This window comes from Carya illinoinensis, chromosome 10 (assembly GCF_018687715.1).
Source record: "Carya illinoinensis cultivar Pawnee chromosome 10, C.illinoinensisPawnee_v1, whole genome shotgun sequence".
NCBI classification, from domain to species: Eukaryota; Viridiplantae; Streptophyta; class Magnoliopsida; order Fagales; family Juglandaceae; genus Carya; species Carya illinoinensis.
The window spans coordinates 11,645,337-11,711,511 of NC_056761.1; the positions used below are offsets into that span (position 1 = coordinate 11,645,337).

Consider the following 66,175-nt stretch of genomic DNA (forward strand, 5'->3'; position numbering starts at 1 on the left):
TAACTTCATATAATAGTATGTAGGAACCATATATGAAATAAATATATTCTATTATATTAAGTGTATGTATTAATAATATATGTAGGTATATAATATATTGTTATTTTGGATAAATATCAACTAGTTAGATATTAATTATTTATAAATTTTTTAAAATTTTATAATTTAATAGATGTTCTACTAGTTAGTTGTATAAATTCAATATTAGTTCTTTTATTTATTTATTTAATTTATTAATTATTAAATCTTATTCAAAAATTTAAAAAAAAAAAACAATTTAAGCTCGAGTTCGAGCTCGGCTCGACTCGACTCGAACTCGTTTGTGGGATGAGCTCGAGTTGAGATTTTAGCTTATCGAGTCGAGTTCGAACAAAGAATTAAAAACAAATTCGAGCTCGGACTCGAGTATTTGAGTCGAGCTGAGCTCAACAAGCCAAAACTCGGCTCGGCTTGCTCGATTACAGCCCTACTCATGACACCTTGCCCATCTGATAAAACAAGATGAAATTAATCTCTGAATTCATTCTCCCTCTTTACTAGTAGTTATCATCAGGCTAATCTCTGACCTGCCAAGCTCCTATAATAATCCAAAAGCTCAAATTGCAAGAACAATAAATTTAAGAAGTGTGCAATTACAAGTGTGCAATAAATTTAAAAGATTATAATAAATTTAAGAGAGTTACACTTGAGTTACAATAAATTTAAGAGAGTTACATTTGTGTTATAATAAATTTAATGATTGCTACACTTAAGTCCACACAGCTATTGTTGACTGCTACACTTGAATTACAACATCCAATGGCTTTAGTCCACTCATTGTCGTGCCCTTCCAGCGCCCGACTGGCCTCTGCCCTTCCACTCTCATCTGTTATTTTTGACCGGAAAAAATCTTCACAACCTCCCAATACCACAACACCCCACCTTTTTTTTAATTTTTATTATTTGATCTTTTATCAAATATTTAATATATAAATAATGAATAAAATAATTAAATTAATTTAAAAAGAATAAATTCAAAAAAAATATTAAAAGATTGAAAAAAGGTGGGGTGTTGGGGTGTTGGGAGGTTGTGTAGCAAAACCCTTTTGACTGCTACACTTGAGTTATAAAGTTATGAGGTTAAATCAAATGTTTGACAACTACAACACATCCAAGTAATACTTGATTGGAAAAACCGAGGAAAGACATATACTAAACCACATTGCCTAGCGGCTAAACCAATGAATGAGAAGTGCAAACATGGGGTAGGCACGCATGAAACAAATTAAAAACCAATCCTTTAATTGAATACGACGAACCTGGTCTAAAATCAAACACCAACAAAGAAAATTCTTTCCTTACTAAATCCCATTATATATGGGCAGTTTATTCTCCACTAAAGCATGTCATTGGAAATAAATAAGGTACTGCTATAGAAAATTATAATTGTGCTGAAAGCGATGGGACCTTCAACTATTACCTTACTAATATCTTAAAAGCATAACAATCCTGCTGATCCTTTTTGTCCTTGACATTGTCTCATTCCAAATTTTCTACTGTGGTCAAATGACTCTAATTCATAACTCTACAGCACCATCGTATTCACTATCCTCATCTTCCCCCTTGCCTTGACCAAAATAAAAATAAAACGTTTGAATATAGACAGATTTACATGAGCCATTTTGTAAAAACTAGCTAGCTTATGCAAGGAATTAATTTTGGTGTGAAATGAAGAAAAAATAATTAGATAAATGGTTTTCATTTTCCAGCTTCCATCTAAAAGCATGTTCATGTCTTCAAACTCCTGATCTTTGAATTGTCATCAAAGAAAGTATTGATACTTTCACTCCTTTGAGTAGAAGACATACTTGCCCATAAGTTGTTTTTCATAATATATATAGCCAGCCCAACTACTATACATTATCGTGCAACTCATATGTATATATAGCTTGGATTATTCACCAATAATTCAAACTCATTAACTCAACTATTCTTGATAATCAAGATTCTCAATTCAATGAACAAAAGTACATCATAAGTTTTGACTCTAATCACCTTGAACACAATAGATATAGCTTTAAACTATGCTACCATGCGCTGAGGTAATTAAAGTCATCATTAATACCACTGAGGTTAAGATCCCTAGAGTCAATAGGTAGATAGTTTTAATTAGTTGTAGAATTGGAGGCTGAATATAGGTTTGGAGAGAAGAAGTTTATTGACAGAGATAATTTCTAATATACATTTCCATATTATAATGTTCTTTAATGTACATGAAATGTTGTACAATCTAATGCACAATACATAGGCTAAAATTGAAGAATGGCAAGTATAGCAGCTGAGAATTATTAACATCAAATACCCATGATACGGAATGAATAATGACCAGAAGTGTTACCTCTCAAAGATTGGATGCCCAATCTCTTTTACTGGTACACGATTTTTCAATTTCTGAATTCACTGATTCATCAGGCAGATAATGTTGGACATATTCGGTATTTGGGGCTTTCGAGGCAAAACCCTCATGCCTAAAGCATGATATTTTCATTTTCTGAAAAGTAGGTAGGAAGAAGAAATTTTTTTATCAACTCAGGAATCATGAAGCTGAGCATAATAATATGGAAGGAAAAAATGATTAAGCAGTTACCTACGAAGCTAAGCAGCGGTGAGACAGAGGGCTGGAGAAGATAATGGTACACTGGGTTAGTGGAGAAGAGGAGAAGAGGGTGTAATGTGCCCCTTCATAGTAACAAAGAATGGATGTAATTTAAGGACATCACCCTCCAAGAAGCCTCCAAGAATTAGAGAGAGAAATACGAGAGAGAAGAAGAGATAGAGAGAGAGAGAGAAATGATTGACACTGAATACCCAAGTTGGCCTCCTTCCTAACTCACAGTTGCCTTTTATAGATGAATTGTGTATGAAAACTACCACCGACTTATTACAGTTCAGCCATTTAATGACTTAAAGGACAGCTATGAAACGGTACCTTTTTTATTTACATTTACTTATACTAAACGACATAATCACAATCAGTTATATTCAAACAACCAACACTTAACAAAACGCTGTGTATTGATCATTTCCTCTGCAACACTAATTATTTCAGCTTGCTCATGTTGGCCTCGATCCATGATCTCGTCCATTCTTGCATGATTCCAACCCGTAACATACTCTCTCCCATCAAAGCACATTGCCCACAAGGTGAGGAAACTTGTCATGCAAAGACCAATAAGGTTCCCAAGTCGTATCATCAACACTAGCCCCCTTCCATTGAACCAACACATCAACTACTACCCTATTGTGAACCTGTCTACTTTCAATGCTACAAAATGGCTTCAGGCTCAGGTGTCAATTCACCTTGCAAATCCACTGGAGGTAAGGAAGAACATGGAGAATGATGCTGACCCAATTTCTTCTTAAGACAAGAAATGTGGAAAACTGGATAAATAGAGCTGTTTGGTGGTAACTCCAACTTATAAGAAACCTGTCCCACTCTTTGAACAACTTGAAAAGGTCCAAAGAAACGAGGAGATAGCTTGAAATTTCTTCTGGCCACCAATGAGTGTTGCCTATAAGGCTGCAACCTCAAATAAACCCAATCTCCAACAGCTAGCTCCCTCTCAGTTCTCTTCTTGTCTGCTTGAAACTTCATCATTTCCTGGGCAGCAACCAAGTTAAGCTTAAGAGTAGAAAGAATCTATTCTCGTGTCTTCAAAATCTCATAAACTACTTGATTAGTAGTTAAACCAGGTGTATAAGACTGGAGCTGAGTTATGGAATCATCTTAGTTGAAGTGTGAGGAGTTGAATTATACCACCATTCAGCCATAGTCAACCAATCAAATCACAACTTTGGCCTATCCCCAGTAAAGCTTCTCAAGAAGTGCTCAATACACTTGTTAACTGCCTCAGTTTGACCATCACTTTGAGGATGGTAAGCTGATGAATAAGAAAGTGTCACACCTTGCAGCTTAAAGAGTTCTTTCCAAAAGAAACTAGTAAAAGTTGCACCTTTATCTGAAACAATATTCTAAGGCATACCATGCAACTTAAAAACATTGTCAAAAAATAATGCTGCCACTTTGGATGTTGTAAATGGATGCTTTAAGGCCATAAAATGTGAATATTTTGATAATCTGTCAGCAACAACCATGATGACAAAAAACCCTTTCGAGATTGGCAATCCTTTAATGAAATCTATGGAAAAATCTGTCCATATATGTGCAGGCACATGTAAGGGCTGTAAAAGACCAGCAGGGTAGACATGTTCTACCTTATTTCTTTGACATAAATCACACTATCTAATATACTGCTTCACTTCACGTTTAAGACCAAGCCAGTAAAAATCTTGTCGAGCTCTATGCAAGGACTTGTGAAAACCAGAGTGTCCAGCAGATGGACTAGCATGGACAAAATTCAAAATTTTTAATTTCAACTCAGGATTAGCAGGAATGTAAATTTTGCCTTTTCTAAACAACAGACTATGTTTAATAGAAAATGCAGAAGTAGAAAAAGAATCTCCTTGCAGAACTGTCAACTGTTCTTATGCCTTTGGATCTGAAGCATAAGCTTGCTTCAACTCCTCCAACCAAATTGGTGTAGGAAATGAAATAGCATTCATCAAGGTGTTAGCATCCGAGACTTCCTTCCTTGACAAAGCATCTGCTGCTTTGTTTTCAACACCCTTTTTGTATTCAATAGTGAATTCATAGCCTAGCAACTTAGAAATCCACCTTTGTTGAGCAGTTGTCCCCACTTTCTGTTCTAACAAGTACTTGAGGCTGTGATGATCAGTTCTCATCACAAAAGCAACCCCTAACAGATAAGGCCTCCATTTCTTGATAGCAATAACAAGTGCCAATAGTTCCTTCTCATAGGTGGAAAGCATTAAATTCTTACCCTTGAGAGCTTGACTCAAAAATGCTAATGGTCTATGATCTTGCATCAAGACAACTCCTACACCCACTCCACTTGCATCACATTCCACCACAAATTGCTTATTAAAGTTAGGCAAACATAAAACTGGAGGGCTGGTTACTACTTTTTTCAATTCCTCAAAGGCCTTAGTTGCTGTCTCAGACCATTGAAATGCATCTTTTTTCAACAAAACAGTCAAAGGTGCAGCTATTTGACCATATCCTCAAATAAACTTCCTATAATATCCTGTCAATCCCAAGAAACCCCTCAATGACTTCAGAGTTTTTGAAATTGGCCAAGATATCATTTCATCCAACTTCCTTGGATCAGCCCTTACACCATCTTTTGAAATTAAATGACCAAGATACTCAATTTCTGAACATGCAAAGTGACACTTTGATTTCTTTGCAAACAACTGATTCTTCTCAAGTGTATTCAACATAGTGATCAAATGAATTAAGTGGGATGACAGATCCTTACTATAGACGAGGATGTCATCAAAAAAATACTATGACAAACTATCTAAGAAAAGGTTTAAAAACCTCATTCATAAGTGCTTGAAATGTTGAGGGAGCATTCGTAAGGCCAAATGGCGTGACAAGAAACTCATAATGTCCCTCATGAGTTCTGAATGCAGTTTTAGGCACATCTTCATCTCTCATTCGAATCAGGTGATATCCAGATCTCAGATCCAACTTTGAAAAAACTGTTGAGCCAAAAAGCTCATTTAATAGCTCATCAACAACTGGTATTGGATATTTGTCTTTATTAAGCACCCTTTAGTTGATACACATTCTCCAAGACCCATAAGATTTTCTCACTAACAATACATGGGAGGAAAATAGGGATTAACTGGTTCTAATTACACCAGACTTAAGCAATTCAGCAACAATCTCTTCTATTTTTGTTTTCTGAAAATAAGGATACATGTATGGTCTGATACTCACAAGTACATAATCCTTCTTAAGAAATATCTGGTGATCACGAGCTCTATGAGGAGGTAAGGTGGTAGGTTCATCAAAAACCTTTCCAAACTTCTGCAACAAGTGAATAATTTCTGGAGGAGAACTGTCCTGATTCTTCATAGGCTCTATAGACATGAGCTGTAACCATACTCCTTTAGAACCAACTTTAGAAATCATGGAAATTTCTTTGTCATCTACCAAGGTAGAAGCAGGTGCTGTAAGGCCTTTGAGAGTGACCTTCTTCCCTTTATAATCAAACTGCATTTGTAGGTCTGCAAAGTCCCAAAGTATAGGCCCAAGTGAAGAAAGCCAACTAACCCCCAACACCATATCACACCCTCCTAAAGTCAAAGCAAGGAATTCAGCAACAAATCCCGTGCCTTGTATTTGTATGGTCACTATAGTAGTCCTACCACCACTGCTCAAAATGTCCCCATTAGCAACCTTAACCTGCATAGATTGCCCTTGTTGTACCACCAATCCACACCTTCCAACTAGTGTAGTATCCACAAAATTTTGGGTGCTGCCAGAATCAATCAAGATGACTACCTTCCTTTTATTAATTTGCCCCACTGCTCTCATAGTTTTTGTACTAGGTGTGCCCACCATAGCTTACAACGAAATAGAGGCTATGTCTGCAGATTCAGGCTCTTCATGTATCTCCTCTATAATCAATTCTTTCTCCTTTATAGGTTCACTAGTGGATCCCATATCCATTCCTTCCATCACATAAACTCTAGGTCTAGTACATTAATGGCCTGGCTGCCACTTCTCATCTCAGAAGTAACACAAGCCTTTCTTCCTTCTATCTTGCATTTGTGTCTCATTAATTTTCTGGTAAGGCATCTTAACAACAGGCACCTTAGGAGTCCCTAAGATAGATCCACCACCACTTGCTGGTGTGAATCAGTAAAATTATTCCTCCACAACTTCTTTGTACTCCAAACATATTCCCCCTGAATTTTTGCCAATCCAAAAGCCTCATTCAAAGTGGAGGGATTCAACATTTTTATTGGAAGCCTAACCTCATATTTCAAGCCACTCAAAAAACAACTCAATTTATTCTTTTCAGAAACACCTTTAATGCTGTTGGAAAGCAATTCAAACTCAGTCTTATATGAAGTAACAGAATGAACCTGTTTAAGGCGTGTCAATGCTTCCATAGGATCATCATAAGCAGTTGAACCAAATCTAACTTGCAATGCCTGAGTAAATTCCTCCCACGAATTAAAAATTCCAGAGTCACTAGCATCCTGGAACCATACCAAGCTGCATCATCCATATGAAAGGAAGCCAAGAAAATTCTCTGAACAGGAGGCACTTGATGATACAAAAAATACTAATTAACTTTATAAATCCATGCCTAAGGCGCTCTCCCACCAAATCTAGGAAAATCTAACTTTAATGCCCTAATATTGGGCCTTTCACCCATATTTCTACAATAAACCTCTCTCATACCTTCTTGACCATCGTCATCACCTCCAAGATGATTATGCACGTTCCTCACATTTTGTGCATTAACCTCAGATTGATTATTATAGGAAATCTTTGAAATGTGATGTAATAGTTCTGCAAACCTCCTATCCTGACTCTCCCTTTCCACCCTAGTTGTTTCTTGCTATTGAACCATAATAGAAATAGTATCTTCGATCTGCTTCTGCTGACGCTCCTACTGTACACGCAAATGATTCACAGAATCAAGAATCTGTGCATAGGATCTCGTTCCTTCTGCCATTATTGACTAGTGATACCAAAATGTAATGTGTCCCTTCACAGTAACAAAGAATGGATGTAATTCGAGGACATCACCCTCCAAGAAGCCTCCAAGAATTAGAGAGAGAAATACGCGAGAGAGAGAGAGAGAGAGAGAGAGAGAGAGAGAGAGAGAGAGAGAGAGAGAGAGAGAGAGAAATGATTGACACTGAATACCCAAGTTGGCCTCCTTCCCAACTCACGGTTGCCTTTTATAGATGAATTGTGTATGAAAACTACCACTGACTTATTACAGTTCAGCCATTTAATGACTTAAACGACAACTATGAAACGTACCGTTTTTATTTACATTTACTTATACTAAATGACACAATCACAATCAGTTATATTCAAACAACCAACACTTAACAAAATGCTGCGTATTGATAATTTCCTCTGCAACACTAATTACTTCAGCTTGCTCATGTTTGCCTCGATCCATGATCTCGTCCATTCTTGCATGATTCCAACCCGGAACAGAGGGCTGGAGAAGATGATGGTACACTGGCTTGGTGGAGAAGACGAGGAGACACTGGCTTCGTGGAGAAGATAAGACGAGAGCTTCAATTCTGAGTTCGTGGGGGGAGGGAGATGGAAGGCTAACTTCCACACGAAGACGATGGGAAAGCTGAAATGGGTCTCGATTGGGATGATGGAGGGGAATTCTTACGTTTGAATTAAAATGTAAATGACGCCGTTTTGAAATGGTGCCACATAGGACACACTGATGCGGGGTTCCGCAGCTCGGTCGTAAGTAGACTTTTTGATATATATATATATATAAAGTAATTCCACATAAATCGTGCAGTACATAAATATCGCGTAATTGCTTTAAAAAAAATAGAGTCTATTTTTAAAAAATTAGTTTTTTCATGTGAATCCTATATTTTTCAAAGTGATTACGCGATGGTTGCACAATTCACGATTACAAATAGTTTTTCTCATCTAAATTAAAGTAAACTTAATAAGAAGTTAACAGAAATTATAGATTTATACAAGTTAGTGTTTTATTTAGAGATATAATTACAACACTAGAAAGTTTGTTAACAAGAGACCAGACTTTATGTCGTTGTTTCAACGACAGGATTGATGGAGAGAATATTCAGTTTGTTTGGACACAATTGTCCAAATTGATTTATTTTTACGCCAAGATAGATGATCTATTCTTTTTCTGGAACTTTGATTATAATATTTTTGAGATATGGTAAATGATCCTGTATGAAGTAATGAGAATATACAAATTTTTTAATTTTACATTTTTGTTATTTTTTTTAAGTGTTTAGACAATTTATATAGTATAGTTCAAATATTAAATATATAGTTCGTAGTTTGTTTGAATTGTGTATTTTATTATATATTAAATATATTTTATTATGATCAAAATAATAATTCATTCATAAGTTGTATGGTTCGGATGAATGCATTTATTATTTAATGAATATTGTTGTTATGGAATGAATTTTTATTTTATTATACTTAACTATTATTCAAATGTTTTATTGAATAATTGTTTTATACACATTATTTCTACAGATTTGTACTAAAATATAATATTTCAATTTAATATTTGCATGACTCAAAATTAAAGGAAATAAAATGTTACACAACATTAAAATTTAATTTGTAAACATTTTCTTCTGAATCTCGTGGAAGGTATAAAGAAAAATGCTATTGGCAACCATAAGGGGCACCGCGGGGGAACCATTGCCCCTGTAGAAAATGAAATGATGCGATCAAAACGGCGCGTTTTATTTTTTTCTTCAGCACTGGATTAGGGGTGGCAATATGTTACACGACCCGTTAACCTAACACGAACACGACATGATAATAGCAGGTTAGGATTTAATCCTAACGGGTTCTGGTCAAAACGGGTTGACCCATTAAAATACGATTGCTTAAAGGGTTGATAATGAGTCAACCCGTTATGACACATTAAGAAAGTTAAAGTTACAATTATACCCTTATACCTAAAAGTAAAATTGTTAAAATTTCAATTTCGATAATTTTATTGTTTAGATTGTAATTTTGGAATTGTAGGTTAGTTTTATAATTTTTATAGATATTATGATTTTAATATTTATATTAAATTATATTAAATTTAATCAGATCAAACGGGCTAATTTCAAGCCTATTCAATCTATTTACATAAACAGTTTGAAACGTGTCGTATTATGTCATATTAACCTATTTCGTAATATTCATTAAAGGGTCAAAACAGATTAACACGACACAACCTGTTATGTTAATGGGTCGTGTTAGGATTTGAGATTTTAACATGATAAATTTAACGGGTCAAGTTAGGGTTAATCTATATAATATAATATACATGTTTTGATACGACACGAATATGACCCGTTAACACGATTTGACACCCCTACTGACTTGATTGCCTTCGAACCCCTTCTCCCTTCAATCATCTTCAACACTCGAACTCATTTAGCAGTCTAGCTCTCTCTCCCTCCTTTCGTCTTCCACACATTTATCCATTTAATTGAGATATGAATTCATTTACCAACATGTTTAAACTCGACCTGACTGCCATACAAAGTAACAGAAGAGAGAACAATATTAGTATTTCTGCAAGACATTGATGAAAGTTTTCAAATCAAAGCACTATGATCCCTGTTCTTTTCTAAAATTATTTCAAGATCTTTCCCTGTTCAGTTAGGATCCTTAGGAAACTTTTAGTTTATACATCCATTCCTTTCAAGAAAAACACAAAAGATACCAAATTTATTTACAAGACCATTGGTGTGGTTATTGAAAGCCAAAAATAAAAAATAAAAAAGGAACACTTGAACCAAATCTGTGCTCTAGAGGAAAGATTGAGAAGAAGGGAAGGGACATTTAGGGGTGTGAGACTTTTATAGTCAGCTTTTCGGGTGGAAAGGAAATCATCACCGGCATGTACATAAAAAATCAGATATGGACTAACGCACGCCGGTGATTGCCCATAACCATGACCACCGACCACGTGTTGGGGACCTCGGTCAAGTCTCCAAACACTGAGGGTTCGATCCTCGCCTTGTTGCTCCTCTAGTGACCAATAAGACTCCTTTGCTTGGTGTAGATCACGTGAAACCTAATGGGAGCTTGGGTGAAGTGAGGCTAGAGTTCAATGGTGGGAAGTATGGATGGTGTTTGGGTTAGATCAAGGTTTGGGTGATGATGGTGCACGGCTAGTGACCCTTGGTGTGATAGGCGCCACTTGTGTGCTATGGTTGAATGAAAGATAGTCTTGGCTAGAGTTTAGAAGTGAGTGAGTGGGGCTAGGTTTGACGAGGGGTTCGGCCAAGGCATAATTATGGGGGTGGGTTCGACTAGGGCAAAGGTGGCTTGTGAGATCCTAAAAGTTAGAAATTGTGAAATTCCTAAAAAAATAGGATTTGAGATCTAAAGATTTAGGATTGCAAGGGTTGGCCGGAAATGGATAGGATAGATAGGGAAAATGTGTTTTGGTGGGAAGATGAGATTTGAGTGAGCTAATCAAGGAAATTGACCAATCAAATGATGGAGGGAAAATTGGAAGTGAGAAATTATAGGATCTAGGTTTCGGTCAAGACAAGGAGGCTATGGCCGAATTGCTCAATGTGAGATCTAGGGTTTTTTGAGTCTTTCTTGGCTATGGGAATTGATGGGGGGCGTGTATGGCTTGATGGGACGCTAGGGTTTTGTGGTTTGAGGCAATTGAAGATGATGGAAAATGCCAATGATAGGGCTGGCCGAAATTGATGTGTGGGAGATGGGATTATTCAAATAACTTTAATGAGATCTCATGAACATGTGAGGAATCACATGCAAACAAGAGATCTAGCACAAAACACCACAAATCCGAATTCCCCAATTGGAGATTCGGCCTCCACTCTCCAAATCAAGCAACAAACTCCACAAGAACACAATTAAGAGAAAATGGAAATAACAAAAGAACCAAACAATTCTTGATTCACGAATTGTACAAGAAATTGAAAGGAAACCTCAATATATTAAAAGATAGAATGAACCAACACCGATTCACGAATTGCACGGTGAAGATCCTCTCTTTGGGGATTCACGAATTGCATCCCACAAGAGCCTAAGTGCATGTGCACCGAAAATCACAATCCTCCAAGCCCTATGGCCGGCCACTCTATAGTCAAAATGCCAAAAGATCCTAATGAAATGTCTAAGGGTCCTATTTATAAAATTTACAAAGTGAAAACTCCCAAAAGGTCCCTAGGCAAAATAAAATAAAATAAAATAAAATAAACAAATGAAATAATAATTAATCAAGTCTTTTAATAAAATAAATAAAAATAATAAAAATGATAATTTAGCCATGGTGGCCGTGGCATGCATGGCCCATGGTGGGCTATGGTGGTGCATGGTCCACAGCTAGGCTAGTCATGGTCTGGTCGGCGGCTCGCTGCATGGCGTGGCATGATGCTATGTGTTGGTCTGGTGGTGGGCACGACATGGCGTTGTGCATGGCCTACTGATGGTGGGCATGGCATGGTGCCAACCTTAGGCCTGATGGTGGGCACAAGGCGATGCCGTGCTGCTATTGTGGTGCCCAGTCAAGTGGCTTGGGCAGTGGTCGTGTATGGCCCGGGCTGGTAGCCTGGGTGATGAGCATGCATGGCCCAAACTGATGGTCTGGGCTATGGGGCCGCAAGGCACGGGCTAGAGTCGTGTGCTAGTTGGCATGCCACTAGCCTCGCTTGCAAGACACAAACTGGAGTCGTGCGCTAGATGGCGCGCCTGTGGGGGCACGCCACTAGCTTTGCCAAGTGGTGCGGGGGCACGCATGCATGCGCGCAGGTACACGCTTAAGGGCACGGGCAAATTTGCACACATGGTCTGCGCGCGACTAGTAGCCACTACGATCGCTCACTGCATGTCATGGTTTGAGCCAAGGCATGCAAGCAAGTTAGCCATGTGACTGTCCTGACCCTTCATGAGTCGTGTCGAGGTATGGTCCCGGACAAATCTCCTGAGAGTTGTGACACCACAACCATCAACGATGAGGTTTCCCTTACCCACAACGACAATCACAACCATTCTCTAGGGGTGAAAAATAAAAGGGCTTTGCTAGATACAGTCGGGAAATGCAGTCGGCGTGCAGTCGGCTGTACGGAATGAATAAAAAAAATTATAAAAAAATTATTTTATATTCAGGGGGACCTACATGAATAAAAAAAAGTTATAAAAATAATTTTTTTTTCATGTAGGTCCGTTATTAATTCATTTTTTTCTTCACGACTGCACACCGACTGTATTTCCCGACTGTAAAAAGTATATCTCAAAATAAAAAAACTACATCGGTTCTACTTCTTCCGATTTTTTGCTTATGTTTCGTCTATTTCTTTTCATTTTGTTTTTAAAGTATACTGGCTGACGTGGCATTACACACGTCCGCCGATGCCGCAGGGGTTCCCACCCCCGGTTGGCTATAGCAGAACTGCTGCCATTTTCGGCCTTTTCCTTCTTGTTTGTCGAAAGTTGGAAGTGGGCGTTGAAGAAGGTGCATCCTGTAAACCCTAAAATCCGAGTAAAATAGTTAGCAATTGGCAGTCACCGAAATGCTAATTATAACATGCCTTGGATTCGACGGTTCAGACATCTCCTCCACGATCCTTTGCTACTCAAATTCCCACACTTTCCCGCCACCCAAACAAGACCTTTCAGCACGCTCTCTTCCTTATTGGATCTCTGCACTGAACCCCGACAGCTTCGACAAGTCCATGCCAGGTTCACCCTCCATGGCCTACACCAAAACCCAGCACTCTCTTCCCAACTCATGGACTGCTATGGCAAACTTGGCCTCCTCCATCTTTCCCAACAAGTATTCAACTCCATTAGTAACCCAAGTTCAGTTCTTTACAGCTCGAATTTGAGAAATTTGTTTAAGTTTGGTGAGTTTGAGAGAACCATTTTGGTGTACCAAGAAATGGTCATGAATTCCATGTACCCGGATGAAGATACCTACCCTTTTGTTCTGAGGTCATGTTTTTGTTTGCCATATGCTGGATATGGGGAAAAGGTTCATGGGCACGTGGTGAAACTCGGGTTGGATTCATTTGATTTGGTGGGTACTGCTTTGGTAGAGATGTATAGGAGCTGCGGTAATTTTGAGAATGAGCAACAGCTGGTTGAAAGAAAGTCTAATTGTGATTTGTATGATTGGAATTCTTTGATTTTTGAGGCTTCTCAAAACGGGGATTCCGAGGAGAGTTTCCGACTTTTCCAGAGAATGAGAAATAAGAGGGTTGAGCCGGATTCAGATACTATAATTAACTTGTTAAGGTCAAGCGTTGATTTGAACTCCTTACGGGCGGGAAAGGCTGTTCATAGTTTGGTTGTTGTGAGCAACTTGTGCAAGGAATTATCGGTGAATACAGCAATATTGTCTATGTATTGCAAATTGTGTAGTCTGGAATATGCAAGATTGCTATTCGAGGAAATGCCCGAGAAGGACTGCGTTGTTTGGAATATATTGATTGGAGCATATTCTAAAAATGGGTACCCCCAGAAATCCATTGAAATATTGCAGTGTATGGTAAGAACAGGGATAAGAGCTGATTTGTTCACAGCACTTCCTATGATTTCTTCAATCACACAGTTGAAGTCTATTGGGTGGGGCAAGCAATTGCATGGTTATGTAATAAGAAATGGTTCAGACTATCAAGTATCAGTTCATAATTCTCTTATTGACATGTACTGTGAGTGTGCCCATTTAAGTTCAGCTAGGAAGATCTTCGATTCATTGATAAACAAGACTGTGGTTTCATGGAGCGCAATCATTAAAGGATATGTGACCAATGATCAGTGCATTGGTGCTTTGTCGCTCTTTGGCAAGATGAAAGAGGAAGGAGTGAGAGTCGATTTTGTGACAGTTATCAACATTTTGCCTGTTTGTGTGAATATTGGGGCATTAGAAAATGTAAAATACATTCATGGGTACTCATTGAAATTAGGCCTCAACATACTTTCCTCCGTTAATACCGCCCTTCTTGTCAGCTATGCAAAATGTGGATACATAGAAATGGCTCAGAAGATTTTTGATGAAGAGAAAATCAATGGTAAAGATATAATCATGTGGAACTCTATGATCAGTGCATATGCTAAGCATGGAGACTGGCCTAAATGTTTTGATTTGTACAACCAAATGAAGCATTCAAATTTGAAACTGGATCAAGTAACCTTTCTTGGGCTATTGACAGCCTGCGTAAATTCTGGCCTCATTAAAGAAGGGCAGGAGTGTTTCAAGGAGATGGAAAACTATGGTTTCCAACCAACCCAAGAACACTATGCTTGCATGGTTGATCTATTAGGGCGTGCTGGGAAAACGACTGAAGCCAGAGAACTTGTAAAAACTATGCCCTTCAAACCAGATGCTCGAGTGTGGGGCCCATTATTAAGTGCCTGTAAGATGCACTCAGACACCAAGCTTGCAGAGTTTGCCGCAGAGAAGCTTATTATCATGGAACCAAAAAATGCTGGCAATTACGTATTGCTCTCAAATATTTATGCTGCAGCCGGAAAGTGGGATGGGGTTGCTAAAATGAGGAGCTTTCTTAGAGATAGAGGATTGAAGAAAACCCCAGGATCTAGCTGGCTAGAAGTAAATGGACATGTACACGAGTTTCGTGTTGCTGATAAATCTCATCCTAGGTCGGATGATATCTATACCCTTTTAAGAAACATAGAGGTTGAAATCACGGCTAGAAACAAGAGTTCAGAAACGCGGTCTTAAAACTTCAGTTTTGTTCTTTGGAAAAGTTTTTGGAAACACAAAGCACATGCGGTAGCCATTAGTCTAGTTGAGCAGAGATGGATTCAGTTGAATTGATGTCAAAAGGGTTATATATCATGGGAAGGATTCTCGCAGAGAAGTTAAGTTCAGTCAACCACCTCAGACAAACAAGTTTTCATTTCTGGGGCTTCACTCCATGGCTCTTCTTAATGAAATTTACTTTGCTCTTAAGCCAGCCCTAAACAGTCAGGATAAGGCTATCTTTTGTGGTTCTGGTCCTACTCTCCATTTTGGCACTGCCCCATCCAAGCCTTTTGCATTACCATCCCTATATCATGTTGATGGACTAGCTCTTACAGAAGTCAGATGCGAAATAGAATCAAGGCAGGAAGAAGCAAAGGAGTTTTTCTTTTCTAGGCGGAGTGGTGAACGAGTTGGGCTAGAGCTACTGTGGCTTGAGCTTTCTCACACTAGCCGAAAAGATACGACCTTTTACAAAGTTTCGAAGGTACTTATTGCAGAACTCCGCGAGGAACCTTTGTTCCCTCTACCGTTTCTTTTTTCACTTCTCCTGTGTTCCTTTCTTTCATACAGTGCAAAGAATTCTTTCCCTGTTCATCCTCTGCAAAACTATACCGAATAATCACACACAAAAAACAACCGAATTGTCATGTTTCCAATCCCATCAGGGAATGGCCAATACTTCGTTCAAGTCCATGAGATGTTCATAACCCATTTGAGCGCCATTAAGGCATTTATTACGTTTAAGGGGAAAAGGAAGATAAGAATACAATTTTGGGAAGCGGTAAAGCTGACGGATCCATAAGCATAATCAGCCTCAAAACTTCTTGCTCGCGCTTATTAAGCTCAGCTTCTCTCATTATTATCGAAAGGAAAATATATATAATGTAGAAGATAGAAGAAAAGAAAAACTAGTATTTTTCTCATTCTTCGTAATTTAAAAATATGTAATTTTGGGAACACAAGCCTTTAATACGAGCTTTTACTAACAAGATTTGGATTGCGATAGCAACTAATCCAGGAAATTAAAGACACAATGAAAGCTTGGTGAAGGGAGAGAGAGAGAGAGAGAGAGAGAGAGAGAGAGAGAGAGAGAGAGAGAGAGAGAGATTGTAATTCGTATCTGTATATCGATAATTAACCTGTGTACATGTGTAAGTATTTATATGAAGTAAAGTGTAAACTACAGGGTGGCTATATTTGTATACAAAAAGGTAACTACTATCTGACTTCTTCTTTATAGGCTAATACTCTTCCTCAAGATGGAGTGTATAAGTCTATGACACCCTTCCAAGGGGTTGATCAAAATATCACTAAGCTGATGAGGGCTAGAAACATGAAGAGTCTTTGTAACTCCAGCTTGTAACTTTTCTCTACTGAGGTGACAATTGATCTCAATGTACTTGGTCCTTTTGTGAAATATTGGATTTACAACAATGCGGAAAGCTGCTTGGTTATCACAAAACAGAAGAGCAGGCTTGGGATGAGGAACATTTAAAGCTTGAGAGATAGAAATTGGCCAAGTAATTTCCCATGTTGCTGAGGCCATGGCCTGATACTCAGCCGTGTTGAGCAGCGAGGTACTGTTTGTTGTTTTTTGGATTTTTCAAGAAACGAGCATCACCAAAGAACACCAAATAACCTATCATAAATCTACCATAATCAGGGCAATGTATATTTGTGAATGCCTTGAGATGCAAACCACTGTTGCTGAAAACAATAATCCCTAACCAACGGTTGATTTTAGATACCTAAAAATGCAATGAACAACATCTTGATGCAGTTGCCGAGACTTATGCATGAATTGGCTAAGTATTTAAACTGAATAAACAAAGTCAAACTTAGTGATAGTCAAGTATATAAAGCGGCCAATTAAGTCTGCGATAAAGAGAAGCATCTTATAAGAGAGAACCATTGCTAAGCCTCAAATTCTGTTGCATAGGAATTTTGAGAGGTTTCAAACCAAGAAAACCAGATTCTTCAAGAATATTAAGTGCATATTTGCGCTAGTTGAGAACAATTCCTTTAGACCAAGCCATCTCCAAACTAAGAAAAAATCTCAAATCTCCAAGATCTTTGATTTTTTTTTTTTTTTTTTAACTTTTTTGGTCAAGAAAAGACTTAAAATTCAAAATGGATTGAAGATTATTTCCAACCACTATTATATCATCCACATATTCCAAAAGTACAATAAAGTGATATGAGGTATGTAAAGTAAACAATGAGTGATCCGCTTGAGACGAAATAAAACCATATGAGGTAATAGCCGAAGACAATTTAGAGAACCATTGTCGAGAGGCTCATTTAAGACCATATAAAGATTTGTTTAGCTTACATACATCATGCTCCTCCTTACGAGAAAAACCAGGTGGGATGTCAATAGATGTATTTAAGTCATCATGAATAAATGCATTATTAACATCTAACTGGCAAAAAACCAATTTCAAGAAGCAGTTACTACTAGAAAGCATTTGACTGTCACAAGTTTAGCTACAAGAAAGAGTTTCCTGAAAATTAAGACCTTCAATTTGAGTGTAGCCTTTAGCAACTAGCCTTGCTTTATACTTTTCAACACTACCATCGGATTTATACTTGACCTTATATACCCATTTGTAGCCTATAGGTTTTTTTCCATCAGGTAAGGTGGTGAGAGTCTAGGTATGATTAAGTTCTAATGGTTTTATTTCAGCAGCCATGACTTCACGCCGATGAGGATACTAAATAGATTGTTTGAAGGTTCTAGGCTCAAAATTGGTAGAAACAGAAAGACCTAAAGGCTTACACGAAGGAATGAAGAAATGGAATAAGGAACAACGAACTTACCATTGTCTTTATTTAGGTGCCGACATAGTATGAGCAATGTCTAACTTCCAATGATAATCTTGCAGGTAAGTTGGTACTTTGCTAGCTCTGGAGGACAACTTGAGTAGTAGTACTAGAAGTTTCAAGGGAAGAAGTAAAAGTTGGAATAGAAGGAGATAACACAGTAGTAGAAAGAGAAGACATAGGAAAAGAAGCAATAGTGGCAGAAATTGGACGAGGAAGAACAATAGAATTAGATGGAACAGAAGCGAGAGGAGAAGGTGACTGAAAAGGAAAAGTAGTTTCAAAGAAAACTACATCCCGAGAAACAAAAAGACTTTGATTATCAAGGTAAAAAACCTTGTAACTTTTTTATTCCAAATGGATATCCAAGAAATAAACATCTCCTTGCACAATGGTTAAATTTGTGTCTATTTCTGGAGTGGGTAGAAGCAAAGCATTAATATCCAAAAACTCTTAGATGGGAATAGGCAGGAACTTTGGAGAAAAGTATTTTATATGGTGATTTGTTTGATAAGAGAGGAGTAGGGGTTTTATTGATTAGGTAGGCTACTGTCAAGATGCATTCTCTCCAGAATTTCAATGGAAGGTGAGCTTGAAATCTCGGGGAATGAGCAACATTCAATATGTGTTGGAGTTTTATTTCAATACAAGTCTTTTAGCGAATGGTTCCTTTAGAGGCATATAAATCATGCATATGAAATTCATTGCCATTATCAAATCTGACAACCTTTATTTTTATGTGGAATTGAGTTTCAAGCTAATGTTAAAAAGGATTGAACTGATTGTCAGCTTTGACCCTTGTCATACATAAGGTTGCAAAAAACTCAAAAAATGGGTAAACTGGACCGAACTGAACTGGTGGGTTCAATATGGTTCGAAACCGGTCCGATTTAGGTCTTGATTTAAGAATACCAGTTCAAACCAAACTGGATCGATAAATATATATTATTATTTTTTTATATCATGTATAAATATTTTTATATGATTTTTTATATTATATATTATATGCTAAATTGATAATTAATATAACATGAAATCTTAAAATCTTATTATTCATATTTATTAATCTTATAACATAAAACTAACACAACATTTGATATAACTTTGATTATGATATAACATAAATTAATCTTATAATTTTTAGTATAATATTTAAATTTTGATATAACATATAAATGTCAATTTATAACATAAAATTAATAAAACATTTTATATAAAATGAGCGATATGGGTCAATCACTTGCTAAGGTTTTGTCGGAGTATGATTTTGTTTATCCATAAAATCAAAAAAATTGAACTTGACTAGATTGAAATCGAAAGTTCCACTTTTGATGGTGAATTGGTCTGATATCGGTTCTTAAATTTTCAAAACCAGTGTAAACCGGTTTAATTTTTTAAAAAATGTTAAAAACCAGATTGAACCAAACCAGTCAAACCTCTAGTCATGCATGAGATAAAGCCAAGTACACTTAGAACAATCATCAACTATTGTAAGGAAATACTTGGAGCCATCAAGAGAAGATATTGAGAAAGGTCCCCATATGTCACAGTGTATTATTTCAGAAGGAGAATGTGATACACTATGACTCAAGGGAAAGGAAAGTCTATGTTGTTTAGCCAATGGGCAAATTGTACAAGGAACCGTGTTTGAAACTTTGATATCGTGTACAAGTTTATTGAGAACTAACCATCTAGGGTAAAAAAGATGACCTAACTTATAATGCCATAGGTCAAAAGGACATTGGCTAGAAGAAACATTATGTGTAACATGAGGAAGAACTGTGGCAATCTTAGAGCCTACTGTAGAATCCTGCAATAGATAGTAAAGGCCAGCTCGCTGCTTACTCATCTCAATCATCCTCCAAGAATGCAAATCCTAGATAAAACAAATATTGGCTAGAAATCTCAGGCAACAATTTAGATCCACATAAACCTACTGAAATAAGATTGAATGAAAAGCTAGGAATGCAAAAAACATTGTTCAAGCTAGGAACACAATGAAAAGCTAAGAGTTACATGTGCAGTGGCTCCATTTGGAAGTTTTATTGTATGATCGACAATCGAAGATATTGAACTAAAATAAGAAGTGGAATTGACCATATGGTCAGTGGCTCCACTATCTATGATCTATTGTTTATATTCATGGGAATAAGGTTTATGAAGATAAGAATTAAAGACAACGTATGAAGTTACCTTACAAATTTGTAAGTGCATTGTTGTCTGAAATGTTGACTTTTGCTTATTTATTAGTCCCACACCGGTGGGATGTAAACGAATATGCATTAGGCTAGGTTATAAATAAGAGGTTAAGCCTCTTAGTTTAAGTGCACCAGTTGAAAGCTTATTTAGTAACTTTTGACTTTAGTTAAATTCCTCTATTAACCTTTTGTAAAAGGGGAAGAGGTGTAAAGTTAAAGTTTTACTAGTGTGGTAGCTTTGTAGGTGTGGTGAGGAGAAAAATTATGTGATTGTAACAATTTTTCACATAGTGAATTTTCTTCTCTGGGTCTGGTGGTTTTTCTCCTGTTTTGGAGTTTCCAAGTAAATTTCTTGTGTTGTTATTATTTCTCTATTTTTCTTGTTATTCCTGCAAAGTGTACATCCTAGGGAGGTGAATTTGGAGGTCCAAATTCTCAACAATTGGTATCAGAGCCATTAGGCTCTTTTTGTGGGATGGAGCTTTGGTGTGGTAGTATGGATACGTACAATCTAAGGAGATTCTGTCTAGGAGATTGGAAATTTTAAGTGTGTCCATTGTGATCCTCCAATCTTTCCTGGGAACTGACTTAGTGAGGTACTATTCATTTCTACAGTAAATTCATCAAAGTAATGTCAGGAAGTAGGCCTTCAAATCTTGTCAAATTTGAGGTGGAGAAATTTGATGGGAGAATCAATTTTGGCTTGTGGCAAGTACAAGTCAATGATGTTTTGATTCAATCAGGATTACACAAGGCATTGAAGGGCAGACCAACACATGAAGTCGGCACTGATACTAGTGTGACTGGTGAAAGTAGCAGATCTAAAATGAGCAATGAAGATTGGGAGGATCTAGATTTGAGAACAGCAAGTGCAATACGTCTGTGCCTGGCCAAAAATGTTCTTGCAAATGTGCATGGAATATCTACGGCAAAGGAACTCTGGGAAAAACTCGAAGAGTTGTATCAGACGAAGGGCGTCTCAAATCGCGAGTACCTGAAGGAATAGTTTCATACACTGCGAATGAGTGAAGGTACAACTATTTCAGATCATTTAAGCGTTCTCAATGGCATTGTCGCTGAGCTAAAAGCTATTGGAGTTAAAATTGATGATGAGGATCAAGCTTTGAGACTCATTTGGTCTCTTCCACCTTCCTATGAGCACATGAAACCTATTTTGATACATGGGAAGGAGAAAATAATTTTTCAAAAGTTACCAGTAAAATCTTTTCTGAAGAGAGAAGACTAAGTAGTGGAAGTAATGTTCCACTTGAGAACTTAGTGATGGTAGCAGCTGGAAATGGGAAGATGAAGAACTCCATGAAGAAGAAAGTAGTCTGCTTGGAGTGTGGACAATCTGGGCACGTCAAGAAAAATTGTCCAAGAGCTGGAGCAGGTTCGGCAAGTGGCTCCAAGTCAGTAAATGGAGATACTGATATTGATGCTAATATTGTGTCTCTCTCCATGAAAGATTTTGATCTTTAAAAAGAGACATGTACATCCTCATGGCATGCTGCTAATTTCCAAAGTTGCCATGATAGAGGATGTGTTAATATTAGTGGGTCTACAAGTTTGCACACAGGCATTGGTTTGGCATTGATGCAGGGTGTGTGGTGAAAATTCATGTCGATGGCTGATGAACTTCCAGGAAAGCCAAACGTGGAAGTTACACCATAATTTTCAGTAATGTTGTTTTCGACATGGGCCGAAGTGAAATGCTTGGAATTGGTTTATTCTGAGTGAGTATGCTTTTATGGTGAAGCATAATAGTGGAAACTATGAAGATCTTCATTGAGGTGGAGATTGGCTGTGGGACTAGTCAAAGTCGCAAGGTGGAGATTGTTGACTTTTGCTTATTTATTAGTCCCACACCGGTGGGATGTAAACGAATATGCATTAGGCTAGGTTATAAATAAGAGGTTAAGCCTCTTAGTTTAAGTGAACCAGTTGAAAGCTTATCTAGTAACTTTTGACTTTAGTTAAATTTTTCTATTAACCTTTTGTAAAAGGGGAAGATGTGTAAAGTTAAAGTTTTACTAGTGAGGTAGCTTTGTAGGTGTGGTGAGGAGAAAAATTATGTGATTGTAACAATTTTTCACATAGTGAATTTTCTTTTCTGGGTTTGGTGGTTTTTCTCCTGTTTTGGAGTTTCCACGTAAATTTCTTGTGTTGTTATTATTTCTCTATTTTTCTTGTTATTCCTGCAAATGGTAGATCCTAGGGGGGTGAATTTGGGAGGTCCAAATTCCCAACATGAAATGGGTGTTGGCAATAGGCCAACCTGATTCACAGCAGATTGCTGCAATCCAAATTGATCTACTGCAGATTTTTTGTATGTGGTAGTTTGAAGGAAAGCAAGTAGTTGCCTACACCGCTCTTGAATAGCTATAACTTGGGAGGATTCATTAACATTGGTTACTTGATTCACAACACTGGACAGAACATTTTTGCCTTCAGTATATTTCCAATTTTCCAACCAGGAGGATAACCATGATTTTTATAACATTTGTATACAATGTGACATTATAGCCACAATGACTACATACCACCTTGTCTTTCCTAGAAGAAACTATTGTGATTTACCAGAAACTTATCGTGATCGACCATTGCTCTTTACTATTGACGAACCAAGACTGATTTTTGTTGTTAAAAGTAGTGAAGGTATCAACATTCTATGCATTACTAATCAGAATCCCTATTTGTTTCTCTTCTTGTAAAGGTAAAGAAAGGATTTTGCTAATGGAAGGGAATGGTTCAATCAACATAATCTGCTCTCTAAACTGAGAATACGAGTCATTAAGACCCATCAAGAATTGTGAAACTTGCTCTTCTTGATTTTCTATTAAAAGCTTGCTAGAACAATAGGTACGAACTGGTTCACAACCACATATTGGTATAGGTTTAAGTGTTAACAATTCGTCACAAAGACATTTTAATTGAGAATAAAAGATATTCACATAATTATGCCCTTGTGCTATGGTTGAAATATCTTTCCTAAGCTGAAAGATGCTAGGGCGATTATTGTGTGCAAATCTATTATACAGATCTTTCCAGATTTTTGCAGTAGTATCCATGAACAAGATAGTAGAAGCTATATCTTTGGAAATTGAATTAACGAGCCAAGATTTTACCATATCATTACACCTTAACCAAGAAGGAAACGGGATCATTTTCAGCGGGCTTGGGCAAACTTTCATTCACGAATACAATCTTGTTCTTGGCACTAATTGCCATAGACATTGAACTCCTCCATATATGAAAATTATCTCTGTAAAGCAGCTGTGTAACCAGTACGGTTCTTAGATTTTCTCCATGATCAAGAAGTATGGGCTCGAATCATTAAACACATTTGGAACAATGAGAGAACCCTTTGATTCTTGAAGAAATCTTGAAAATCTTTAATCTTGAAAACTTGACAAAACCTCAAGTTCTGTATCAAAAGCTAAAGGTACCTCTCTGATACCATGACAAAACTTGGATTGCCATAGCAACTAATTCAAGAAATTGAAGACACGGTGAAGGCTTGGTGAAGGGAAAAATACACATGGCTATATCTGTAAACAAGAAGCTAACTAGCATTTGACTTCTTTATAAGCTAATATTGGTCATCTTCTCCCCATGATTTCTCTCTCTTTTAGAATATCTTCTCCGCATGATTTTGAATAACATCTTACCAAACGTTTCACGTAATGATTAAACGTGATGTACAATACAAACATGTTTTTTTTATAGGTAAAAAGAAATTTATTAAACCATGTAATTAGACATGGCCCAAGTACACGAGCATACAAGAGAGAACACCTGATTACAAGCTAGGAACTTGAAAATCATAAAGTACAATAGCAGATGACCAAAGTACAATACAAAAATGTTAAGCAATTACATATATTACTTTCCATTCAATAACTTGGATTAATTTGAATTAAATTAATATAAGCAGGTATCACAAATGTCAAAACTTATCGGTTGGACCGGTTGAGCCCATCATTTGGGTTGACAGAACACAATAAATTTCATAACGAGAACCCAAAAGCAATTCAACCAGGGAATTTCCCCAAATCATCATCGTGTTATTAAAGTTATGAACCTTCCATATCTGCATCCAGCTCTTCTTTCTGAATACTCTTGCTTCCAGGTCCTGGTTGTTTGAAAGCTGAAAGAGAAGCAAGAACATATTAATGATTCACAAACTTACAAGAACATGATGCAGGCGGGGAACTTGTCACACTCACATTTGAGAGATGATCCAGCAAGACAAGTTAGCCTAGACTTCGTATTAGCTTCAGCCAACGGATTTGGCTTTTCCTTAATGGCCATGCGAACATCCCAGACGCGTATAACACCATCCGACGATGCAGATGCAACTAAGTACGGATCATCAACAGAAGCAGTATCATCATTCCTTGTGAGCACAACAACGCCTTTCAAACGAGAAGAATGAGCATCTTCAATGCAATATGCAACCTTCCCGCTTTTTGTGTCCCATGCTGTAATACTCCGGTCCTCACCACCAGTATATAGAACTCCATTCTGTCAATATTGGTCAAATTGAAGTAATTAAAATGAGACAAGAAAATGTCAAGAAGATCCGAGATGGTTGTTCAATGGAACTTAAACACATAACTAGAAAATAGTATCCAGTTTAATCCATTTAGTTGCTTTTCTAACTCAATAAAGTAGGATTCGTTTTGAAAATTCCAAGGACAGAAGAAAATACAATCTCATTAGAATGAAAGATCTTTTTTGTGTCCCACAAGAACTCTGTCCCTGAACTGTCAAGAATTTGAAGTTTACATCACGTGTAAGCCTAAAAATGGTGATACTTTGCAACCTCACATGTCTCAGTCTATCTCAATTACAAAAACAAAATCCAACTAATTACCTCCACCCACTCATACATGTTTTAATGCTAACCTGCTTGGCGCTTCTTTTAAAGCTATGACTATTTGAGCGGAGGTGCTAGAAAAATTAGAACGTAGGCTGGCCGGGTGGAAAATGTTGTATTTATCCAAGGGGGGGCGGATTACACTTATTAAGAGTACCTTATCTAACCTTCCCACCTATTTCTTGTCTCTATTTCCCCTTCCAGCTAGCATTGCTTTTAAAATTGAGAAGTTCCAACGTGACTTTTTGTGGAGTGGTCTAGGCGACGAGTTTAAAGTTCACATAGTAAGGTGGGATAAGGTGTGTACCCCATTGAGAGAGTATGGTTTGGGGGTTCGCAACGTGAGGGCATTTTTAATAAGGCCCTACTAGGGAAATGGTTGTGGCGTTATAATTATGAGAGGGAAGCTTTATGGAAAGGGGTGATTGACGCGAAGTATGGGAGTGCAAGGGGGGGATGGTGCTCTAATGAGGGGAGGGGGGCTTATGGTGTGGGGCTCTAAAAGCATACAAGGAAAGGATGGGGGGTTTTCTCTAGCAATATCGGGTTGTGTATGGGGAATGGCCAGAGAATTAGTTTTTGGCATGATGTGTGGGTGGGGGATATGGCTCTTAAGGTTACATTCCCCACTATTTTCAGACTTTCAGGGGAGAAAGAAGCGATGGTTGCTGATTTGCGGGTTTTTACAAATGATTCTCAAGAGTGGAACATCAATCTCACTAGGGAGGCACATGATTGGGAAGTGAGTGTGCTGGTGGAATTTTTTAACTTGCTTTATAATTCTACTACTGCTGTTACAGCTGAAGACAAGATGGAATGGAGACCTTCTAAGTAAGGGAAATTCTCGGTAGACTCTTTTTATGATACACTTACAGCTAAGGATCCTCCTAATTTTCCGTGGAAGAGCATATGGAGGAGTAAAGCACCTCCTAAGGCTGTGTTTTTTGTTTGGACAGCAGCTTTTGGGAAGATCCTAATCATTGATAATCTAAAAAGGCGTGGTCTGATAATTATGGACTGGTGTTGCATGTGCAAAAACAGCGGGGAAACAATGGATCACATACTCTTACACTATGATTTTGCTCGGGAAACATGGAATTATTTCTTTAGCAGGATGGGGTTAATATGGATAACGCCAGGAAGGGTTGTAGAATTACTAGCAAGCTGGAGAGGGATTTCAGGGTCTCCACAAATTGCAGCTATGTGGAAGATGGCTCCCATTTGCATTCTTTGGTGTATTTGGAGCGAGAGAATTGATAGATATTTTGAGAATGCTCTGTGGAAGAGTTTAGGAGTTTTTTCTGGAAGACTTTATTTATGTGGGCCATTGCCTTAGATTTTAATGATCTCAGTCTTCATGATTTCCTTGTAACAATTTCTAGTTCTTAAAGCAGTGTACGCACAGTGTACCTAGCTTACGCCTATCTTTTTATCAATAAAATTTCTTATTACCTATAAAAAAAAAAAAAAAAAAAAAAAAAAAAAAAAATTAACGCTAACATCATGATGGCCAAGGGGAACATCTCCTTTCCTTATATTTTTCTATTTCATGGTTATTCTTCATGGGATAAGTGGAAGGTTGAATTATGGTTTGACCATATCAATTTGAATCAAAATAAGCATTCTGCAATAAAAGGCATAATATACCTTCTTATGCCAGTTTTAGAGGCTCATTATGATCAATTATGTTTATGTTATTTAACTGAGACCATAAACTTCTTTAACAATTTTTTCTTTGGTATGGGAAAAACTAAACCTCACCCAACTTCACTTTGAAGAGTGGAAAAAAGGCAAACCGACTTTGCATCATGTATGGACTAAGACCCATATTATTAGAAATGGCACCATGTGAACAAGGGTAACCACCCATGGGTAGCTCAAGTGGTAAGGGTGAACTTATGTGCATGAGCCCCATGTCACAAGTTCGATTCTCCCTAGGATCAAACTGCAATTTAAGTGGGAGGCCAAGGCAATGGGTTGCTGTGCTAATCTCCCCGGGAGTTTAGGTTCTATGGGAAAGTCCTAAGGGATCTACCTTAGGGTGGTTCCCCCGTCATAAAAAAAAAAAAAAGATTCCATTTTGGTCTGGTTGGCATTGGAATTCATCCATTTTGTCTCCACCTATCATAGAAGCTTGACCATGTGGGTATAAAACTAACTTCAAATTCAATCTTAACATTGGTGCAAAGACTGCTGAGAAATTTACCCAGCCTCACTAATGAAAAATATCTACACAAATAGATAAAGAAAAAGAACATTAAATTGTAGGGGATATCAAAGAAGTAGTTGCTTAGTTGAACCACCAGAAAGCTTTTGAAACAAGAAGTAGCATAGGAATTACACCGGATAAGAACCAAGGAACCTATACATGAGTTGATGCATATTGACGTATTAAAAATAGAGTATGTCATAAAAGTATCAAATTGAATAGCACAGTTCATGCCATACGAACTCTGAAACTGTATCAACATATAAAGGATCATACACGTCGTGTATTACACGGTCATACATCATTGTATAAGATCTAATAACTCATAAATAGTAATACAACGCATGTATGCACCATATATTGCCAGAGTTCATAGGAAACTGGTTAAAGATTAAAAGTCGTCCCAGCATTATCAACAACAGAACGTCAATTTACCTTTTGGAATGTGATCAACATACACCACTAAGTTAGACAACAATTCAGCAAACAGCAATAGGCCAAACCCAATTTCAAAAACCTAAAACTAAAACCCAAAACCAAGCACCCAAAATCACAGAAGCCCAATAAAAACTAACCTCGCCGGGCGCGACGCAAAGAACGCGCTTTTGTTTGGGATTCTCTAACTCACATAGCAACCTGGCATCCTCCGCCTCGTGCACCCCAATCTTGTCCTCCAAAACCATGAAAAACCTGTCCCCACCCAAATCAAACTTCACCATGCTGGCTTCCCTCCCCAGCCTGCAACAAAAGCTCCTCCTCCCCCTCACCAAGTTGAGCATGGCCAAGCATTCGTCGCGGCCAACGGTCAAAGCCAGCTTTCCAGAGGGGTGGATGGAGAGATCGTTGACGGCCTTCCTGTGGGGGCGGATGGACTTGAGAAGGACGAAAGGGTCGGCGTCGAAGATGGAGACGGAGCCGTCGGCGGCAGAGGAGATGAGGTTGCGAGGGAAGGAGAGGTTGGGAGAGGAGAAGAAGGAGAGGGAGGTGAGGGAGGAGGAGTGGTCGTGGAGGGAGCCGAGGTAGGAGGCAGAAGGGAGGTCGTAGAGGTGGATAGTGTCGTCGGAGCCGCCGGAGGCAGCGTAGTGGCCGCAGGTGGCAACGGTGGTGATGGAGGATTGATGGGATGGGTAGGAGAAAAGTGGGGTAAGGATCAGGTGTGGGGTTTCATGGGGTTTGAGTTTGAAGCCCCATATGTATTTCTCGTATGAGCCTGCTATCAGACTCATCCTTGCTTCCTCTTTCTCTCTTAACTCTATCTCGGTGTACAGGTAAGAATGAATCAAAGCTGGACGAAGACGAGGTTTTAGTAAGTAGGGTTTAGGGGAAAATAAGAGAGAAAAAGGAGTTCTTTCTATAGGGATATAAAAAGTATTTTGCGGCGAAAGCGGTCTGACGTAAAAGGGCAGATGAGATTAGTAGCAAAATCTTTGAAATATTTTTTTTATGACGTGGCAGTTCTCTCATTCTGATGCTCAGCTGCTAACAATAATAAAACCCTTTTCGTTACGTCCCGTTAATCGTTATGTCTCCTGTCTACCACAACCTGCGACGCACTATTCCAAGAATCCCCGCCACAACATGGTCCAAGACCCGGAACAACCGATTCCTCCGTCGCCGCCTCTTCAGCCTCCAATTCAAGCCGATACCCATCCTCCTCAGCCACCACCGCCACCGTTCGATCCTAGTCGGAGTAACTCTCTCTCTCTCTCTCTCTCTCTCTCTCTGTTTTATGTTTTAGGGTTTTTGATTCCGCTATGTATGATATGGATAATGTAATAGCATATGTTCGGTTTAGTTTTACTTGATTCTCGTGAGAATTCATGGTACATTTATCTTTTTTTTTTTTAATCGACGATGTTTAGGGTTTGATTGGGATCTTATGTGTTTAGTTCTTTATGTAGAATGTAGCATTCTCAGATTGTTATCTTGGCAAAGATAGGGTAATGGTATTGTTTGCGTTAGCTTTTCCGGAATACCCAAATACCTAAAAGGGTTTGCAATTGCAGGAATCCAGTCATGCTACACATAAGTAGTCCACCAATCCCCATTCTCACCCATCAAGTCGAGCTATTTTGCTAGATCCTCTGACACGTTTACCTCCACATGCACTTCGTAGATGTCATATTATCTCTATACATCGGTCTTCCTACCACCCTAGCTATGTGACTAAGGCCAGTTGCTGTCCGATTCTACAAAATGATGCCATAAAGGATTCGTGTTCACAAACAAACAACTTTGCACTGCAATGTCGATTTGTGTAGTGAAACGGGAATGTTATGTCACAAATTAGCTGGCTTTTCACAATTCTATTTGTATGCAGCTTGAACTGCCTGGGACTGGTCGCTCTAAAAAATATCCTCTACCAACAATGAAATCAATAAATTCAAAATCCAATCTTTGTCATTCATGAAAATTAGAAGTTATTGTTGTAGTTATGGAGTTGTTTCTTCCCACTTATGTATGCACTTCAACCACTCCATATGTCATTTAAGTTTTGTGAACATGATGTCTCAAAAGGTTTGGACCTATGCATGCTTTTCATGCCGATGACTTCTTGTGGCTAAATGAAATACTTGGTCAATCTTTGTTTAAAGAACCGGTTTTTGATATGAGATCGGCAGGCAGGATATTTTGGATATAATGTTTAACAGAAGGAAAGCATCAATATTTTTTCATTAATAATTTGGCTGACTAGTTTCTGCTAGCTATAGAAAATAGAAAATGAATGAAAATCATCCTGCTCTATACCTCACATTTTACCATATTTTTCTTTGAAGTGATTGGCATTATTAAAAGGAAGGCCTTGATAAAAGAGTTAGCTGCGGTATACCATGCAGAGTGCCTTTCATATTGTCAAGAGCTTTTGGAACTTCAAAGAAATTGGGAAGAGGTTAGAAATAATACCCTTCTACTTGTGATTTATATATTACCATATTTTCACTCATTTGTTTGCTATTATGTTCTGTTATCTTGATGTATTCAGATAGTCATCACTGCATAAAGTTTCTTTTTGAAATTGATTATAGAATCACCCATCAAGATGGTTATTAGTGTCCTTCCACGTTTCCTACTTCAGTCTGTCCATGGATCGAATTTACCATGTCACCTGTGTCAGGCATGTTGACTTGTGTGCTCCTTTACTTAAGTCCCACATGGGTGGGAAGTGAATGAGGAGCACATTTGCAAGCCTATATAAGGAGGCTTGGGTTTCTTAGTTTAAGTGCACCAGTTGAAAGCTTATCTAGTAACTTTTGACTTTAGTTAAATTCCTCTATTAACCTTTTGTAAAAGGGGAAGAGGTGTAGAGTTAAAGATTTACTAGTGGGGTAGCTTTGTGGGTGTGGTGAGGAGAAAAATTGTGTGATTGTAACAATTTTTCACATAGTGAATTTTCTTCTCTGGGTCTGGTGGTTTTTCTCCTGTTTTGGAGTTTCCAAGTAAATTTCTTGTGTTGTTATTATTTCTCTATTTTTCTTGTTATTCCTGCAAAGGGTAGATCCTAGGGGGGTGAATTTGGAGGTCCAAATTCCCAACAATTGGTATCAGAGCCACTAGGTTCTTTTTGTGGGGTGGAGCTTTGATGTGGTAATGTGGATACGTACAGTCTAAGGAGGTTCTGTCTAGGAGATTGGAAATTTTAAGTGTGTCCATTGTGACCCTCCAATCTTTCCTGGGAACTGACTTAGTGAGGTACTATTCATTTCTATAGTAAATTCATCAAAGCAATGTCAGGAAGTAGGCCTTCAAATCTTGTCAAATTTGAGGTGGAGAAATTTGATGGGAGAATCAATTTTGGCTTGTGGCAAGTACAAGTCAAGGATGTCTTGATTCAATCAGGATTATACAAGGCATTGAAGGGCAGACCAACACATGAAGTCAGCACTGGTACTAGTGTGACTGGTGAAAGGAGCAGATCTAAAATGAGCGACGAAGATTGGGAGGATCTGGATTTGAGAACAGCAAGTGCGATACACCTGTGCCTGGCCAAAAATGTTCTTGCAAATGTGCATGGAATATCTACGGCAAAGGAACTCTGGGAAAAACTTGAAGAGTTGTATCAGACGAAGGGCGTCTCAAATCGTGTGTACCTGAAGAAGCAGTTTCATACACTGAGGATGAGTGAAGGTACAACTATTTCAGATCATTTAAGTGTTCTCAATGGCATTGTCGCTGAGCTAGAAGCTATTGGAGTTAAAATTGATGATGAGGATCAAGCCTTGAGACTCATCTGGTCTCTTCCACCTTCCTATGAGCACATGAAACCTATTTTGATACATGGGAAGGAGAAAATAATTTTTTCAGAGGTTACCAGTAAAATCTTTTCTGAAGAGAGAAGACTAAGTAGTGGAAGTAATGTTCCACTTGAGAACTTAGTGATGGTAGCAGCTGGAAATGGGAAGATAAAGAAATCCATGAAGAAGAAAGTAGTCTGCTGGGGGTGTGGACAATCTGGGCACGTCAAGAAAAATTGTCCAGGAGCTGGAGCAGGTTCGGCAAGTGGCTCCAAGTCAGTAAATGGAGATACTGGAAATGATGCTAATATTGTGTCTCTCTCCATGGAAGATTTTGCTCTTTAAAAGGAGACATGTACATCCTCATGGCATGTCGCTAATTCCCAAAGTTGCCATGATAGAGGATGTGTTAATGTTAGCGGGTCCACAAGTTTGCACACAGGCATTGGTTTGGCATTGATGCAGGGTGTGTGATGGAAATTCATGTCGATGGCTGATGAACTTCCAGGAGAGCCAAACGTGGAAGTTACACCATAATTTTCAGCAAGGTTATTTTCGACATGGGCTGAAGTGAAATGCTTGGAATTAGTTTATTCTGAGTGGATATGCTTTTATGGTGAAGCATGATAGCGGAAGCTATGAAGATCTTCATTGAGGTGGAGCTTGGCTGTGGGACCAGTCAAAGTCGCAAGGTGGAGATTGTTGACTTGTGTGCTCCTTTACTTAAGTCCCACATGGGTGGGAAGTGAATGAGGAGCACATTTGCAAGCCTATATAAGGAGGCTTGGGTTTCTTAGTTTAAGTGCACCAGTTGAAAGCTTATCTAGTAACTTTTGACTTTAGTTAAATTCCTCTATTAACCTTTTGTAAAAGGGGAAGAGGTGTAGAGTTAAAGATTTACTAGTGGGGTAGCTTTGTGGGTGTGGTGAGGAGAAAAATTGTGTGATTATAACAATTTTTCACATAGTGAATTTTCTTCTCTGGGTCTGGTGGTTTTTCTCCTGTTTTGGAGTTTCCACGTAAATTTCTTGTGTTGTTATTATTTCTCTATTTTTCTTGTTATTCCTGCAAAGGGTAGATCCTAGGGGGGTGAATTTGGAGGTCCAAATTCCCAACAAGGCATTTGTAACCTCTTATGGTTTTCTTTGATACTTATTACTCTTGAACTACTCATAGGAAAAACAAAAAGAAGATTCAGCAAAAGGGGTCTATTGAAAGTGAGTGAAAGCTAAAACAAATTAGACTTAGAACCGAATGTTCCTACGATAACTTGAAATAATTTTGATAATTTATTAGATTTTTCTTGAACAGATGATCATGGTCCAATGGAATGAACAAAGACGCTTGTAGTCACTTATTATAACACAGCGCATTCAATCTGTGGCACAAGAAAATTAAACAGACACTAATAGGGAGAATTTCCTTTTTATAACTTAGGACGGACCCTGACAAGTTGTGCAATTCCTTTTCACAGCTGAGAATGGATCATGACAAATTAAGCAATGAGTTATGTTATTTACAAGCTTGGTGTATAACACACCACTTACTGGGGGACCCGTTATATTTATAAAATGCATCAAAAGTCCCAATACTTTTTTACATAAGCTAATGTGGCAAGCTTCCAAATCATTGGTGCTGCTGGTATATCAATAAGAGGCTTGCAAATAAAAAATTATAGGGCTAGTGAAATATAGATATAATGTTGTAGCCACTTACCTGTAAACTTTATGGTACCTATATGATTAGCATGGGTTGGTTAACTCCCATTTAATTTCTTGATATTTGCATTATGATCCTTTCCCTTGGTGCTTAATCTTGCATTTTTCTCAAGACGTCTAACTTTTTGATATTGGACAATTGTTTCTAGTAAAACCCATCTTAAAGCTAATTTTCAACTGAAGAAACTTCATTGATACGTTTTCTGCCTTTTTTACTTTTCTTGAGAGTAAAAGAAGGGTCTAGATTTGACAATATTATGAATTGTTTTATATCATAATGATTTTTCACTTCAGTCAGATTTTAAATATGCTTGCAGCCATTTGTTGACTTGAAGATTCCAGAGGATTCAAAGAAAGATACAATTCGGCCTTCCAAACGTGTAAAAAAATCCCGCTAGGCGTTGATATTAATGTAAGAGTTGCATCTGAAGATTCTGAATTAGCAAATTCTGTTGGTTTGTTCAAGTACATACCTTTTCGAAGATTAATGGTTTTGCATTAGGAAATTCTGATTTGTATAGGTTATGTTCCTGATTTTACAGTTTTCTTGAACCATGACAGGGTACAAACATTAATCTTCAATCAGAAAACGAAGGTATCTCTGCAATTTTTGGACCGTGTACCCTCTCTCAGTACCGTGTTTGTCATTCATTATTTTTGCATAACTAGCAGCCCGCTAGATTTGTGTTCAGTGCTTCAGCTGCACCATTCAGGAAGTCACATCTATCTATGTTTAGTTTCTGTTTACAGATGCTTTGATGCAACCAGTGTTGCATGGATTCCTTGCTTCATTATATGAGGCACTTTTCCGAACCTTGATACTGAGAAGTAGGAAGAAAGAGGAATTAGAAATGTAAAGTCTCTGGTTCATCGAGAATTTGGACGCTGGTGCACTGTATTGTACATATCATACTTGGTCAATGGAATACAATATGGTTTGATATTATCCCGAAATGTAAAGCATGCTTTTCTTTTTTATTATTATTATTGTTATGAAAAGTACATTTTATGTTCCCAAATTACTACCAGTGTTTGTAATTTGAACTTTAAGCTTTCAAAACTGATAATTTACACTCCAACTAAATATTTTGTCGTGTTTGCACCATATATTACACTCTGACCATCAAAGTTGTTTCATATATTTTATTTTTGATCGACTTAATGATTAAAAAGAACTGATGATTTGAGGTGTACGTAATGAAAAGTAATGTTACATATATTTGTCGTTCACTTTGAAAAATAAGGAGGGTTTATTATTAAAAAATTAATATTATTTTTTATAAAAATTTCGTATTTATTTATTTTTTTAAAAGTGGTTATACAATATTTATATCCTTTAAGTATAATTATCATTTCTCTCTCATTTATCTAATCATTAATCATTCATGCATTCTGACTTTATACCGCAATGCTTATGATGGTATTGAGATTAGGTTACCCCGTCTAGGCCCTTCTTATAGGCTTCTAAATAAATAAAAGATGCTATTATGGCTACTCCCTTAGCGCTCTTGCTAAGAAAAATTAAAAACAAAATTGCATGGCCATGGATTGGACATGGCACCAGTACAGTGTGGTTTGGAACTTCAGTTTTTCAAGATCGGTAATTTTTATCGATGTGAGTGCGTTCCTGTAACCACGTTGGTAACAAAAATGTTTGGTTTTTCAGTTTTTCAAGATCTGTAATTTTCTTTTAAAAAAAAAAAAAAAATTCAAAACCAAATCAAACATTCTCAAATATTAAAAACCATTCGTATTCAAACAAAACTGTAACGTTCTCTTTCACAAATCCTGATACACAAACAAGTATCATAAAAATTTATTTAAAATTTTCTCCCCTTCTACAGGACCCAATAAACAATACATGCCAATAATTTCCCAAAACTTCTCTACAATTTCTCCAAAATCTGCAAACCAAACATGGACCTTTTTGTATTTCCAATTTTAAGCAGCTACAGCCCTCCAGCTTCGGCAACCTTAGTATACCAACTTCGAGCATTGGCAATGTCATTGCCCAATGCAAGTCTAAAATAAAAGCAAATCTGATAAAATTCAAAGCAAATATCATAAAATTCATCTGCAATGGACTGGTTAAAATTGGAAAGCTTGACATAACTGCTACAGTATTTTGTAGCAGCTTTTTATGTCTGGCTAGCGACTGTATAAAGAATAATTAATATTTTATTATTTTTAAAGTACCTGCCGCTCTCTCTCTCTTTCCCTCCGTTTTTCGTTGTCTTTGTCTCCAAAACACTCAATTTCTCTTTCTTTTCTTTCTTTCTCCCGAAACGCTTCTCTATCTCTTTCTTTTCTTTCTTTTTCCCGAAAACTTCCTCTGTCTTCATTCCCTTCTCTCCATTTTTGACTTAGGTTTCACTAAAACCAACCTCATAAACTCACCATTTTCCATCTAAATCGCACTTGAGTAGCACGAGAAAATCTTAGTGAGTTGGTCCGAGTAAATCGCGCTTGAGAGGGATCGAGGAAATCACTGCCATCCAGGAAATCACTCTAGAGGGTAACTCATTGAGAAAGTCATCCTCTTAGGCGAATATTTGGTTCTTTATTGCATAAGTCACCCTCTTTCTCTATTTTTCCCTCTGTAGAAATTTAAGCTCTAGACTGCAAATCTTTGGTTCTTCATTGGGTCTTGGCTTTGAGGTAACAATGACTTCTTTTTCCTCGTTATGCTACTTTATATTTCTATTTTATATTGTTTGTACATGAATTGGCCTATGAATTAGCATAAGAACACTTGGTTGTGATTGTAGGTTTGAATTAGCCTATGAACTAGCAGAGATTTTTAAGGTTTGAAACTTCAATATATTTATTTTCCTACATTTTCTCAGCATCCAAACATAGCCAAATAGATCCAGATGCAGTAGCCAGACACAAAAGGATAAATTACTATAATCAAATAAATGAAAGGATAATACTAAAGCTACAATCAATATATGCAACGCTCAATCTTAGAGCCTAGAAACCAGAATCAAACTGATAAAACACCCACGAAACGATAAAACGCAGTGACCGAAGAAAAATAAAATAATCCAAAGGATCCCCAGACTAAACACTAAGCCACAAATAAATAAGTACCTAAACAAAAAGAGTAAAAGACCCCATTCCTATATTTTCAACCTTGTCCAAAACTGATGCAGTGGGACATACTTAATGCCCACGTAAATTTAGCACCAATGGAGCAAATTCAAGAATCCCAAAACCTCTTACTCCCCACTCGAGAAGTTAAAAAATTTCAAACCAGAGCCAGGTATTAAAAATGCTAGGACCTTGTCAAATACCCAAAACCCAGATAAGGGATTTGAATTACCGTATGCAGAAAAACCAATAAAATGGCTCCTCAGCCTATGTTACAAAATATATAAGTTTGTGCAAATAGATAACAAGATCCTATGCATCTGTTTACTGGCATTGTGTGGTTCAACATTAATATTTTAGGTTCATAAGATGCATATGTGGACACATGGTTCTCTCTGCAATATCCTGTACTTATGCATCACCCAATCAGTTTTACGCCGATGAGGAGCTTGGCCTTCATAAAATTCGAGAGTAGTTCTCAAACTAGTAATGACAGAGTTTGAGAAAATTTCACAAGCATTCCCTTTGTCTTTCAGAACCCAAATTTGTTATCTTTGATCTCCTCAGAGCAGATGAAAAGCCAAATTCCATCTGAATATATCCAATTACCATCTAACCCAAGCAGGCCCGTCATTTTATATGAAACAGAAGTTACCAAAGAAAAGCAGCAGTATACTATCAGTATTATGCGCTATGTTCAAGAAAAGTAATATGCTCTATTTATGTGGTAGTCCTTCATTTAAAGGAATGCTCGATATGGGGCCATACTAAATTGAAGATCATTATTGCAGCCAAACTAAAACCATGGTGTAAATTTATCAGTCTTTCCTTTTATCATCGTTGAAGTACATAATCATAGCCTTTTTTCTAACGTATCAAAAAAATAAAAATAAATAAAGCATAGCCTGTTCTCTGCTTGTAAAATAGTGATTTATTTAATTGTGCATCATTAACTTGCAGATCAATTCATGGCAATGAAATTTGGTTACTTTGTTTAGTTTTGCATGAATGCTTGGTTTATATATGTGATGTTGGTAAAATATAAAAGTTGGGTAGAAGAAATGTTGGTATATTTATATATGTGATTGTTGGGTGAATGGTTGGCAAAATATATTTATTGAATAATTAGGTCGAGGCAGAAAATAGTTGAAAAATAATAATTTGTAGTTAAATAGTTAAATAATAATTTATTTAATAAAGTTATTAACTAATATATGAAGTGTATTTATAAAATATTAAAAAAAATCAAATATTATTAAAATATATAATATTTTATTATTATTTGAACTTTAAGATAGCTAGTCCAACGTAGACTAATCTATGTAGAAGTTTATGTTACAGCTAAAAGTTAACATTCTAACTAAATTATAGACTTGGCAACGGCTGCTCTTACAGAAAATTGGCAAAGCCAGAGCCTGGCAACAAGGAATTTTGCACGTAACCAAGGAGAGGCCGTCTATGGTATCTGCCTAAGGATGATTCCCTAGATGTTCTCCTTTCCATTTTTTTTTTTTTCCTGCTTTATTCTTTTTCATGGGAGTTCCTGAAATTAAAAAGTCTGGCAAAGACCTGAAATACCCAGCTCAAGGAACTCCCCTTCCCCCTTAAAATCATAACACTGAAATGAAAAATAAAAGATATCCCCAAAAAACTCAGCTAGCAAGAGGAAAGATACTGCTGCGAATTCTACTATCGAATTTCCCACGCATGATGTAACAAATCTTACATTGTGAAATGCAGAATCGGAAGCAAAAAAGAAATAATGAAAAATAAGAGTGCAGAATGTTCACTATTAAGATTTCAAAATTTTTAAAACCACGTTCACCTGTCTTGAAATGGTTCTTATACACATATATTCTATCCTTTCCATGGTACCATTCTTTCTGAAACCCACACTGCACTTTCTTGATATCCTATTTTTCAGAAGTAACAATACCTGTCTCAAATGGGGTTTAGTGATTTCTACTTACCTGCAAGGAACGTGAATAAAAAGCACACAACACAAACTGCTTAGATCAAGAAGCAAACCGCCAAACTAAATGATGCCATTGAGAGTGGGGTATGCCTTGGTTTTGATCATGGATACTCATATCCATTGCCATGACCTCTTTGGAGCACTGGGTGAAGACATCTGACCTTCCATGATTTTTTCAACAGAAGGCCCCATTTCTTGGACAATTTTTACAGACTCTGACAGTCGATTCAGTAGATTCATTAGGGCAATGACTTCATTCCGTTGTAGATGCAGCTGAAGGCCAATGCAATATGCTTTAGTGTCAAAAACAATGTTTGCTCATGCAGACCAAGGTGGCATATTATATTCCTTTTTTCATTTCTTTTGGCATCATATTTTGTATTCATGTTACTGCATTAAAAGTCATTATTTTGGAAAAAAAATTGAGACGCTTATAAGCTACTTTTCTTTCAGATAAAGTTATAGATACAACTGTAGGAATAATATTTCAATACATTGATTAAAAGGTGACAACCCAACTTAAAGATAATTGGAATTTGAAATTTCAAGTTATCCAAGGAGATACTTACAGTCTGACCCAACTGTTCCTGACCATCGACAGAAAAAAGGATTTTCAATGCAGTACCAAGACCAAGGACCTGAAGCTTTCCCCACAGACGACATTTCTCACATCCTACACAGTCCATCAATGCCCTGCAATCCCAAGTGAAATTATATATATTACTCCCGCAGGGATCAGAAAGATAAAATGAGTAGTGAGAGGTCAGTGGAACCATGCAGAGAAAACTCATCGGTTTCTCCAGTGGTGACAGTAGTTTCAGCACCAAAAATGGTAACACTTGTTCAGGATTCCAAACATGTTCTCCCTCCAAGAAATATTGAATTTATAAATTTCCACACTTAGTATCAGACAAGGATTAAGAACCTTTTTTTTTTATAAATAAATAAATCAATCTTATTAAAGCACAGAGGGGTGAAACAATTAAGAAATTCATTCTAAACAGAGAAGGACCTGCCTTCTTGGAGTCAAGTGGAGTTGAACAATATTGTTGGAGTCCACTTCACAACAGGGGAAAAAAAATTCCTAAACCATAAACACAAGTTTCTCTTCCTAAACTACAAACTCAGCAACCAAACAAACAAAAAATTGAAAAATAATTAGACCACCAATTTTCAAGGACCAATTTCATTATAAGATTAATCAAACAAGGCATGAAACCATTTACTTCAAAAAAATTCTATTCCCCTTTTATTTTTCTCCTTGCTCTCTCTATCCAACAATTCCAACCACACAACTCACAAGAGAAGCAACTTCCCTTTCCTTTTCCATCCTTCACCCTTCCTTTGCCCTTTTTGTTTCCATTTCGTTTCCCCCAGAACAAATCAAAGATTTATTTTTCATTTGGTTTCTCTGTAAATAAAAACAATCAAGGATCAAATGGTTTATGAGAAGAACCTTATGTTTCTGAATTGCTGTTGGATTTTCTGCTTTAGTTCAGGTCCACGTTGACCTCTCCACAATTTAGCTTCGTCATATGGGATTGGGCATGCAGCTTTTAGTTTAGGATTGAAAAGTAGCTGTCTCATCAAGGACATAGTCCTCAGGTCCTCAGTCAGGTTACCAGTATCGTACTCGGCATATTCCAAATAATCTGCTGCCTAAAATGCAATCAGCCAGTGATTCATTACTTTAATCACATAGGGATAAGCTGTTTGTCTAACAATACCTTTTAATAGGTACAGTTTATACAATAATACATGATAGAATTTCAATCATTTTTAAAACATTTCTTACATAATATGATATACCTTACAATAGCACAAAATGTTGTCTTCAAGGACTCAAGTGGTTAACACTAACCTTTGTCACAGCTCGGAGAACAAAGAGAAATGTGAAGTACAAGTTTCTGACACGATCTGGGTATCGTAGGACCCGGTCATACATCAACGAGAGATTTTGACCCCACTGAGACAAAATATTAAAAGGCAAAAACAAAGAACATTTGTTAATACAGTATTACTGATTTCACTAGATGTATCAAGGAAGGTTATACTTTAGCCTGAAATTACATCGCATGCCTCTAATGCAACTGTTCTAGAAAGCAAGTTGCAGCCTAGCTCATGTACATGAGGCATTTGCTAACTAAAACTTTGAACATTAATGGATAGTCACATTCAATTTAAATGTTGTGTTTGCTTTTGTTTTTGTTTTGTTATATTTTTAACTTGAGATACTGGCCAAACAGGTAATATATGTAAGTTTGGAAGCACCATGTGTGCTATCTGTTGTCGAAGAATAAAACAAACAGTGTATAACAACGCGGTATATTAGAATTTGTACCAAGTTTCTAGCTTCATCAAGTAGATAATCACCAGCTATATGGATTGAGATCGAAGAGTGAAGACCAGATATCAATTTGTACAATATCTTTTCCTCTTGGCATGACTCTTCAGATGGATCTGCAGAAGTTGGAAATCAACACAATGTTCTTGTATAAAAGTAGAAAAGGATCCGTTACTCATTCGATACAAGGGAACTCACATTATTACTGCCATCAATATATAGAAAATGGATGAGTTCTCAATCAATAATAAGAATCAAATTCTAACAATTACAATGTGCCCCTAGATGATTATGTATAAACAAGTAGCAATCAACCAGCCATAATGACACCAAGTATTTCAACAATAGCTCTGAAGATTAAATAAAATACAGGTTTCAAAGTCTCATCATTGGAAAAAAAAAAAAAAAAAAAAAGTAAAAAGCAGGCATGTTACTCGTCAAATTAGAGCAGCATTCAAGCTCTTCCCGACAAATTTGGAGGGGTACTCACACTGTTCAATAGCAAGGGTTTAGGCAAGCTTGTGTGAAAAAGACAATAACCAAAACTAATCCAAGTCATATGAAATAAATAAATTAAGAACAATAAAAGAAGAGAAAAGTCAAATAATTTGAAAACAAAATTACTTTTTTAATTCCATGAGAGGTGCCAATATAATATTCCAACACACACAAGTATATATAGATATATATTTTGATAATCTTAGTTTTTCTCTTTTTACCTATCAAAATATATATATATATATATTGATAAGGAATAACAATAACGATAGCAATAATAAGAAAGGAGCAGTCAAATATTCCCTTTGAAATAACGCAAAATTTATCCACGATTATTTGGCATAGAATAGAAAAAGTAAACAACTCACACTTGGGGCAGTTCTCACTGTAGACAGCATCCCATATCCTTCTAGCAGATGGGCCAGCGTAGCCAGTGTAGCGTTCAGGATTCAGTTGAAGATTGACATATGTCATCTCAGCTGCAAACGTAAATGGCCATTAGAAATATCAGTAAAGATACTTATCAAAAAAAAAAATACATATCAGTAAAGATGAACATGTTCAAATATTAAAAGGATAACTATACTTTGCACCCTCAAACTACCAAGGATCTTTGTACCTCACTCCCCAAACTACTGAAGTAATAACACATTGCACCCTTCATTGAGATTAGACAGTCAAGATTGGGCCACATTATCTACTTTTCATCCATTTTAATGGCTAGAGTTAGATGAGGGTGCGAGGTGTAAGTTCTTGATGGTTGGAGGAAGCAATGTGTCAATTTTGGTAGTTTGGTGTACAAATTGCAACCCCTAATAGTTTGAGGGTGTAAATGGTACTTTTCCCAATAATAGATGTTTTCCACAAGTGCAGTATCAACACTAGAACTTTACACCAATGCTTAAAATTCATCTCTCAAAACTACAAAAGCAATAAACTTGGGCGAATCTTTTCACACGTATAACAACAAAAACCATTAGAAAATGTGCTGGAATTATATGATACGAACAATTGTCAGTTTCATCATCATTTGTCCAGGGATTGTCTGTCACTGTCCAGCCTCTGAGAGCTTTAGTATCTATTGTACGGTCCACAGTGGCCTGTGGCTTTCCCTCTTGACAGATTGGATCATCTTGTGAGAGGCCATGATGGGGCCTCCGAAATGGTTCAGGAAACTCACTTTCTGGGCATTCACAAACACTGCAATCCCGCAGGCGGCACATACCATCATCAGGCCAGAAAGGACAGTCACACCACAACTTAACCTATCATTAATTAGATTCGAAAGGCCATTAAGCTAAGAACAACAATAATTCCAAGGAAGACAAGGAACTAACAAGTCTCGAGAAGAAGTTAAAAAGAAATAGCATTAATGTTGATCAACTTTACACCTGAGACAAAAAACACAATTGAGCTTGTAAATTACACTAATGAGTATTACATATGTAATCGACCAGATAGGTTGATTTGGTATATCAGGACAAGGTAAACTTTTAAACATTTGTAAAAAGATACCCCACCTCACTCCTTGGGCTATAATTTTGTCCCATTCTAAAATGAAGATTAACATTGTTGAGATGTTTACTTAATAAATGATCAACACAAGAATCCAGGAGTGGTGTTGTGTGCATTAACTAGTTGGAACTATGTAGCTTTTCTTTATAGCGATTTCTTTGTTATCTAATACATATTGTTGTGTGCATTAATAATTACCAGTAAAACAATAAATAAAAGCAGTACAACCATATCACAAAAACTTGCCATATACAAGATTAACTGAAAATAATGCAAATTTTCAAGGTTATTACTTACTGTTATGAAGCACAAAGATGTCTGCTCAAACTGTTCATGAATTATTATTATTATTATTTTTTTTTTTCAAATTTCAAATAGCTAAAGATATTGAGTCTATTTCTTGCAAGGATTATATTTTCATATAACGTAAAAATAACCAAATGCCTACTTAACAATCTACAAATTATTCCAATGCAGTAAACTACAACTAAATCCTTGATTCCTAGGGCTGCGTTTGGATGTTAAGTTGAGCTAAGTTGAACTGAGTTATTTTTTAATAGTAGTGAGTTGAATAGGTGGAGTGAGTTATATAGGGTCCATCTAAAATGAGTTTAAATGTGTTTGGATTTTAAGATGAGTTTAGTACTATTTATGAAAAATTGAAAAAGGCTGTAGGTCCCACGTGTATGGAGATTTTGAGTTGAGATGAGTTTGGTAAGTTGAGAATTGGGTATTTGGATGTTAAACTCAACTTAAAATTAAACTGAACTGAATTAATCTTAACTGAGTCTTGAAACCAAACAGAGAAACTTTATTAGAAAGAAACAGAAGAACTTCATATAAAACAAGGAAACCGGGGTTAAAAAGGAAAGGTAAATGAATGCTTCTCGTTTCCTAGATCTATGACTACATGTATACCTAATCCAGATAAATTAAAGATGTATAAATACAAACTATAATGTGCATATGCGTGGTTGTGCTCACTTTGTGCATATATGAAGTATTATATATTAATATAAAAATGGTTTTTCCAAAAAATCAATTGTAAATAATATGACTGGGTACCTCTCATGTCATTCCACAAATAAAAGTTATTTATTTCATTAGCTCTTTAAACAGCTAGCCAATTATAGGCATCATGATAGGTAAAAACCATTTTTTTTAGTTATTCTGACAAGAAAAATTATTAGTCAAGCTTCACCATGTCAAAATCGTGGTAAGCATTTTGTTGATATTCAGTAAATACTATCAAAACAATGTACAATACAAAAATATGACTTGTTAGTTTCTCATAAAATCAGCCTACTTAGAGCCAATCGTCAAAACTAGCATACCTTGAAATATCGGAAGAATGCAGTTTTTACAAGCTCTTGGAGTAATGGGTGCAAAACTTCCTCATTAAGTCGGTCCACCGTCTCATAATCACAACAACAATCCTCAACAATGCCACTATACTGCAAAAATTATAAAATCCAAACACCAATTAGGAGTCTAATGTCATAACAAACTACATTTGAATTTGTCTACTACTGCAATCAGATCTAAAAAAAGGATAAAATAGGGCAATTAAAAATAGGTTATATCCAACAGTCCCACTTTGGAGCGGTCATGACTGTTTTGGCATGTAGATCAGCAGCCAATAAGGTATTGACAAGTCAGCAAGGTACATTATAACACAGTGTACATGACTACATCAGAACATGACAAAAAACCCTTCGTCTTTCCCTTCAATTTTGTATTCTCCCGCTGCTATCTCCATCACCGCCCACCCATTCTGACACAGGCAGCCCGACGCCAACCAGTCCAACGCAGCTCTGAATCACCGAGCTTCACCCAGCTCTTGAACAAACCGTGAGACTCTTCTGCAGCAACCACCAACCTCCTTGCACCATTACTGCTCAAGCCTCCTCCACCAACCTCCAAAACCACGCCACCAGGAATCACCACGCAAGCCTCACCGTGCGCCACCAAAGGAACCTCGCCCAGCCCTGTTTTTGGTTTCTCGAAGCAAAGCATCCATGCCCATGGCTTTGTGTCACTTTACCCACGGCTTTGTGTCGCTGCAAACAGCATTGGAGCACCATCCATGCTCATTTCCCGTTGCTCCGTGAGCCACCATGAACCCAGGAAGCAACACCGTCACACACTCTCCGCACGCCACCTTCTGCAAACCAAAAAAGGGTCCCTGTTTTAGACAACCCGAAGCAGAGCAAAGGCTCCATGTGCAGACCACCAACTGCAAGACTCCATCACCAACGCATCCCGTGCAAACCACCAACCGCAAGGCTCCACTTTATCTTAACATTTTTTATTATTCGAAGATAGATAGAGACGAGGGTGAGCGGAGGTAAGGAATCTGGAATCAGCGAGAGAGAGATGAGGGTGGGAGAGAGATCTGGTTTGGGTGCGGTGAGGATGCATGCTGGGTTTTATGGATGGGCTACGTGGCAGGAATGTATTGGTGCCTGATTTCAGCCCTTTAATGGATGTACCAATTAGAAGCTATTCTCTATATCCAATACATGTTCCAAGAATTCAAATTTAATTGCACGCAAAGACAAAAATAAAACCTAAAATTATCAAATATTTTTGGGGCCCTAAATACCCGCTTTACTCCATCAAGCCTAATGCAGGACAATTTAGCTCAACTGAGCCAGATTCTTCGATTTTCCTCAAACAAAAAACAACATAAAGCATAACAATCACAAATTCCCATTCATTCCATATCTTTTCCATTTTCATTCTTACATGAATAAATGAATCTTCTTAAAAAAAAGCAAAGAGAGAGAGAGCAGAATTTACCTTAGAACATTGGCAAGGCATGCTAGTCCGTCCAAAAGGCGATAAATACGAAGAGATTCTCAAAGACATAGCCATGGCGATAAAGATGACAATAAGAGCTCCAACCACCAACCCGCTCCATCGCTTACTGGCGCCCTTGCTCTCAGCCTCCACTTTCACCATCACCAGCCTCAATCATACAACTCCAGAGAGTCCTGAAGAAACCCTAAAGATTCCCAGAATCCAGCACTCTGTTGCTCATGGAAAGGAAGGAAATTCTCAGGAATAGAATAAAAGATAATTACAACTATAGGTGGTCTTAGTGGCATTAATTTTTAAAGAAAAAACACTAAAAATAATAATAGACATAACTAAAACTGTATTAATTAAAATGTAAATGAGCAGAGAAAATCTCTTGAATGAGAGTAAGAACCTATAACATTAATTGAACCAAGTAAAACTTGGGGCTTTCAGGAAATAATACTAACAATTGGAATAATCACCATTGCAATAGCATTTTCATGGTATATCGAACACTCAACCATGGCCTATCTTAAGTAAAAAAAAAAAAAACAGTGTTTATAAGTCAAACAAAACAAGCATGCATGGAAGAACAATATGTATAAATGAGCAATACAATCAAAATTCACTAATAATGGATTTAAATACTTATAAAAAAAATAATGGATTTAAATAGTGCGTTCACCATGTTTTAGGGCTACATATGTACGAAGATTAAATCTCCAATTTAGGTTATCCCTTACGTAATTATTTCTAAATCATACGCCACTATGCAAAAGGCTAAGTAACTCTCTTGGGAGTGTCTGATCCAAAACTACAACGATCACATGGCTCCAGATATAGATGCAAGAAAAAGTCCGTACCAAATTGCAGGAGTAAAGAGTATGCACTTACGGTTCCCAAAAGTTACTAAAATAACTTGGTTTAATAACTTCTCACTCTTAATCAAATTACCTAACAATACAAATAATATATGAAATGAAACTAAACTTAAAAAGAATAACCAACACAATTACTAATCGTCAAAGAGGCAGCTAAAGATAACCATAACTATGCATCAAAGGATGTCATGAAAGAAGTTCAAACATACATTCAGTGATAAAAAGCCAAGAAGTCAATAAAGCACAAAGCGTTCAATAAATGGAACCGAAACTTCAAAATCGACACCGAATAGTATACTACTCTGCAACCAATCAAACAAAACGACTAAAGGTAAGATAACAGCCCAACAATATCGCTACCGATATTTAAAAACAATATAGCAAAAGTTAGAGAATTATCATCGAAAGAATAGAAGTAAAAAATATAATTCTTACAAGTTATTGCTACTTCAATCAGCACCGAAATACCCAAAAGTTATCTTCAAAAAGGCAGAACTTTAAGAAAGCAAATGGTGAACTTACAGAGCAGAAGATTAAGAATAAAGCTTCGTTCAGATCACAGATAAGAGAGGAAACAAAAAAGCCTTGCGTAATTGCATCAAGTTTCCGTAGGAATCCTCAGTATATTGCAACTTATAAACGAAATTCCTCCATCGGTCTTAAAAAAAAGCATAAAAAAGAGAGAAAAAGAACGGTGCTTTCAAACTGCCTAAGAATCGGGTATTTGGCGAACAACAAAGAAGCAAGAATAATGGAGAACAATGGTTGAAGACAAACGTAACGATTGGACTTAGGGATTCGGAGAAAGATCGAAGGCCGAGACGACGGTGCGATAATATGTGGGCGCTCTGTGTTTGGGGATCGGTTGGTTTTCGCGGCAGAGAGGGAGGGAGCAGTAGAGGAGGGGCGAAGGGCGAAGCGATGGACTGTGTCATGGCGGTGGAATTAATTTAAAGTTGGGGAGGTTTTGCAGACTTTCGTCGGTGCCAACTGCCAAGTCAAAATACATTTAATTGACCAATTACTTGAAAATATAACATAAGGAAAATTCTTTCTTGCAGGCACTTAGCGACACGTAAAATGAAACGGCGCGTTTCATTGAAATGGTTTCTTCCAGGCACGTAAATCTGCTTTGCCGCCTCCAAATGGGCCGATCCTCAAATTAATTTTTTTAATTTTTGTATTTTAATAATTAAAAAATTAATTTTTAATATATTGATATATATTTTTTATCTTTTAAAAATATTTAAATATATTTAAAAATATGATAAAAAATAAAATAAAATAAAATAAAAAAACACATTTATACTAGACAACATGCTCAGTTGTCATTGCTAAGTGGCAGTCTAGCACTGGTCTAGATATAATTGATAAGATAAAATTTAAGATGAATAAAAGTATTTTTCTTATAATTTTAAATAATGTAACTTATAACAACATTCACGTTTGTATAATAATTAAAAAATTATATTTACAGTCTTATTGTACAAAATTCAAATTCTGCACACTCTTTTTATAAAGAGTAGGCATATCTTGAATCTAAATAATTTTTTTTTTAATAATTAACTCTACTCTTTTTTTAAAAGTGCACGAGATTTATATATTCTAAAACTGTATATAGTATTACTCATATTCTAAATATGTATTAATAATTAAAATTTAAAATTCAAAAATTAAATTATAGTTTGTAATAGCGGTGTTACGTGGATGTTATGTTGCGTTGGTATAAATAACAATATTTTAATTTTTTATTTGATGGGTTTTTTTTTATATCAATTAGATTAAAATATAAAAAATTAATTGGTGTAATTGAATTCTTTATAAGGAAGAACATCATTTTTTTCCAAATTGAATGGTGATTTATTTTCTATTTATATTTTAGTAAATTTGATTAAACATATGACATTTTAACTTAATTTAATTAATGAACTTACTAATTAACCATTTTAATTAGTTTTAGAGTCTAGCATGTCTTGCAAGCAAATGAGCCGCCTCATTTCCTTGTCTTTTAATATAAGCTACCTCATAATCTGTAAACTGGTGAAGGAGAAACTGAATTTGCATAATCAAGAATCTTGATTGGATAAAGTAGAATGTAATGCCCCAATTTTGAAGGTCCAATGAGTTAACTCCTATTACTTCATAATCAACTTTAACAATGTTAATATATTCTCCAAATCCAAATATATATTTCCAAATACTCTAAATCAAACATAAATTCCTCTAATTGGATTAACTACGCATACTCATATGTCAGATCCTCAATATAATAAACGAAATAAATAGATTGACTGCTTCACATATTTCAAATAACATAGTAAAATAAACCAAAGTTTACATAAGTCTCCATAAACCACCTAACATACTGAAACATATCTACTGAATAAAATAAATCCACCAATAGCAATAGGACCCCGAGGTACCTAATTAATATCTTCAATTAATTTTGCACACACACTTTATTACTGATCCTCAGTTGAACCATCAAAGTCATATAAAATATTATGAAGATAAATTGGTGAATTATTAACAACTCAATATGTAGATAACATATCCTAGTATATATAAGCATTTATAGAATTCAGAATGTAGAACAATACATTTACTTTCAAAATGCAAGATCAGAACCTTTGCTTATAGAATGCAAAATCAAAACATGATATCAAAATATCAAAACAAAACTTTTAAAAAGATTCTTATCAAAAAATCCTTTGGCATATCATAATCTGAAACATCATTTTCAAATCATATGAGAGCATCATATTGGAACAAAGACCCTATTTAACCCTCGTGGTTGGTTTATAAACTACTATTATACCCGTGATGAGGCCGTATACCACTATTACACCTGTGGCAGGGCCGTATGCCACTATTACATATGTGGTAGAGCCGTATACCACTATTATATCCATGGTTGGATCATATACCATTATTATACACATGGCAGAGTCATATACCACTATTATACGCATGGCAAGGCCTTAACAAAACATATCCAAAACAGAACAAAATCAAATATAGATACAAAATCAGAAAGTTATACTAAAGGTTTATAGATGCCACATCATATCGAAACAAAGTACTGAATAAATTAAGATCATTTCACATATTCAAAAACAGGTTCAAAACATCTTCACTTAATCAACATAAAACTTTTCAAATCTTATATTCACTCTTTTTCATAGATCAAAACATAATTTTAAAATAAAACTTGCTCATGTATACACTAGTCATGAAAAAAAAAAAAACTTTCTCTTTATACAGATTTCATGAGTATGCAAAACACACATATGATGTTGATTTTAGGTTTCTTTTAAAAAAAAATGCATTTTTTCAAAATCAACCTTAATCATTTTCATGTATAGGAATCCCACTTACCTGACTCTTGCTATGTATAAGTTACGCCTTAGATCCAAACTCTAACAATAGCATAACCTAATTAGTAGATATTTACCAAACAATTAATAACCCAAACAAGTATGCTACTAGCTTATTTAATAAAACCCCAAACCAGCCCATTTTTAACCCAATATCCATTATAAACTAAATCTGAACAACCACCTCCTCCAACTATCAACATTTAAACCCCAACACAACCAAGTAATCTCCTCCCAACAGCCACCTATCAACCCGTACAGCTTCATAATAATGCACCCCGCAACATAAGACAAACTAGTCACATAATGATCCAAATAGCCAATTTCTCCCGGCCAGCAATATATAGAAACACAACACTATTTATAGATACTACAATTCAAATATAACCCAACTAAAAATTCTAGCAACTTCCATCATTCTTATCACATACATAACAACTCCCGACAACCACCTTAAACTCAAACAAATCAATACATAACCCCAATACAACCAACTTGTAATCTAAATTAGATATATAACTATAATTCATTGATATTTCCAGCAATCATACTTTACTCATATCACACACGTAATTGAGCTACCAAGCTTATTACCATAGAAGTGTCATATCTAGTGTCGTGAGGTGATCAATGAACTAAGAGAGCTAGGCAATGCTATCCATAAGTGTACATACAGTCCAATGAATTAGCACCCAACACTATTATTGAGTTTTGTCTTTAAAGATACAATGCAATGTAATAACTTGACAAAATAAGCAAGATGAATGTATCGGATAAGATGATATCTAACCAGAAACTGAGAATTCAAAAGGACAAAGAAAGGAAAAAAAAAAAGTGTCGAATGATGTACATAGAAAAGGCATTTACCTTTGTTCAACTACACGTCCATTGGTAGGATTTGACGGTAATCATAGAGACACAAATATTCGGACCAAAGGATATTGCACAACTATTATATTGGAAAGAGCAAAAATAAAGTAAAATAAAATAATTATATTAATTTTAGATGAAGAGATGAACACGGAAGAAAAAAAGAGTGACGTGAGCTAACTAGAGGAAAGAGATTCAACTCATGGCCAAGTGACCCTTTGTGATGGTAGAGCACAAAAGGGAGGAGCAACCTGTGAGGAAACTTGTGAGTTTCTTGAGTCTGGCCCATTATTAGATAAAGAACACATAGGCCCAATTCAGCCCAGGCTTAGATTGTTCAAATTTGAATCATAACTCTTAATCCCTATAATTTGAACTTCTAGAGTAGATTTCGGAAGCGTCCTTTATCGTCGAATAACTGTTCACCCAACACAGGTAGAGAGGTTCTTGATGACAAAGTAGTATTGACCAAGTTAGAATTTTGCCCTTTGGGTTCATCTAATCCCGACTACCAATGAGCATATCTTCCATTCATAGTGCTCCAATTACAACCAAAGCCACCATCAAATCCAAAACCATACAAAAAGCCTTCATTCTCAAATAAATCCATCTTTGTCAACCATATATCACAGTTCTAATCAAAATGTCCCAAACAACCACAACAATAACAATAATTAGGGAGTTCTCATACATCAAGTGAACCAACAGAGATTTTATGTCTCTCAAAGAAATACAATTAAAATGAGGTAGAGGATTACTGATATTCAAGCAAAGTCTCACGCTCGAATATTCATCTCAGCCAGGTGATTCCTCCGGGACATCAAAATGTTCAACTTCACTAAGATATTTCCCTATCATACGAACAACTCGACCACTCAAACCCTTCAGAGGAAGATCATAGAGATGAATAAAAAAAGAAACCGAATTCATCACTATCATAGAGAATTTTTGCCACCAAGATCACCAAATCACACTCTTGTGAATATGCAATCTTTACACTTTTAATTCCAACTACAACCTAGACTCTACTAAACCTATTTACAACTCAATTGAACTACTAAGTTTGTCATAAGAACATGACAACATAACAACTTTATGTTAACAAGTTACATAGGTAATTCCTTACTGTTATTTAATTTCTCATTCATGTTCTTCTCACTGCCAGCAAGCTTATCCTCATAGTTTTTATAGTTTTGTAACTTTGTTGTAGCTATGGCCAAGAGAGTGCTTGATCTCAAATGACATAGTGAAGGATTTGTGCTATGGAGAAGACATGAGGCTATGGTACACCAAGGGATGTCCAAGAAAAATGAGATGGCTTGCACTTACTGGCATGGCACTCTACATCATATTCTTCTCTCCTATAATGTGAATCATCCCCTTAAATTGTAAACTCTAAGATATATCTTCTAAGAATCTGAGGTATCAAGGCATCTATGGAAGTATTGCTACAACAACAAACTGGATCTCAAATCTCATTGTTGCATAGTCTTTTCTGACATTAACACATGCAATTGGGACATCTTGGACATTCCTTATATTTGTGGTCATTTTTATTGTCTCCATTTTCTTTATCATGAACTATATATGTATTAGAAACAAAAGAGCTTCCAATTGAGGATTAGGTGAAGAAAATGTTGGAGCCTGCTTTGCACTTCAAGTTCTGGGAGAAAAGCACTGACATAAATGACAAGAAACCAATTGCTTGAAAGAAAGTAAGAACTTTTGATGTACATACTACAAGATAAAGTGGTTTTGGATCTAAGTTTATTTCACTATAGATAAGTACTTTGTGACAAGGATGGAAATCACAACTTATTTGATTTGTGGCAAGAAACAATTGCTGCAATAGTTAATTTATAAACACTCATTCATTTCCCCCTTATTTTTTTCTTTCCCAATCTAATACTCTTTCTCTATTATCGTAAGTATTTTGCTGCCCTTTCCTAAGCTATGCTTGTTGCCATGTTACTGCCAAATGAGGGAAGCTGGTGAGTCTCTCAATCCTTTGTCTCCCTCTTTCTCTCTCTTCATATGTGTGTCTAACACACACACTCTCTCTCTCCCCCTTAGATTAGGCTTCCCCACAATCACACCGTTGCAGCCTAAGGTCAACTGCCATCTCCTCCACTCAGTCTCCCTTGTAGTAAGCTCTTTCTCTCTCATTTGCTCTTTTTTCGTTTGTTTCTTCCAGTCTCAATCCATACCCTAATTCTCTATCTCGATTTCATCGATCCATGCCCTAATCCCTTTGTTGGATGCAGTTTGTCTTGCAAAGCTTATCATAAGGGATTGTCACTCCTATTCCAAGGTCATCCATTGAGTCTAGAAAACCACTAAAGTAAACCTTACAAGCTGAAGGCCACCTTCCCTCCAATTCAAGGGCTGCATACAAGTTGCAATTGTTTGAGGTTCCGCCTCTCTTTTTTACACATGTTTTGACAGTTGTTAAATTTGTAAACAACTTGATTCAATTAATTTCAACATGTCTTTAGTCCCTTGATGCTAAGGGTTATGAATTGATCAATTTTTGGTTGAGTTGACTATGTCCTATTGAATCTTTTAGCCGCAAAATGTGAATAGTTTTGACGAAATTCAAATTTCACCACAAATAATCTTTTGTGGCGAAGTGTTTTAGACAAACGTGCGGCAAAATTTTTGGGCCACGAAAGACTTTTTGTAGCAAAAAATGTTCACCACAAAAAGTCATATTTTTTGTGGCATGTTGATCATATTGACATGTATATATTTATATAGAGAATCCAAGGTATTTGACATTTGGAGTTTCCAATAGTATATTCATCAAGGTCTTTTGAGTTTTGTATGTTTAATTACATGGGTAATGATACACATACGTTTTGTTTACATTTTATTTACTACTCAGCTCACTTGACTTCTATTTCTTTTGTTCTTCCTTCTTGCTTCTAGCAAGATTCAAAATCTCAATGCTATGATTCATTTGCCTTCCGCATCCGAGTTATTTCCTCAATGTTCAAAAGTCACCTTTAATGGCAACGAAATGAGACAATCACTTTTGCCAACAAACTCTCTCTCTCTCTCTCTCTCTCTCTCCCTCCCTCCCTCCAGAAGCCTCCCTCGTGTCGAGTAAAAAGAAAAAAAAGAAATAAATGCAATAGTCCAAAATCTAAGCTTCAACATCAATCATCTATGGAAATAGCCTAAATAGCTGTGAAAATAAGTATGCTAACTAAAAAATAAGCCTATGAAAAGTCACAAATTTTGGAGAACTGATCATGAAACTGGCAATTCCATATATCTTTTTCCAATGGTGGTAAAAGGAGAGGACTCTAGGGAATATGTTGTGAGAGAGAGGCTGAGAGGAGGCTTTTAACATCATCCTCCAAGTTTTTTAACATTTCCAATAAAGAAACAGTAAGGGGGTCCTCTAATCCCTTGCCTTCTTCAATGCTTGAGAGAGAGTGGTTGGAGAAATGGTTTAACTGGCAGGAGAAATGGTCTGCTCTCTTACCTGGGAAAATAGTTTCCAGTGAAGAAATGTAAAGGGTCCTCTGAGAAAAGGGACGGGACTGTTTTGGGCAATTTGGGTCTAAAATAGTGTTCCCTACTGCAAAAGGCAGAAGGGAAAAAAAAAAAGACAAGCTGGTTAATAAATAAGTGGTAAGGGAATCATTACCCAAAACCCAACTATGGTACCTTATCTTCATATCTGGAAATGTACACTACTCAAAAACCAAAACACAACTGTGTTTACAACATCAGGACATCAAGGTTGAATTTCTCTAGAGCTACAACATCAAGACACAAACTGTGTTTACCATAACCTGTGACTGGCATGAACATACCATCAATTTAATGGATCTCAATGAAACACCAAGAATGAAGAAAAGATTAGCATGCCCACGTGTTGTGTTTTCTAATTCTACTATTATTTTTCTATTTCTTTTTCCTCCTAAAATTCAATCACCGCTTCCAACTAACAAACCTTCTTGTTATACTCCAAATCCATAGCATTTGCAATGACAAATCAGAAACTTCGTGCAATGGCAGAGAGATTTCTGCCTAAGCCCAAATATTATAAGACTTTAAGATATAACTCAACTTTTCACAGCTCAACCAATAAATATTATTCCAAAAGCAGCACAAAAATAATACCAAAATGAGCACCAAGCACAGCACCAAAATCAGTACAAAAATATTGTTCCAACTTTCACATTTCTGGCTTGAGGGCTGGCCTAGATGTCTCTCTCAGGCTAACGTCCTTCAACGGTGGCAACCCACAGAGAAAGAAAGCGATGCAAGAGGGATCAGAGAGAGAGAGAGAGAGAGAGAGAGAGAGAGAGAGAGAGAGAAGATGAGAGAAAGGGATTTGGGCTCGTGTTTAATGTTGGCACGAGGGAAAATTGTGTTTGAGAGAAAATGAAAGATGTTTGACAAAGATCAGTAATTGGGATCGCAGAGCAAATAGAAGATAGGAAGAAAAAGAAAAAATAAATCAAGACGGGTAGTAGACCTTTAGTAGCAAGTCGTAAGGGTATCATTACCCTAATTACATTACCTTATTATTTTTTTTAAAACTATACATAAATGTTATACATGCCACCCCAACTACCATAGGGGCCATAGTCTCAACCGCCACTGACCACCATAGGGGCCATAGGGTCCTATTATTTTTTCAAACTCTAATAAAGTATTTTTTTAAAAATATTCGATCCAAATAATTTTCATAAATTCCACTAATCTCACAAAAATCCCATAAAACCCATCTTTAAAAAGTTTCTAAAATACCTCGGAAATTAAGAAAAAAAATCTTACATGGGTGATCTTGTTTGGGTTAGGTAGACATTAGTATATGAAAAACTTAAATTTATTTATTTGGGCTGCTTCTACGGCCTCAATCACTTAGGCCCAATCCATTTATTGTTGTTCTCGAGCCCAATTCTTTTCTTTCTAGGCCGACGATCCAGTGTATTACGCTCGTTAATTTCACCCGCGCGTATGGTTCAACTTACACCGAAGCTGTTTGAAGAAATGCTTTACAGGGGCTTTGGTTTTGTGGTGGCTAATTCAAGATTCACTGCTATAGTGCTATGTGAATGAAAGCATAGGAATGAAACCAATGGCTTTATTTCCCAAAAAAAAAAAAAAATTAGATAACAGATTTAGAGAACACAACAAACCGACTGACAAGCGTTGGAGTTGGGGGCCAGAAGGGGTTTAAATTTTATCACTCAAGTGGGGTTGATGGGATCTTGCTATCTCACTGTGCAGTACTGCTGCATCCTCTGAATAAATGGAGCTAGCTGCAACTTCCATGAAATGTCTCCTACCATATCAGCTGCTCTTCTCAGTGGAGTTGAATTTCATTGGTTCAGTCTTGAATACATTAAATTCATCATTAATAAGACGGTGCATGGCCTACAGGGTGTAACACACATATATATAGTCAGTCAACGTACCATGACTCTGGCTGATGTGGCATTGGTTTTAAAAGTTTAGAAATTTATGGATAATGTCACGTCAATATACAGTAAAATAAAAACAGAATGAAGATACAATGTATAGTACTATTTTAACGTACGTAGGTGACAACTACGTAAGTACGAAAATGGATAAATATATGCAGTTATCCGCAACATCGCGAAACGGTTTGACCTCAAATTCCACCCCCAAGAATCTCATATACGTACACCACATACTTCTTTGCATGGTGAGATGGACATTAATTAGGATGAACATTCATTGATTGAGACAATGAGAAGATATTAAAGGATTAGTCTCCCTGGCTCAGAGTCCAAAAGAAGGAGCTGAAAGCAAATTTTAACAAGAAAAAGGTTGAGTACCCGTGCATTTAGCTGGGAATTAAAAGGTGCAAGGGAACTCATGTCCCATTCAAATCAAGATTTATGCTGCATGTGAGAAAGTAGATATATGAAAAGCCAAGCAACTACTTGAAAGAATGTAAAGAAAGTACATAAAAAACAGTTGAATATTGAAAAAGTCAAGAATTATAGGTGCTAGCTATTTCCATCCTAGCTACCAAGATAAACTCAAAAGAAACACGACTAGGTACGCACTGAAAGTGACTTTGCTACATGTATATGCAGCCTTCCTAGTTCCTAATCCTATATATGTGTGTAGGTCAAAATAAAAAGCATTTGCTTTGTCACAACCGATCCACTTTGGACCCTCAAGGAAAATTTAACCTTCACGCTATCTATGGATGGAATGCGCAATTTGAGATGCTTTTCACGGTCTCTACTAAATTCATTGACCTGTCAATATAATTAATGAGATTTTGAAAGGTCACTTTGCATGATATTAATGCAATTTCGGCAATACAAAGCCAAACCTGAGAATTTATAAGAGAGTCAACTTATACCCACTATTAATATTTACGTATTGGAGTGAAACAATGACTCATCTTTACCAAACAGACAAAACTGATACTAAATCTGGTAAGGGAGGCCAGGAGGAGAAAGAGAGACATTGCTTGCTTAATTGTTTGTCTAATTTCTGGCAGCCGGCCATCTGTCTCAAGCTAGAATTTTTTTTTTTTTTTTGAAGAGTCGAAGCCACATGTCGAATAGTAATCTCGCTTTATATTTTATTAATAGCTCTCAATTATGGTAGAGGAATATCATAGTAACAAGACAGACATAAGGAATTTACAGATAAGGCACTAAAACCTACCATCCCTTATATCAAACCAAAATAAATCAACCAACCCAAAAAAAAAAAAAAAAAAAAAAAAAAAAAACCTAAACAGGCCTATAAGATAAAACACAAAAAGCTAAACAAGCCTATAAGATCTACACAAGCCTAAAGAAAAAAAAAAGGAACAAACTGAACCATACAACCAGTTAAATTCTAATGGCAATGAGACCCACTTTATCAATCCTAACAATGCCCTTTAACATCATCGGCAAATGGTCATAGTTATCATAAATTGAATTTGAGCCCAACTCACCTTGTTTAACAAGAAAATCTACAGTTTGATTCGCCTCACGATATTGATGGATCACTCTGAACCTAACCCCTTCAAGTTCGGACATTAGCACTTCTCAATAATCTCATAAATACCACAACGTACATTTCCTAGCCCGAATCCAATTCACAATAATTTTAGAGTCACTTTCGATGACCACTCTAAAGCACGACAATCTTTTATATAACCGGATCCCCTTTATAATAGACTTTGACTCATCCCCATTATTAGTACCAATGCTGAAATAACTAAAGAAGACTCCCTTCCTATTACCCTCTGCATCCCTAAGAATGCCCCCTTCACCCAAGTTGCCTGGATTGTTACAGCAACTGCTGTCATAATTCAACTCCATCCATCCCGTTGGGGGCTTTGACCAAGCCACTATCTTATGATTTCTAATGCCAACAACTGGGACCTGCAATTGAAATTCTTCTAAGAGATGAAAGTCATGCATAGATAACGGACGAGTATTATTGATTTCACCTGCAAGAATCCTCAGCCACACCTTTACCGACCTCCAAACTTGATCAATGCTCTCTTTCACACCCTCCATACGCGACCTACGTCTTTGTTTCCACAAGCTCCACATAATTAGGCAAGGCATGATACCTGTAAGAACGCCTATAAACGATGCTTTCTAGCACAAGTGAACCAAGTAATAATTCTTGTCTGCCAGGACCTTTGTTGCATGCAAGGTATTCCCATAAGACTACTAGCTCTTTCCTATTAACACTTTAATTATGTGTTTTATAAGTACTATTTGGGGATTGCAGGGTTTGATCAAGCACGTACACATGGAGAAGAGAAATTAACTTGAACTTCATCTTTCAACAAGAAGCTGATGCCTAGTACTACCGATGTTGATGCTCACAACTGTAACATAAAATATCAATGCTCCATCAAGAGATTGAAAACACTTTCAATAGTACTCTCTCTCTCTCTCTCATTTTCTTTAGGGAACCTTATTTAAAAACTAGCTAGCCCAACAGTCCCTACATGCAGCTTAGAGCCCATCGGTGGCTTGAGGCTGCTTGAATCAATTAAGCTCATCACAACTCACTTTTTCCCAAGAGCCAGTGGATTTTTGGTGCAGCTCTGTATATTGTAGAGTATATATAGTACAGGTGCATGTAGTTGTATTAATACAAAAATGATATGAACAGTATATGCTTTTAATTATCTACCACAATGTTAGGAAAATAAATATCTGAGAATTAGATCGCATGAATGCCGTTTCACACACATGCATCATCTACAATCCTCCAGCAATTATAAAGGTATCAATAATATGGCCGGATAAGATCATTGAGAATAGCTGCCAGATGTATCAAAAGTGCACACCACATGATGTCCGTGAAAAGCCTCCTCATGAGGCTTTGGATTGGATGATGAGGCCCCCCCGTTCAGCACCAGGCATGGCTTTTAGCAAGTCAGTCAGACATCTTTATTGATGGTGGATGCATGCATGCATGCCAATTTGAGACAACCTGGCCGGAGCAAAGAATTACTGATTTTCGATCGGGTCATGTCATGGTAAATGCATGTGTGCACTTTATACAAATTTTTACCATAAACTTTGAAACCTTTATCTTACACAGCTTTATTCCCAAAAGGTGGAGCTAGAAATATTTCCGTGTATTGTCTAGTACTTTCTTACTAAGCAGCTGTTAATTGCATGATTGAATTTCGTTGGTAAATGTTTTATCTGGATTACCATTTTGCAACTAATTAATCTCTCTTAATTTGAAATAAATTTCCTTCATTGATAAAAATAGTAATAGTTTTGTAACAAATTTATTTTGTTGGAAATGAGTTAGCAACAAAATTAAGTCGTTGCTAATTAAGCCAATTGAGTTGCAATGGAATGAAATCGTTGCTAATATGCATTTTTTGCAACGAAACTAAACTGTTGGTAATGAGTAGAAACTTTTTGCAACGAATCAATGTCGTTGCTATTGTTTCAAAATCGTTGCTAAATGAATTGGCATTTTAGATCTAAGATTTTTTGCAATGATTATTTTATGAAGAAATTTTTTCATTGTAATTGCATCTATTTGCAAAGAGAAATGGAGATTCATTGCAAAAAGGGAATACTTTAGCAAGGTAAAAAAATTTCATTCCAAATAATGGTTGCAAAAATCCATTCTTGTTGTAGTGAATTTGTTTCCAACTACTATCTAATTTGCTGGACCATGAGTTACCAATCCACATAAAAAAAAAAAAAAAAAAAAAAAAAAAAAAAAAAAAAAAGAATCTCTGACTTTAATATTATTTGCTAAAATTAGTATTGTCAGTATGTAATTCAAAACTAATTAAAATTAGTATTGTCAGTCTGTTCAAAACTAAGTAGCATTAAGAAAGACAGATTTAGATAAAATGAAATGAAATGAGATAGTTTTAGATGAAAGATAAAGTTAAATAAAATATTTTTATTATTGTTTTAGAATTTAAAAAAGTTAAATTATTTATTATATTTTGTATAAAAATTAGATAAAATTATAATGATGGGATGAGATAAATTGAATGAGGTAAGATCACCTTCCAATCCAAAGATCTGGTTTGAATTCAGATATGAGATAAAATAATTTTAAATAAAAAATAAAAATTAAATAAAATATTATTAGAATATTATTTTTTAATATTATTATTATTTTAAAATTTTAAAAGGATTAAATTATTTATTATATTTTATATAAAAATTTAAAAAAATTATAATAATAAAATAAAATAGAACGATTTTAAAATCACCAAACAAAGAGGATGCAAGTTTGACTTTGGAAGGAGGGGGCAAATATAAACCAGATGAAGAATTCATGCACAGTATTCAAAAGTAAAAACCCAAAAGTTGCCGAGGATGTAAAGGCATGTAAGAAGAGAGTGAGAGGTACAGAAAGCAAAGAAGAGGAATAGGAGGACGGAGCAGCATAAGGAAGAGCGCAACAGCAACACGTGGTCTGGTCTTCTGGGGTCATCGACATCATTCAGTACTCATCGAGAACTCACCCAACTCATTGATGCACTACATAGTACACGCTCCCCTCTTCCCTTTTAGACCACGACACGTGCCCTTGCCTCCCTATTCTCTCTCTTTCTCTCGAGCGTGTCACGACTCACAAACTCTGTCACCCATCAACTCTCTCGCTCTCTCACCTGCATAGAACAGCTCAAACAGAATTACTTTACTCCCATCTTTCACTTCTTTTGGCTTGTTTCCTCGTGGCCGTAAGCTAGCTAGCAGCCTAGCACTGCACATGTAGTACATCAATGGTGATTATTTATTTATTTATTTCATTATTATAACCTATGATGAAGTAAAGAAAGTAGTTCTTTTTGTGGGGGATGGGGATTAGTTTAATGTTGGCTTCTTTTTAACCGGCAAGTGATTTGAGTATGCATGGGGTGGTGCGCGAGCGAGCGAGCATGCACACGCCTCTCTCCCTGACATATGTTGCTTGGTAATTGGGCAGGGAGACATTTCTCACTAGGATTTGGAATGACAATCATATGTACTAGTACCACCACAAATTCTTCATTATCTTTCTATTCTTTTTTTATTTTATTTTAGAATTTAAGTACATGCTTATGTTCCTTTCTCATTATTCTTCTCATTACTTTTCTTGCCTGTTGGATTACATTTAATACTGTTCATCCTAAGTTTAGATTGAAAATTTGGATATACTCGACCCAAAACTTCAGTTCCAGACCAGATTAGTATGGGTTATAATCCGGGTTGGTATTTGGATAAATCTGAATTTTTACAATCTGAAAATCCGTTTTCCGAGCTATACCCGATTTTTTTTTTTTAACAAAAGCTTACTTATTAATTTTTTTTTAAGAAAAAAATAGTGTTGAAAAGCATAATTTTTTTAATCTAAAAGCCTATATTCTATTATAACTTTTTCAAGAAAAAATGTTGAAAAGCATCTTTTTTTTATATATATAACAAAAAATATTTGTGGTTAATGTTATAAGAAGTGTTTCCTTTCAAAAATAAAATAAAATAAAACTAATTACCTTTTTAACTAATTACATTATTTGATATTTATACATTATATTACAAAACACAACTACAATATATGAAAATTACATATCTAATGGTCCTATTTTACTGCAGGAGCTTGTTTCATTTATTTGAAACACTAAGGACAAAGCACTGCGCATGAAGTCGATCACTGCATTAGCTTTTTTCAATAAGCAAATCACCTAACCATATGTAACCATTTTAACGATAAGCAGTTCTTCTTTAATGAAGAAGCGAATGTACAATTGGTCCATGAGAGTTTCGCTTTCATACCGAAACCATTTCTTGGAACTGTATCTTCAATGCTTTCCAAAAACTTTATTATTTGGTAATTTGTATCATATGGGAAAACTTTGTCTAAATGAGTGCATGAACTTACTATTGTATCGAATGTGTCTACAACAATCTCCAAGAGCTGCAATAACATGAGCTTTAAAGAAGAAACTTTAAACAAGAAAATGGCACTATAAATAGATTAATATAGAATATATCTAGTGCATATATATGGATAAATTAATAGAAAGGATAATAGTTAAACAACTACTTCAAACCCTTTAAAAAATTATCTTTCACGAAGTCTAGTAAGAACAACACACATGTCCACATACAAATTACAGACCAACCTACTGCACACACACTTTTGAGATATTATCGTATTTCACCATTCAGTACTGTTGGGATATTTAGATAGAATAGATGAGATTGATCTTCTTTAAATCTCCCCAATGCCTTACACACAAGCTTACCAAACATATCGAATGCTTCAGGTGCATTTGCAAGCTAGAGTGAGTAGCACGACAAGAGGTTGAATCTTAACATGGGTATATTCATTGACTCTTATAGCTATGCATGTTTCATTTGTTTGATGCATAACATAGTCAAATATGACCAAATATAGAGAGAAAAAAATATACTCATAAAAACAATACAGATCTAACCTATAAAAATATTCTTAAAATATTCTCATCAAAACAAATCCAAAATCAATAAAGAGAGAACCCTCTCCTCAAACATTCTTCAACTATCTATATTCAAACCATTATTCAAAATCATCTCTATATGATGAAAAAAAAATATGTTAAAAATATAATTATTAAAAAAAATATGAAAAAATATATAATATCTACTAGGACTAGCTATAGGCGGAGGGCTATCAAAATGCATCACATCAGGAATTGATTCAGACCCTGATGAAGGTATAGTAGCACTAGGTTCCATCAAGCTCAACTGCAATATGAGATAAAAGCATCATTAACAAAGCACCAAATAGTGAACTAAAAAGTACAACAAGAACAGTAAACTACAAATAATTCAGCAGCCTTCTATTAAAGAGCAGCAAAATATCCCATTTTAATTGGTACAGAACTTGAAAAGAAAATGGACAAGCACTCGTGCAAACTAAAATTAAATAAAGCATACTTTTAAATTAATTAATTTTCATTGGTGACAAGAAAAAAAAGCTAACATGTAATTTTTTTAGATCCAGTGTTATGAGTATTGTATGAGCCCATACCATGTCAGAATATGAGCTATTATGCTATGTTAGATGTGGGGTTGTGCATAGTTATGGGTAGTCTAACATGGTTACAAGATACCAAGCTAGTGCATCTATAGAAAGTCACACTAAATATGCTAGCACAGATCTGACCCATAAAAATATTTCCTTAAATCTTTTATATTCAAACATTATCATCAAAACATACCCAAATTAACAAAGTAACAATAGGAAAAAACCCTAAAATATATGAAGAAGGATGCAACAGATTTGGCCAGAACAAAAGCTAAACAGGCCCAAATCGAAAAAAAGGATCCAAATCAGAAAGAACAAACTTTTGGGTCACGAGGATGACAGTGATGGCAAGGGATTCGGCGCTCAAAACAGAGGGATCATCTTCTTCCCATATTTGCTTTCCTTTCCATCAAGTAATGAACGAGATAGTGAAAAACCCGTGAGACACGACAATGGCTAGGGTTCCAAAGCTAGGTTTCATGTGTGAGAGTGAGAGAGAGAGAGAGAGGTGGTCGGGACTAGAGGGGGGAGACAGGCTGTGTGAGACACAGTGGCGGCTAGGGTTTCGTAGCTTCTTTACCTTGAGAGAGAGAGAGAGAGAGAGAGAGAGAGAGAGAGAGAGAGAGAGAGAGAGAGAGAGAGAAGGGGGGTCAAGACCAAGACGCTCGATTGGGGGATGGAACTTTTCATTTTATACAAACCCGATTGTACCGAATATTAAATACGGAACTCGGGTTTCATACCTGGATTCGGACCGGATGTACCGGTTATTGCAATTGCACTCAATTATCCGAGGTTCAGGATCGGGCCGGATAAAAATCCGGCTCGGTCGAACACCCCTTTAGTATTACATGTTAATATATTATTATGCATTAGTGGCTCAATACTTATATATTATTAGTATTACATGTTGTTATTATAGATTGATTACTATACATTACTACTACGTGGTATATTAGTGTTACATATTATTATAGTATAAGTATATTATTATAGGTACATTTGTTCATACTAGTATATAACTCACTATATAAGTTATAGTTAATAAAATATATATGATTAATGTATAAAAAATTTGGATATTTTTATAAAAACATGTAAAATATTGAAGTCAGAGTTGGAGGGTACAATCGTAGTTAGAGTCAGAGTCAGAGTCGAAGTCGAAGTCGGCCAGTCGGAGTCGGCACCCTGCCACTTTTGACTACGACTCTTTTTTGAGAGAAAAAAATTTGACTCTGACTTATTGAAGCCGTCTGAGTCGGATTTTTGAATTTTTGCTCAACCCTAAATGTCGTACATTCATTTTTTAAAAATGAGTAAATACAAGATTCATATGAAAATTTTATTTTTTAATAATAAATTCTACATTTTTTCAAAAAGAGTAACATCAGTTGTAGCAGGTACATAGAATACGTAGGCAACATCATGGGTGTAATACAGGCAATATGTACCCATTATGCTTTACAGATCCAGATCTGGATTTGGTTATAGTCGAATACCCGAGTGAGTATTCTTATATGCGAGTGGAGAGGAGTATCTGCTCCCACTTTTAAAAATATCTTTAGATTAGTAAATATTGTAGAACATACACATGATAGGTTTTCAAAGTTTACAAGTGGTAGTAATTTTTTAAAAAGGAATACTTTAGTTACAAAGAGATTATACAAAAGTAAATATATAAATACGTTAGATTATAAAATTATTTTTATTATCAAGTAAATCTTACGGATCACATGAAGTAATGTTAGATTGCAAAAGTCAATTTATAAATTTATTTTTATATATTTTCTTTATATATAATTGTATTGGTTTAATATATATATATATATAAAGTATGCATGAAACTCAAAATAAGCATTAAAGAAAGAAAATCCCAATGGACATAGCACTCCACTCCCTTATTTGACAAAACCCGCCAAACGAACGATCTCCGATAGTCTCATGAATGTATTAGAGGTCCATTCAACGCGTATTCAATCATATATATTCTTGCACAAAACTTGCATTATAAAAAAATTGTTTATTTGTAATTAATTATTTATTTTAAAGATGTTAATTGTTTTTAAATAAATTTATTTTCATTATAAATAATTATTATCGTCCCAAATAATTCATGTAATATTTTTCTCGTGAACTGTGTCCACCAACCCAAATTATTAATCAAGCCGCCAGCTGACTCACGATCATGTATTATATGCGCTACCATGTACGTACCATATAATTTCACAGCTAGAGAGTAGTTATAAACCCAGCCATATCTAATTAATATCTCGATCCGATCGACCAGCCTCATCACATCTCTCGATACGAGGGCTCCATGACATACAAACCATCCACATCACACAAGCCTGCACGACCAACCACGGAGGCACTGGCCGGCCAGGCAGCCGAACACTCAAAAGACAAACAAAAAACAAATTTAATTGAAGAAAAAATTGGAGATTCAAATTTTCTTCTTTTATTTTCTTTATATAGGGAAATATAATTTCATTGAATCAAAGAGATTACAAATTGTATTTATCAACCCAATTAAATGGGCCTGAGATACAAATTAAACAATCACTTTCCAGGATTAACTTGGAGATCGATACCCCAGTTAACACAAAATTGCAACCCGGCCCCAAAGCATAGCTAGAACTTCAATGGTACTTTTTAGATTTGCCACTTCATTTTCTACTTTGCTAGCTGCCATAATAACTTCTCCGATCTCTTTCAATTGAAGCTTCAAATGTTGAGAGAAATGCATGTGGAGTATTGTGTATATGGTGTTGATTCCCCAGTCACTAGCGTTCTGCTGCCTCTAAATATTACTTATTTCTACCTCTCCCCTTAACAAGACGAAAAGATCATCAAATGAAAATAAATCAACTTCAATATGCGAAGGATCAA

The 66,175-nt window shown here is 36.2% G+C and overlaps 4 protein-coding genes and 1 long non-coding RNA gene across 10 annotated transcripts; 3 read left to right on the top strand and 2 right to left on the bottom strand.

The window, feature by feature from the left end:
- The first annotated feature begins 13,061 nt into the window (after positions 1 to 13,061).
- Positions 13,062 to 15,965, top strand: LOC122280129 (pentatricopeptide repeat-containing protein At4g19191, mitochondrial-like). Its single transcript, XM_043091109.1, has one exon. The coding sequence runs from the start codon at positions 13,188 to 13,190 to the stop codon at positions 15,345 to 15,347; it is 2,160 nt and encodes a 719-aa protein (XP_042947043.1). The 5' UTR covers positions 13,062 to 13,187; the 3' UTR covers positions 15,348 to 15,965.
- An 8,212-nt stretch (positions 15,966 to 24,177) lies between these two features.
- On the bottom strand, positions 24,178 to 28,828 carry LOC122279592 (p21-activated protein kinase-interacting protein 1-like). Its single transcript, XM_043090299.1, has 3 exons — positions 28,059 to 28,828; positions 24,622 to 24,919; positions 24,178 to 24,542 (listed from the first exon to the last, which is right to left on the bottom strand). The coding sequence occupies exons 1-3, from the start codon at positions 28,707 to 28,709 to the stop codon at positions 24,469 to 24,471; spliced, it is 1,023 nt and encodes a 340-aa protein (XP_042946233.1). The 5' UTR covers positions 28,710 to 28,828; the 3' UTR covers positions 24,178 to 24,468.
- A 148-nt stretch (positions 28,829 to 28,976) lies between these two features.
- LOC122279593 lies at positions 28,977 to 34,379 on the top strand. Of its 2 annotated transcripts, none has more exons than XR_006229636.1 (4): positions 28,977 to 29,173; positions 30,261 to 30,373; positions 33,751 to 33,898; positions 33,995 to 34,379. XR_006229636.1 is itself a non-coding variant. In XM_043090300.1 (4 exons), the coding sequence occupies exons 1-3, from the start codon at positions 29,062 to 29,064 to the stop codon at positions 33,829 to 33,831; spliced, it is 306 nt and encodes a 101-aa protein (XP_042946234.1). In that variant the 5' UTR covers positions 28,979 to 29,061; the 3' UTR covers positions 33,832 to 33,845; positions 33,995 to 34,379. The 2 variants fall into 2 exon arrangements, 1 of the variants encoding a protein (XP_042946234.1); XM_043090300.1 differs by having other exon boundaries at positions 28,979 to 29,173; positions 33,751 to 33,845.
- A 1,256-nt stretch (positions 34,380 to 35,635) lies between these two features.
- LOC122279431 lies at positions 35,636 to 38,833 on the top strand. The gene is made up of 2 exons (XR_006229608.1): positions 35,636 to 36,091; positions 37,922 to 38,833. It is a non-coding gene; the product is annotated as an uncharacterized LOC122279431 (long non-coding RNA).
- On the bottom strand, positions 38,290 to 47,537 carry LOC122279430 (endoplasmic reticulum oxidoreductin-2-like). 5 transcript variants are annotated; one of them, XM_043090093.1, is made up of 11 exons: positions 47,064 to 47,537; positions 46,751 to 46,843; positions 45,661 to 45,890; positions 44,193 to 44,312; positions 42,353 to 42,608; positions 41,712 to 41,822; positions 40,843 to 40,961; positions 40,363 to 40,467; positions 39,958 to 40,160; positions 39,071 to 39,194; positions 38,290 to 38,774 (listed from the first exon to the last, which is right to left on the bottom strand). In XM_043090093.1, exons 3-11 carry the CDS (start codon positions 45,820 to 45,822, stop codon positions 38,613 to 38,615), a joined length of 1,362 nt encoding a protein of 453 aa, XP_042946027.1. In that variant the 5' UTR covers positions 45,823 to 45,890; positions 46,751 to 46,843; positions 47,064 to 47,537; the 3' UTR covers positions 38,290 to 38,612. The 5 variants fall into 5 exon arrangements, with proteins under 5 accessions (XP_042946027.1, XP_042946026.1, XP_042946024.1 ...); XM_043090092.1 differs by lacking the exon at positions 47,064 to 47,537 and adding an exon at positions 46,977 to 46,995; XM_043090090.1 differs by lacking the exon at positions 46,751 to 46,843.
- Positions 47,538 to 66,175: the final 18,638 nt, after the last annotated feature.

What these genes read in the sequence shown, in the direction of transcription:
- LOC122279430 (XM_043090090.1), bottom strand. Translation starts at nt 45,822, where the DNA reads ATGGTGAAAGTGGAGGCTGAGAGCAAGGGCGCCAGTAAGCGATGGAGC. An exon ending in CAGTGAGAACTGCCCCAAGT is followed by an intron (nt 40,962 to 41,711) that starts GTGAGTTGTTTA and finishes CAACTTCTGCAG; the next exon opens with ATCCATCTGAAGAGTCATGC. An exon ending in CAGCAATTCAGAAACATAAG is followed by an intron (nt 39,195 to 39,957) that starts GTTCTTCTCATA and finishes TTGGGATTGCAG; the next exon opens with GGCATTGATGGACTGTGTAG.
- LOC122279592 (XM_043090299.1), bottom strand. Translation starts at nt 28,709, where the DNA reads ATGAGTCTGATAGCAGGCTCATACGAGAAATACATATGGGGCTTCAAA. An exon ending in TTTGCGTCGCGCCCGGCGAG is followed by an intron (nt 24,920 to 28,058) that starts GTTAGTTTTTAT and finishes CAATATTGACAG; the next exon opens with AATGGAGTTCTATATACTGG. An exon ending in TGCTGGATCATCTCTCAAAT is followed by an intron (nt 24,543 to 24,621) that starts GTGAGTGTGACA and finishes CTTCTCTTTCAG; the next exon opens with CTTTCAAACAACCAGGACCT.
- LOC122280129 (XM_043091109.1), top strand. Translation starts at nt 13,188, where the DNA reads ATGCCTTGGATTCGACGGTTCAGACATCTCCTCCACGATCCTTTGCTA.
- LOC122279593 (XM_043090300.1), top strand. Translation starts at nt 29,062, where the DNA reads ATGGTCCAAGACCCGGAACAACCGATTCCTCCGTCGCCGCCTCTTCAG. An exon ending in ACCGTTCGATCCTAGTCGGA is followed by an intron (nt 29,174 to 30,260) that starts GTAACTCTCTCT and finishes TTTTCTTTGAAG; the next exon opens with TGATTGGCATTATTAAAAGG. An exon ending in TTCAAAGAAATTGGGAAGAG is followed by an intron (nt 30,374 to 33,750) that starts GTTAGAAATAAT and finishes ATATGCTTGCAG; the next exon opens with CCATTTGTTGACTTGAAGAT.